The sequence below is a fragment of the Microplitis demolitor genome, chromosome 10, assembly GCF_026212275.2.
Source record: "Microplitis demolitor isolate Queensland-Clemson2020A chromosome 10, iyMicDemo2.1a, whole genome shotgun sequence".
NCBI lineage: Eukaryota > Metazoa > Arthropoda > Insecta > Hymenoptera > Braconidae > Microplitis > Microplitis demolitor.
The window spans coordinates 16,175,664-16,247,752 of record NC_068554.1 but is presented as its reverse complement, the minus strand read 5'-3'; the positions used below and the strand labels follow the sequence as shown (position 1 = coordinate 16,247,752).

The window sequence follows — 72,089 nt, the reverse complement described above, 5'->3', positions numbered from 1 at the left end:
AAAAAATAAATATATACATGTACATATAAATTACCACATAATAAATAAAACAAAAAAAATGTCACCACCTGCGTCGATTGAAAGTCTATTAAATAAAAATAAATAAATAATTATTTAAAATTTCCGAAAACTCTCAATTTCTTCGCCTTTTTATGGCTCTTTTGTGTAACAAGTGGACATGGAGATAAATTATTGAGGTTGTCGTGTGCTCTTGACAAATATCTGCCCACCAAGCTAAAATTTTTAGCTCTGACACTCTGGATACATGAGTCCGGACTCGTGTATCTTAAAACAGCCTTTTAAATGTTTTTTTTTTTTTTATTTATTTGCTTACTTTTTCTATTTTTGTAAACTCGAAAATCAAGATTATGACAAAAGGCGTCAGGTATAAATTTGTAATTTAAGAGAATTTCGTTCAAGTTTGGATTTTTTTTATAAATTTATTTATGCCGGATGCTAAGAAAAGGTCCAAATGTAAATCATTTTGATATGCGGGTTTGAGATTTTAAACTTCCCGCTAATCAGTTCATCTCGCTGGTGTCTTATATTTAATGCAAATGCAGTTACTATTAATTTTTATAAATTTTTGGGTTTCTAGAACTGTATTAAATACACTTCTAATGATAATAACGAGAGTAACTTTGACCAATTTCTTTATTGATTTAAGAAATTTAAGAAAAATAATAAAATTTCATTACCTGTTTGCCTTATTTTTGATATATCTTGGAAAATATTCAAAATAATCCTATAGGTTTGCGTTCATTTGAAAGGGCATTAAAATGCAACATTTTTTATTTGAAAACTTTTCCGATAACTTCGGTAGTTAATAAGATTTTTTGATTAAATTAGTGATTAATGATCACTGATTGAGTCAGTGATAAAATTTCACTAATTTAACCTGCGTTGAAATTTTACTGCATCGACCAGTGCAATTTTAACACTTATTCAATCAGATAAAATTTTACTGACTCGACCAGTGAAATTTCACTGATTCTAGTGAAATTTTATAACTGATTCAATCAGTGATTTAACCAGTGATAAAATTGTACTGCTTCAACCAGTAAAATTTTACTGATTTATTCAGTAATAAAATTTTTTCCAATTTACTAACTAGTGATAATATTTCACTGATTTTTCACTGATTCTATCAGTAATAAAATTTTATAAATTCAACCAGGGATAAAATTTCACTGACTCATCCAGTGAAATTTTAACACTTATTCAATCAGTTATAAAATTTTACTGACTTCACCAGTGCAATTTCACTGATTCTAGTGAAATTTTATGACTGATTCAATTAGTGATTTAATCAGTGATAAAATTGTATTGATTCAACAAGTAAAATTTTACTAATTTCACGGAATTAATCAGTGATAAATTTTTATCACGGATTCAATCAGTGATTAGACTTCACTGACCCGACTAGTGAGATTTTGAAATGTTATCACTGATTCAATCAATAATAAAATTTTATTAATTTGATCAGTGATAAAATTTCACTGATTCGACCAGTGAAAGTTGATTACCGACTCAATCAGTGATAAAATTTTACTAATTTATTCCGTGATAAAATTTCACTGATGTATCCGGTGATAAAATTTCACTGATGTATCCTGTGATAAGTTTTCACTGATTCAACCAGTGAAATTTTATCACTGATTCAATGATCGATAAAATTTAACTAACGAAATGATTGACTATCGACTGATTCCTCAGTGTATTTATATCTGGAAATGATATAAGTACGCTGAGGAATTAGTAAAAATGCATTATTTCCTGTTTATAAAATAATCCAGTTTCAAGGTTGTCCCAAACTTTTCTCCATGTTAAAAAATGCACGACTTTTTTTTTTTTTTACTCAAAATTAAAGGTCATTTTCATATGTACTCTGTTCAGATTTTTCCCACCATTTTAAACTTTCACATGACCACCATCTGATCAATAGTTTCTAAGATATCGATCCTCAAGTATACTTTCTTAAATATTTAAAAAATTCAAGTATTTAATTATACATCCATATATATCTATACATCTATCTATATTTCTTTTTATTTTTTTCTCGGCCAGCCCATCGATAAAATATATAAACACATAAATAAATAAATATCTCCTCTTAAAGGACTACACACAAGCCTGGACATAAAAGATATCGGTTTACAGGGGAATAATATTTATGAGGGCCAAAGTCAAATTAGTGGCGTACTGCGTGCACCTTTTGATTAAGTATCTGTTAACTAAAGGTAATACTTAATAAAGTAACCGTGATTTAGTGGGGTCTACTGATGTAAGGTGGTCTGATACACGAATAAACTTAGAAGCCGCTTCGCGGTCTCGACTCCGTTCACTCTGCAGACCAATACGCCGATAAAAAATAAAATTTAAAAAAATTAAATACCAAGGACATAAACCAGAGGTTAAATAAGCGCTACGTTTTTTCATTTATATATATACATATATATATTTTTTTAAAAATTATTTATAACCTTAAGGATGAGCTAAAATTAAACTCTAGTTCAATGAATTTTTGCGTTTTCTTCGATTGGCTTTAGATCGCAAATCGGAGGTGGGAGAAAAGAGAGAGGGGAAAGGGGGGAGGAAAAGGTGACTGATAATTTATGTTGATACTCGGATGAATCGCCACTGAGGCTGCATCGTCAATAACCTGATACTGGACACTGCCTTCTTCAGGATCCGAATATCCGATTGCAATTTGCGGGATCGTTTTTTTTTGGGACAGTGGTGCTCAGGTTTTAGTCGTGGATATCTTAGAAAGGGGGAAAAATTATAGAAAATTGTAAGATAGGTAATTTGTAGAGCGGAAAATTTCAGATGAAATGTAGAGGTTTAGATTATTAATTTGGGTGAGTAGAAGGAAAATTATCGTGGTGTGATTAAGGATTTTTGGAGAAATGGTAGAATTTAAGGATTTTCGTGAAAATCTAGAAAACTATGGAAAATTTGGGAAAATTGTAGGGAAGGAAATTATGGAGCGGGAAATTTCCGATGGAAAATACGTACAAGAAATTGATTTTAAGAAATTAGAAGGAAAATTATGGCGATTGGAAATTTGGAAAATGTTTAAATTTTGATAAATTTTCGTAAAAATCTAGGAAACTATGGGAAATTAAGGAAAATAGCTAAAGAGCAAAATTGTAGGACGGAAAATTTGTGATTGGAGTTCCTTACTAAAAATGGTATTCGGAAAATTCAAAGACATGTTATTGATGCTTAAAAAATTGGAAAAATAGTAAAAAGTGAGAATTTTGTAGAATTTCATGGATTTCTTGAAAACTTATGGAAATTCAAAGAAATTGTAAAAAAAATTTATAGCTCGGAAAATTTTCCTATCAAAAATGGTAGTGCGAAAATGACGCAACTGAAGTAGTTGGAAGGTTACAGGCGTTTGAATGATAATTATCAATTATGAGGATAAAATAGTTGAATTTGGTTGAGTAAACACTAAACACGATAGATTGAAATAGAATTTGCAAAGGCTAGTGTCAGAGAATGAATAAGGACAAAGTTATATAGAGCAGTGGAGTGAGACATAAAATAGGGGTTGGGGTTGGGGTGAGGGAGGCAGAAGGTGAGGGGGAGGGGTTATGAAAGCTGCAAAGGGTAGTTTCCGGGTGTTCTTAAACCGCCTGGAGCGTGAGGGCACCCTTGCGCTAATTGATTTGTGTTCGTGCTTCAGTGACCTCTTGTCTCTTCTCGGTCTTACAGCTCACTGTTGTACTCCACTACCTAAACAACCAACAGCTCATTTTGCTTGACCTCTTGCTAGTTGATTCTCTTTTACCTCGATTTACTAATCATAATACACAACTATTCTACACATTATTATAGCGACTTGTTAACTAGTATTAATAATTCAATTTTTTTTTTTTTTTCAATTATTTATGTAGTATTGATTTTAAAATATTTAAATTTATACTATAAAAATATCGAGATTTGTACAATTGATGGATCGAAATTTCTACGGTCTATATATCGAAATTCATATAATCGACCTATCGAAAATTGTATAATCGGCCTATCGAAGTATGTACAATCGATCTATCGAAGTTTGTACCAGCAATACATCGAAATTTGTACAATCGATATATCGAAATTTCTACAATCGATACATCGAAATTTCTAGAATTGATAACTCGAAATTTGTATCATCGACCTAACGAAGTTTGTATAATCGATCTATCGAAGTTTTTACCACCAATATATCGAAAATCATACAATCGATGCATCGAAATTAGCATAATCGACCTATCGAAGTTTGTATAATCGATTTATCGAAATTTGTACCACCACGATATCGAAATTTGTACAATCGATATATTGATATTTCTACAGTCGATACATCGAAATTTGTTTAATCGACCTATCGAAATTTGTATAATCGGCCTATCGAAGTATATATAATTGATCTATCGAAGTTTGTACCAGCAATATATTGAAATTTGTACAATCGATATATCGAAATTTCTACAATCGATACATCGAAATTTCTAGAATTGATATCTCGAAATTTGTATAATCGACCTAACGAAGTTTGTATAATCGATCTATCGGAGTTTTTACCACCAATCTATTGAAAATTGTACAATCGATGCATCGAAATTTGCATAATCGACCTATCGAAGTTTGTATAATCGATCTTTCGAAATTCTTACCACCATGATATCGAAATTTGTGCAATCGATATATTGAAATTTCTACAGTCGATACATCGAACTTTGTATAATCGACCTATCGAAGTTTGTATCATCGATCTATCGAAGTATGTATAATCGATCTATCGAAGTTTGTACCACCAATATATCGAAAATTTTACAATTGATGCATCGAAATTTCTAGAATTGATATCTCGAAATTTGTATAGTCAACCTATCGAAGTTTGTACAATCGATAGATCCAAACTTGTACGATTGACAGATTATTTAAAAATCAATAGATATAAATTTATAAAATCAAAATATATCGAAATGTTATTAATCATCTTATCAAAAATTATAAGTTCGAGGAATCGATACTTTAACATTTTTATACTCGACAAGTCGAAGTTTATAAAATCGATAGATCGAATTTCGATTTATCAAGGTTATTACGATCGACACTTGAAATATGTAAATCAATAGATCAAAATAAATCTACAACTCGAACTTAATCATCGATATTAAAAATGAATATCGATCTATCGTATATCAGTATCGATATCTCGAAAATAAAAATCGATCGATCGTGTATTCAAAATATCGATTAAATTTTAACTTAATCAAAGAATTGTAAGTCGTCCAATCTTAAAAAATCGATATCTTAAGGTCGAAAATTGATCAATCGATTTTTCAATTCTTAATTATTTAATAAGGTCGAAACCGATAAAACCTTTTGTCAAAAAAAAAAAAAAAAATAGTTATTTTACTTCATTTTTTTTAAAATAATAAATTTATGTAAAACAAAAGTGAGAAAAAATAATTTAATTGACTTTAATTTGTCAGATTTTATTAAACAAATAAATAGCCCGCGTTGGGTTGATGGGCGACACCATGAGCGAGAGGGAGCATCAATAAAATACATGAGTATAAAATAAAATCCATAACCAATATAGCAAAGCAAAGGAAAGGATAGCACAGCATAGCATAGAATTGCTGTAGTGTAGTGTATAATATGAGTATAGTGGTATTTAAAGCTTATATATAAGATTAAATGGCGCCTTAACCACCCATCAGGGGATCTTCTCATTATTTTCCATCCACTGGACTCTACTCCACTCGATTTCATTCCGTGCTATACACACAACCCGGGTTTTAATATTATTATTAGTATATATTCCCATTTCATATGAAATCTATACGTTCGCATAAACATAAATTTAACTTTTACGATCTGTACACTATGCAAATGCGTTCCAATCATTTCTCTTTCTCTTTCTCTTCCTTTTTCTTAACTAACCGATTTATTCATTTTCATTTTTTTAATAATAATCGTTTATTTATTGTCAAAATTAACTTTTTGTAAACAATTAAATAAATCGATTTATCGGTTATTAAATCGATACATTGATTATCTAATTGATATATTAATAATGCAATCAATGCATTGATTATTGAATTATCTATTGATAATTCAACCGATTCCATCTTATTAAATTGATCTACCGATTTTCGAATTGATCTATTAATTGTTGAATCGATCTATCGATTATTAAATTGATCTATCGATTATTAAATCGATATATCGATTTTTGAATCGATCGGTCGATTATTAAATTAATCTATGGATTATTAAATCGATATATCGATTATTAAATCGATATATCGATTATTAAATCGATATATCGATTATTAAATCGATATATCGATTATTAAATTGATCTATCGATTATTATATTGATCTATCGATTTTTGAATCGATCGGTCGATTATTAAATTAATCTATCGATTATTAAATTGATCCATCGATTATTAAATTGATCTATCGATTATTAAATCGATAAATCGATTATAAAATTAATCTATCGATTATTAAATTGATCTATCGATTTTTGAATCGATCGGTCGATTATTAAATTAATCTATCGATTATTAAATTGATCTATCGATTATTAAATTGATCTATCGATTATTAAATTGATCTATCGATTATTAAATTGATATATCGATTATTAAATTGATCTATCGATTATTAAATTGATCTATCGATTATTAAATTGATCTATCGATTATTAAATCGATATATCGATTATTAAATCGATATATCGATTATTAAATCGATATATCGATTATTAAATTAATCTATCGATTATTAAATTGATCTATCGATTATTAAATCGATATATCGATTATTAAATCGATATATCGATTGTTAAATCGATATATCGATTATTAAATCGATATATCGATTATTAAATTGATCTATCGATTATTATATTGATCTATCGATTTTTGAATCGATCGGTCGATTATTAAATTAATCTATCGATTATTAAATTGATCCATCGATTATTAAATTGATCTATCGATTATTAAATCGATAAATCGATTATAAAATTAATCTATCGATTATTAAATTGATCTATCGATTTTTGAATCGATCGGTCGATTATTAAATTAATCTATCGATTATTAAATTGATCTATCGATTATTAAATTGATCTATCGATTATTAAATTGATATATCGATTATTAAATTGATCTATCGATTATTAAATTGATCTATCGATTATTAAATTGATATATCGATTATTAAATTGATCTATCGATTTTCGAATCGATCTATTAATTGTCGAATCGATCTATCGGTTATCAAATCGATCTATTGGTTATTAAATCGATGCATAGATTATTCGGTTAATTTATCAATTAGTCAATCGATCTATCGATTGTGAAATTCGATTAATCAATATTCTATATTACGACTTGTAATTAAAATAATTATTGTAAATTTTATTTAATCACTACATGAATTTTAAAATCGATCGATTTATTTTGAGAGTTAATATATGGATATGAAATTCCGATAAATCGGAATAATAAAATCCTATGTGATATCTTTATCAGTCATTAATCCCTATTTTCAATTAGTGTATAGACGAAATCGATGCATCGATTTAAAGATTCGATTTATCGATTTCAATACAGGCAGTATCGATTTGTAAAAAATCCAGCTTAGTCAAAATTATATCACTCTGATGAATGGTTTAATTAAAAAGTTTATCGATATCTAACTAATCGATTACAACAATCGACGCATCAAATTTTTAAATTTCCCTTTATAATCGACTATAATAATTTCCCAAATTATTCTCCTGATCTCTCGATCTTTGATTCGATAAATCGATCCTCATATTCGATGTCTCGAAATCAGCAAATTCGATTTATCGACGAAATAATTGACATTTTTCAAATGAACTTCCTCTTCCACTCACCACCGAACCGATCACCAATCCGATATCTCAATTCTTAAATTTGATGTATCGATTCTCGACCCGATTTTTCCTAAACAGAAAATTTCCAACAAAAAATCCATCCCAATCTTATTATACTACCGAACGAATTAAAAAAAAAAAAAAAAAAAACAGAAACGATCTCAAGTGCGTTAGACATTTCTCTAATTTTTTCATCGCGTTAATGGTGTCACCCCACGCGGCCTCTACTAATGTAACAGTCCAACAGTCGTCTTGCAATCGCCTCGATTATCTTCTTGATCTGGACAACGTCGGGTAAAATCGATGGCTTTATTTCTTATTTTTTTCAACCGTTTTTTTTTCTCCATTCGGTCAAGAACGTCTTCCTTTTTTTATCCTTTCCCATCTGCACTTTATATGTGTCGTGGATTATAAGTTATCCGATATTATGGGACGACAATTGGACGTTCAAATAATACTTTCCTCTTTATATATTACATATACACATAAATATATTATATATTTTTTATTGCGAATTAACATTTGTCTCAAAACTAAACGATGGCTACAATTACCTTTTTCTTATTATTATTATTTTTATTGCAATAAGGCCAGTATCGTATTATATACTTATTTATTATCAATAACGATAAGTATTTATTCCATGTACTAAAAGATAAATTCCCCAGTACTTATAATAATTATGATAATTACTGTGAATTGAATTCATTTTTACGCCAATTTCTGTACTAATCAAGATTTAAAAATCAATAGCTCTCAAACTAATTAATCGAAGACCACGAATTTTTTTTTAAAATAATGATCAGTTCTTTGGCTATAAATTTTACTACAAATCAATCAATTTTTGATAAGTACTTGTCGAGATATTAATTACGAAACATAACTACTTTTCATAAATTTAAATCAATTTTCAGAATTTTTCCTTAAAAAATTCATAACTTCATTACTTATCAATATTTTGGATCTTGCTCCGGCTTATTTCAAAGCTTGGGCAATTTTCTACAATTTTCATTTACACTTTTTTCAAATTCGAAGCGTGCTTCTCGAGTTATCCCACTTTGAAATTTAAATTGGCGCCCAATTTCGATTTTTTTTTTGTTTTTTTATTATAAATCTAAAACTAAATTTTATATTCATTTATAACGTTATAGGCTTGTTTTTGATGTAACGAGAAACCAAATTGTGGAGTATGAGGTCTAGACCCTTGATAGTTTAGAAATTATTCATCATTTTTGAAAATTGGCGCCCAATGTCCAAATTTCGGGGTCGGGGTATCGACTCAATTTTGATAGGAAATTTGTTTAGGGACAACAGAAGACATATTAAGAGTAAAAATAGTGTTGGTGGGTGAGGTAGGGGTTCAGAAACTAGGTGGGGTAAAATGGTAAAAATAATGATGAAAGATTAAAAGCATGGAATTTAGTTTTGGATCGGATCTCAAACGGATTAAATGCGAGATCTTACAACAACTACAACAAAAACGTCACCAACAGCAACAAGACCGGTTTTTTATTATCCTTCTATTTATTGGAAAGAAGATCGGATTACAAAGTGATAAATTTTTATTGTCTCTGGCCGCATGACACGACATATTGACCCATCAATATTCCGGTTCTCGCGGAATCCAACCGTGAAAAAATAAAAGACTTTAAATTCCGATGGTTAAAAATAAACAAATAAATAAATAAGTGGACAAAGAACGATTAGCTCGTAAAAGAAAAAAAAAAAAAGAAATAAAATAAGTAATCGTTGATTGAAACAGGGGTAGGTCACCCCAAAGATCTGGCATTTGTTTCGGGAAAAAAAATTTTCGCGCACTAATGGCCGCTATGGTCTAATGCCTCGCTAAGAAAAGTCTTTTATGTTCCCACACTATCTTTTATCTCGAAACTTCCGGTCTATGTGTCTTGCTATTCCGTTAATGGGCACTCTTTTGTTGGTGACAAATATCAAGTATTAATATATAACAGAATATACACGCCCTCTGGAAATTGACTTTTTTTGCTGCACTGAAGATTCAATGATCGATATCTCGGAAAGTTTTCAACGGAAGTTGATCAAACAGAAACGAAAGTTATAGTAAGGACACTTATTTTTGAAATAGGACCCATAATGTCTCTTCATTATGATAAGTTTAAAAGTTATGAATTTTTAAAATTTGAAAAATCTAAAATTCATATAAGATTTGAATTTTTCTTATGCAGAAGTTATTGAGAGCCGATATCTCGGAATCTAATGATCAGAATCTAATTACATAGGAGTGAAAATTATAGCTAAAAGTCTAAACTTTCAAATAAGACCTTCAGCGACTATAACGTTCCTTCGGTTCAAAAGTTATGAGTTATCAAAATTTATCAAAATGTTGGAATTTCGAATTTCGTACGCATAAATTTTTATACCATGACAAAAAATTTCACTGATTTTCCTATATTCACATTTCCAAAAATATCTCAAGTTTCTAAAATTTCTGGAAGAATAAAAAAATTTTTTTAAAACTTTAATTATTTTAAAAATAAAAAAGAAATTCATTCCTACTACAGACTTATTACTTTAAATAAAAAATTTGCGAACCACCATACATGAAAAAAAAAGAATATTAAAAATTAATAAATAATAGTAAAAAGTGGAATCTGTTATCAATAATTACTATTATGTGTTTAATGCAAAGTAGTTTACTAATTTTTGTGGATTCCTAAAAACTACTATCAATTATTTCAAAAAGTAAATAAATATTATTACTTTTAGATATAATACGTGACTTATTAGTGAAAGTTGATTAATTTATGGCATAATCTATTAAAAAGTAATGAATGGTCAAATTAAGAATTGGTATCTTAGATACTGATTTTTCCGGCCGAAAATTGAAAAAGTTACAAACTTTTATTTTATAAATTCGATATCACTGATCAATTATTAGCTTAAAATATCATTTATTCATCATTATAAATTAATTTACAGTATACATTAATCAAATAAGAGGTAAATAATAAAATGAAAAATTAGTATACTAGATACTGATTTTGTTGCTCATAAAAATACCCAAAATTTTTAACTCTTATTTTATAAATTCTATCCCATTGACTAATAATTAATATAAAATGTTATTTATTCGTTATTATAAATTAATTTATTATATACATATATTGAATAAGTGATGAATAATAAAATGAAAAATTCGTATACTAGATTTTTATATATTAATATGTACGTTTACTAATTTTTCGGTTCTTCATTTTTAAAATTTTTCTGTTTATTTGAATAGTAATAACTGTAGATAGCAATTTATCGATTCTTTTTCATATTAATTTTAATATACGAAATTACAAATTTCGCTCTTGTATGTGTATCAAATTTCAATATATATAATAGCCATTTTGTAATATATATAATAATCCTGATTTGATATTAGTGTCGAATATACTAATTTTAAGTCGAAAATAAACTACAAACTATTCAAATTTTGAGCATCATTTTTTTCCATGTATAAATATCTCGAGTAAAAAATTCCACATATTTATTGCTAATACTTCATTCTTTCTACAAAAAAAAAAAAAAAGAAAAGAAAAGTTATAACGAGTATCGAAAAGTAATACAAGTAAGATAGTGACAATTCCTATGCCGGTATTTAAACATGGCGTTAGACATGTTACATTTAGAAACACATAATCCATTACAATTACAATTACATCTACAATAACAATTACACACTATTAACTCAATATACATATTTACGAATAGTTTAGAATCGCGGAATTCGTTGCGTTGGGTTTAGTCGCGGTCGTCGTCGGTAACAGATATGACTAATATAATAAAACGAAATAAAATAAAATATGAGTTAAGAGTTTGTGTTAAAGCTAACCGACTAAGAAAGACATCTTAAAACAACCTATCTATAGATAGTTGTCTCTCCATTCTCCATTTCCATCTCATCTACTCTTACAACCCGATGTATTTCTGAATTCACTGAAAGTTGGCCGTCCGCCATCATTATGCACATGATAATTAGAATGCGTTGGCGCGTGTCTCAATATATCTACACAGCTTTTCATAACCTGGTACATTCAAACCGACGTATGTCTCAGTACCAACAGTTTTAATGCTTTTACTTTTCTTTTTTTTTTTTTTTTTTTGAATAGTTTCGTTTCTTGTGACGATATCGTGGTAATTATTGAAGATAGCTATAAGATATTTGGGTTCGTTTTAACAGGGGGAAAACTGGCTACTATTTTGAAAAAGAATTTTTGTAAAAGTTCTATTTGGTTTCGAGTTATAAATAAAAAAATCATAGTTTTTCACAGGTAAGTTTAATTCGCGGTTTGGTTTTTTTTTCAGATATTTTGGAAACTCTTGAATATAACTAAATGATGTTGGTGTTCATTTTACAGGGTGTAAAATTTGCTACATTTTTTATTACATACATTAGTCCATTACTCTAACTGTACTCGAGTTATTGGTTTGCGAGAAATTCGCTTTCGAAGCCGAAAAAATTCCAATTCTTAAACTTTGCTCAATCGTGATTACTAAAAAATATGTCTGTAAATTCAACTTATGACCCTTTTTATTCAAATGTTACTGAACAGACATTATAAATAACAATAATAACAATAAAGACTCGTTAATGTTTTGAGCGTGACGGCCGATGTCCGTTAGACGTCTGACGAATTGCGTTCGTCCCGGGTGTTTTCGACGAAGACGTTAACCGCAAAGGGTCCAAAAGACTTTAATAGGTACTGAAGAACCGCACGACATTTTAGTATATAATACCTAAACTGGTGTATAACTTCCTTACTTTTTATTTTTTATAAAAACTGTATGTATTCATATTATTGCAATTATTGAAAAAAATATTGAATATTTTGGAAAAACTTATCAGTACAATTTTGTAGCCTACAAAATACCCTATCCAAGTCACCCCTTTTTTTTCAAATTTCTCATAATTTTCAAAATTACCTCTCAGTGAAATTTTACGAAATCTTCCAACACCCCTTTCACTACCAAAAATCATCCATAACTTCTGAATTTTCACTCCTACCAAAAAATTTAAAGAAACTTTTTTTGTAGCCCACAAAATTTCCTATCCAAAACTCACCCTAGCAATCTAAATTGACCCATGACCTCTAATCCCCTCACGATCCCAATTTTTCCAAAACCTCTCATATTTTTTCAAAATTCCTTCCCACCAAAAACTATCAATATCTTCATATCTATCACCCCCATCAAAAAATTCAAAGAAACCTTTTTGTAGCCCACAAAATTTCCTATCGACTCCATCTCCCCTCTTTTTTTTCCTCTGAAAATTTTCAAAGTTCCAGCCCTCACGTTCCAAAGTATCAAAATCTCTAATTCCTCACTATCGTCATCATCATAATTATTGCCATTATTATTATGATTATCGAGTTCCTCAGCATGTATAGAAATAAAAGGGAATTGTATACCTCGGCAAAGTACTAAATCAAGAGCCTGGCATTTAACAAATGAGTCAATGACAACTTACGGGCAAGTATCTTTTTATTATTTTTGATTCTCTCCTTCTATTCGGTCTTATATATATATATATATATACTTACTTATTATATTATCTAGAGGCCATCGAGAATTTTAAAAATAACCATCGACATAATAACAATATTATAAAAAAAAAAATAAAAAAAAAAAAAAAAATAAGTAAATATGAATTATTAATCATTTTTTGACACGTCAACCGACGTAATATCCAGGAGAGTCGTTAGTTAATGGGACTCAATAATTTAAAATATAAAATAATCGTTAATTTCTCGGAATGTTAGATCGGTCTGGTCATAATCGACGATTCTACTCTACTCTACTCTGAGTATGAGGATGAGAGGAGACTGAGGTTGAGGATGAGGATGAGACTGAGGCTGTGAGTTACTGATTGTAAAAAAAATAATAATATAAGAAATTTCTAAAGGATAAAGCCGAAGACCGGCCGCCGGCTCTGCTTCAGTCGCTGAAACTCGGGTCATTTGTGGCCCCAGCTCGAGTTAGATTAATTGGATTAATTAGACATCAGTGCTCTTACTTCAGGCTATGCATTTGTGAAGAATCACCTTCGATATTTTATTTATTATCCCATTAATTTTAGATTTCTTTGTTTTTTTCATTTTTTTTTACGGTTGATTTTTTAAGTTTGAAGATTTTTTGGAGGAGAAAGTTAAGAAAGAATAGGATTTCTTTAAAGTGGAAATTTTCGATAAATATTTTGGTTTTTGGGTAGTAATTGAAATATTCGAATTTAATGCTATTTAGGGAATAAAAATTAGGCTTATTTTCATTTTTTAACTTTGCAAATTTATACCCAGATCAAAAAATTAGATCTGTTTTAAAATAAATGTAACATTTGAATATTTTTTCTTTAATTCTAGATTATAAATCGTATTTATTTCATATAGGAATTTAGTCTGTTTTTGCCCGTACTATTCCTTATCTAGGCCAAAATCAAACTTATTTTCGTATGATGTTAAGTCTCCCGGGTCGAAATATTTGATCTGATTTTAGTCTAACTGCACTGCATTTGGACTAATTAAAAAAACAACTGCGTTACGGACAGACAAAACTAGATTAATTCTCGAACTTTTAAAAATTTTAGTTCTGAAAATTATCAAGGACAAAACTAGATTAAATCATGGACTTGTAATATAGTGTTAAATAATAGTAATAAAATAACTCTTAAAATATCGAGAAATTTTTCTTATTTACTGGATAAAATCGAAAATATTTTGGCATTAGAAACCATCAATATTCTTGTGACATTTTATTACGGAAGCGCATTAGCATGTTTCAAATATCAAGAAAATTAAAATAAATTAATAAATCTAAATTATTATTATTATTCATATTTGTAAAAAGTCCTGTTTTAGATCTAAACGGGATTAAAAACAGACTAAAAATTATAGAAAATGAAGTCTGTTTTTGTCCTTAAAAACAATTGAACACAGACCAATAATTATCACGAAAAAATCTGATTTTAGTCTAAAAGCGATTTAAAACAGACTTAACTTATAATAATTTATAAATTTGAATTAAAGAAAAATATTTAAATGTTACATTTATTTTTTAACAGATCTAAATTTTTGACTGGGGTTGCTTAAAAAAATTTTTGAAATACCCCCCCTCAAAAAAACCCAAAATTCATATTTTAAACTTTTTTTTCTCCAGATCCAATAAACTCACCCCCACCTTTTTTCAAATTGTCGCTAAAACACCCGGGAATCCAATCGTCCTCATTTCCCTCCGTCCATCTTACCCCAGTCACAAATAAGACTTGAAACTGAGTATATCCGGCTCCCGATACTACTGACACGATATTCAAATATCGAATTACTGAGTACGAAGTATCCAAGGAGGATGTTCAGGGGGAGGCTCCTGAGGCTCTCGGTGACAAGGGGTAGGGCTGGAAGGGAAATAATACAGAGACAATGAGACGAAAATGAGTAACGAGTGGTAAATTCATTCGCGTAAGAAGACAAGCAATATCTTGTTTCTTTAATAAAACGGAAACGAAATGTAATCGTATTATTTGTCTGCAGACTGAATTTGTCTCAAGACCCCCGTGATAATAAAAAGAAAAAAATATATGAATTTATATATTTAATAATGATAATAAATGAAAGAGCATTGAGAGTTATGGAAGGAATATTTAAGTAGGTATCAAATAATCGGCTTCATTTGCCTTTGTCTTGGACTTAATGCTGGTATTTTTATATTTTTTATTGTCTAGAGACTTGAATAAGTCTCTAAATTGAGTTTTGTTTTATTGTTGGGGGAAAAGTGGTAAAACAAGTGGAAATTAGAGAAACTGCAATTTCGGAGAATTTTGAATTATCGAACCTTAAAGCCGACCCTCAAATTCCGAAAAAATCATTTTTTATAAATTTTTATTTTTTTAATTTTGAAAATATATAACTGTGAAATCATTATTAAGGGTTATCATTGGTCTCATTTTAATGATCAGAGTCCTCGCAACATTTTTCGTTTTTGCATGATCATCTTCCAGTCAGTAGTTTGCGAGATATCGACGTTTATTCATTTCATAAAATAAGAAAGTTGTGAATTTTTCATAATTTTCGTTTTTTGAAGTTTAAAAATAAATAACTTTCAAACTTATCAATATTAAGGGACGTTTGAGGACTCATTTGAAAGATCAGACCTCAGGCTACAATTTTCACAGTCATACAATCAATTTCTAGTCATAAATTTCCAAGATATCGAACTCCAAAGTTTCTTTTTTAAAAAAAAATTTCCTAAAATAAATAATTAATCAAGGATAATTACAATTGTCTACATCACATCAACTGGCGCCACTTTCTCCTCCTACTAATTTTCCTCGAATAAAATAATAAAACAATCCCGATCAAAGACTACCGATATTATAAAGGTAAAAAAACTGAAAGAAAAAAAAACAAACAGAATCTCGATTGGACTATGGACACTATAATTATCCTACCCAAGGTAATCATGAGCGGATAATTCTCCAGTATAAGCATCCATACAAGATATTATACCGCAAGTTGAGCCACCGAGTTCCGCAAAATTAGTATTTCCATTACTGGCTACTGTATACAGTATAAGTAATGAGTTAAATATTTTTTTTTATTCCAATCAAAGATAAAACGAGTAGAGAGAGAAAAAAAGGACCGCGAGTGAGAGGGGGAAGGGAGACGAAGGGACCACCTACACCTGTCGTAACAAATTTATTTGTTTGAGTCAAAGTTTTAAGTGTTATGTATTGTAGATTGAGATAAAACTCGAGTTTTGGTGATTGCAGGTGCAGATAGTGCTCACCTGGATTTATGAGAGTGATAGAAATTGAGAAATTGCTAGAAAAGGTTTTATTGTAACAGGTTTTTTATTTTTAGTCTTGTAGATATAAAGTTTGGGGTACGATATCTTGAAAACTATGGATCGGAAGTAGATCACAGAAAAATGAAAATTGTAGCGGAAAGTCTAAGCTTTAAAATGAGACCTATAAGAGGCCTTAATATTGATAAGTTTGGAAGTTATTGATTTTTTAAATTTGAAAAATGATAATTATGAAAAATTCGTAATTTTCTTGTTTCAAGAAATTAATATGAGTCGATATCTCGATAACTATTGATCGGAAGTTGATCACGTAAAAAATAAAATTGTAGCCCGAGGTCTATTCTTCCAAATGAGACCTTAAACGTTCTTTAAAATTGATAAGTTTCGAAGTTATACACTTTTGAAGTTTGAAACAAATAAAATGAAAAAAAAAATTTTAATTTTCTTATTTCAAGAAATTGATGAGTCGATATCCTTAGAAGTATTGATCGGAATTTGATTATCTCAACGTGAAAATTGTAGCCAGAACTCTGATCTTTAATATGAAACTAAATATGACCTATAATAATAATAAGTTTCAAAGTTATGAATTTTTTAATTTTTTAAATTAGGAATAGATCGAAAATGATCTTTTATCTTATTTTTACCCAAACAAAAATAATGCTCAAAATTGTAATAGTTTGTGGTTTATATTCGACTTAAAATTAGTTTATTCGATACTAATATCAAACCAGGATCATTATATATATATATATTACAAAATGGCTATTATTTATATTCAAATTTGATACACAGACAAGCAAAATTTGTAATATCGTATATTAAAATTAATATGAAAAAGAATCGATAAATTGCTATCTATAGTTATTACTATTTAAATAAACATAGAAAAATTTTAAAAATGAGTAGGGGAGAGTGGGGTCAATTGAACCAAAAATACTTTGACATTTTTTTTTTATATGAATAAAAGCAAAATGATAACTTTTTTTTTTTTACGAAATTATAATTTATTATGTAGACTGTTATTTCTCATAAGCACATAACTTGACAAATGATAAAAATTTTCAATAAATACGAAATTGTACAACTGCATCAAATGGTTCAATCGTCCTCTTTGCGGGGGCAATTGAACCACTAGTCGGGGAAAATTGAACCAAGAGTATTAGAACCATAAACGAATGACTTTAATGAATAATTTACTATTCATTACAGCTTAAAATTAAAATTAAAATACTTCTAATAATATTTATTATTTTATATAACATTATATGTTAAAACAATCACTTTAAAAACTTCTGTCAATATAATTCTTTTTTTTCTTGATTAGTTTAGCTTGTTTTCACATTCTGTCAAGATGCGCGCGCATGTCTGATACTCACAGTGTGATTCGTGTGGTTCAACCGTCTCCGAGAGTACTGGTTCAATTGACCCCATATGATTTTATTGAAATAATTAGTTTAAAAAAAAAAATATCCAAGAAGTACTTTGCTAGAAGTAAAGCTAGAAATTGATGACTAATATATGTAAGAAGGTATTACAAAAAAAATTTTAAGATTTCATTTGAAAATTAAAAAATTATTAAACAATTTGCCACGAGCTGAAAAAAAAGTTAAAATGCCTAAAAACACAAAAACTTGAATTTTTTGAAAGTAAATCATCATATTGGTTCAAAATTTTGGTCAGACTGAGGTTTAGTGTATTGAAATATAATTCCATGAGGACGACTTATTTTTATATTTTTTTCGATTTTTTAAGCTTACTGGTTCAATTGCCCCGTGGTTCAATTGACCCCACTCTCCCCTAACCGAAAAATTAGTAAACGTACATATTAAAATATGAAGATCTAGTATACTAATTTTTCATTTTATTATTTACCTCTTATTCGATTTATGTATATTGTAAATTAATTTATAATGATGAATAAATGATATTTTAAGCGAATAATCGATCAGTGATATCGAATTTATAAAATAAAAGTTTGTAACTTTTGGAATTTTCGGCTGGAAAAATCAGTATCTAAGATACCATTTCTTAATTTTACCCATCATTATTTTTTGATAGATTATGCCATAAATTAATTAACTTTCACTAATAAGTCACGTATTATACTTAAAAGTAATAATATTTAATTACTTTTTGAAATAATTGATAGTAGTTTTTAGGAATCCACAAAAATTAGTAAACTACTTTGCATCAAGCACATAACTTTTGATAACACTAATTACTGATAGCGGATTCTACTTTTTATTATTATTTATTAATTTTTAATATTCTGTTTTTTCGTGTAAAAAAAAAATTCATTTTAATATCTACACGCCTCGAAATTTATATTTTGAATTTCTACTAATAGTTTTTGCGGCATTTTACTCTCACCATACGGAAAAAAATAATTGGTAGCGGCTACCGATTGGTGATCGGTAGTGGTTACCGATTTTTTTTGGTATCTGCCCATGCAGGAGGTGCCAGAGTTGAACGACGGGGCCCTACTTGGCCCAACACTGGAGAACCTAGTTTTGGCACACCTATATTGGCCCATGCTTGGCTCAAGATTGGGTACTCAGTCCTGGCCGTTACAATTATTACCCGGGCTTGGGCCAAGACTGGGTAACCTAGCCTTGGCCACTTAATGGAAAGCCGAACTTGGGCCAAGGTAGGATTACCCAAGTTTGGTTATCCTTATGGTTTAATAAGTAAATCATATTAATGTAACAGTTCAGCATTAGCAGGTTCGTCCAGTAGCTATCGTTCGGTCCCAGCAATCGGAAGGTCGGCAGTTCTCGCCCGGAACCCAGCAGTGTTTCCACCGAGTTTTTTTCACATCATTTAGCTCCTTTAGATAGTTTAAACATTTATGATCATAAATTCTACGAGGTTAATAATAATAGAATTTTTTTTTAATTAAATTTATTCGTTTCCTCGATGCATAGGCAAGGTCTGGCAACAAAGTCCGGGCCAAGACTGGCAACGAAGCATGGGCCGGGCCTGGGTCATGCCCGGGCCCGTCGTATTTTTTTCTCTGGGAGTGTGTGTGCGTCTGAGTGTGTGCAAATTTATGTATGCGTCTGAATGTGTGCGAATGTGTGTGTGCTTACGAGTTTGTGTGAACGTGTGTGTGTAAATATTATTTGTGTATCATGAAATTTTTAAAGTTAATACTATGTGCGGACACAGTAAACTCTGCTTTTACACCGGTATTGATCTGCATTAACATTGATTTAACACCGCCGAATTACACCTCTTACACCGGTGTTATTTCTTTTTGCCCCAGGTGTCATACGTAGGGTCAAAAATGCGCATATATATATATCAGATTTTTAGTAATTGAATGTAAAAAAAAAAACTTTTCTAAAACTGTTCAGTAGAACTGAAATAATCGGTAGCAGATACAGATAATTTCGGTAACTGTTACCGATTATTTTTCGGTAGACGCTACCGGTTATTTTTTTCCGTGCACCTTTCTAAAACTCAAAATCACTTAAATCGATATATTCCGAGTTTGAAAATTTTACAAAATATTTTTCCTCCATAGTTATTTAAAATCGAAGGACCAAAAAAAAATTTGGTTTTTATTTTTCCATGATTTTTGATTCGCACGACTTTCTTGCAATTATATACTTAGATAAGTATGCCAGTAAATATTAAAAGCGATGGTGGCTAGAGTAAGTAGCGAGTTGAATTTACGAGATGAAGCGTAAAACGGACATTTATGAGACGAAAGAGGGAAAAATAGTCTCACTGATATGACTAGTCTATAAGTAAAAGTGCACGTGTGCATAGGAAAGGTCTTTTAGCTTCCTAGATTACACTCAGCCAAGTCATATATTGATCATCACAATATTCGCAAATGGTACGATATTATTATTATCATTATTATGATTACTCAGTGAAACGAATCGGATAAAATTAAAATCAAATTCATGGAACTCGATGATGGACTCAGCTAATGAGCACTTTTTTTTTTGGCTAATTTTAACCAATGATATTTTTGCTACTTTTTTTTTAGCGTGAAGACTTTTACACTCAATAATAGTTATCAATATTGATAATATTACAATAAAAATGTTTGCTAAAAGGATTAGACCCTTAACTACAATTTTCTTTTCACGGAAAAAACAGAATATTAAAAATTAATAAATAATAGTAAAAAGTGGAATCTGTTAACAATAATTAGTACCCCGGGAAAAAAAGTTTTTTATATGATCATATAAGAAATATATAAAAATCACATATGATTACATAAAAGCTTATATGATCTTATAAGAATGCATATACTCTTATAAGGACTTGATGAAAATTGATATAATTTTTTATAAAGGTAAATAACTTTATTAAATTACTAGATACAATTTTATATGCTTATATAAAATCATATATGATCATATGATCTTATAAAAATTTTTTAACAATTTATATAGTTTTATGAGGATTTTATAAAAATTGATGTGATTTTACACAAACCCGGGAAAAAGTTCTTGTGTAATCATATATAAACATATATATTCTTATATGATTCATATACTCTAATAAGGATTTTATAAAAATTGATCTGATTTCATATAAAATTATATATTACTTTATAAAATTACCAGAAACAGTTTCATAGGCTTTTATATAATTATATATGATCATATAAAAGCTCATATGATCTTATAAAATTCTTATAAGAATTTATATAATTTTATAAAAGTTGCTGTGATTTTTCAAAAAGTTATATATGAGTTTATAACATTACCAGATCAAATATTATAACATATGTAAAGTTATATATGATTATATAAAAACTCATATGATCTTATAAAATTCTCATAGTAATTCGTATAATCTTATGAAATTTTTTTAAAATTCCATGTAACTTTATATTAAGTTATATATAACATTATGTAATTACAAGAGCACGTTTTAGATGATGATAAAAAACCATGTATGATCATATATGACCATATGAAATCTTATATGACTTTATAAAATTCTTATAAGAATTCAGATAATTCATAGAAATTAATGTGATTTTATATATAGTTATAAATAAATTTGTATAATTACAAAAGAGTTTAATAAGATTATATAAAATTATATATGATTATATAAAAGTTTATATAGTTTCATGATTTTTATGTATAAATTTTCATGGCCTTATAAGCAGGTTATCTTAAAACAACGTATAATTTTATATAAAATACATATGTGTTGAAATTTGATCATATTTGGTGCATTATTTATGTAGGATGTATCAATTTAATTATTGAATTTAAGTAATATGTCATGGATTGTAATACTTATACGTGTAAAGCAGACCAGAGATGCAAACGACGGACGCGCGATATTCAAAGTTGAACAGCATTGAGGCAGTACATTAGTTGGATGGGTGACCCCTTAGCAATATAGTAGTTAACTGACACTGTATTTTTTTTTTATTTAAATCCATGCATGATTATATATAATTACACGTCATCAGATCCTGTCAATTTTCAGATCGAATCTAATTTTTTCCGGGTGTACATATCTTTATATGATTATATAAGACTTTATATGATATTATAAGATTTTAAATGATTATATATGATTTTATAAAGTCATATAAGTTTTTATATGACCAATTTCATTATAAAACTTTATATGATTTTATATGAATCACTTTTATATGATTTATATATGATCATATAAGAACTTTTTGTCCCGGGACTATAATAGCCTTTAATTTCCATGCAACCATAAGCTGTTAAAAAAAATGTTTGAATTTTTAAAACACTGTATATAACGCAATAACCACATACAATTGTGTTTGAAATTTCATTGTAACGGTCGTACAGAATTTAAGATATACGCTTTTGAATTTTCAAATAAACGCTTCAGATTTTCAGATACATCGATTCGAAAATTAAAAAGAAAGTGTTTGAAAATTCAAAACAAAGTATTTGTATATTAAAAAGATTTTATTTAAAAATTCAAAACGAAGTATTTGAAAATCCAAAGTGTTGATTTGAAAATTCAAGAACGTGTATTTTGAATTCTATATGAAATTAGTAATGACATCTTTTTTAAGAAAATTAAAATAAATTTATAAATCTAGATTATTATTTATATTTTTAAAAAGTCCTGTCTTAGATCTAAAAGCGATTAAAAACAGACTAAAAGTGATAGTAAATAAAGTCTGTTTTTGACCTTAAAAACAATTGAACACATGTCAATAACTATCACAAACAAGTCTGATTTTAGTCTAAAAGCGATTTAAAACAGACTTAATATCATACGAAAATAAGTCTGATATTGGCCTGGATAAGGAATAGTACGGGCAAAAAGAGACTAAATTCCTATATGAAAAAATACGATTTATAAACTTAATCTAAAGAGAAGTATTTCAATGTAACATTTATTTTAAAACAGATCTCATTTTTTGACCCGGGTTTGAGATCTCATTTGAAAAATTAGACCGTAGGCTACAATTTTTATTTTTACACGACCAACTTTCAATAATGAGTTTTTGAAATATCGATTCACCAAGGCTTGAAAAATAAAACTGTCAAATAATTCTCTCATAAAATCCTCAAAAGTTTGAAACTAAAATCATTCAGTTCATAAATTTTCTGTGATATGATTGCCCACATATATATCACCTTAAGATTCATAAAAGTCTCAATAATTTACAATCATAAAATGCATCTGTGGCAAGTGCTTAAAGTTATTTAATGCTCGAATCTTGAATCCTCAGTCTTCAGTCCTCAGTCTTACTTAAAAATCTTAACACGTGATCATAAAGTCACAACACGCAACATTGTATCTAAAATAATTACTTCACTCAAGACTTTGTCAGCTTCTAAATTATTTTTAGATCAAACGAACAAAGAAAAAAAAAATAATCCCCGAATATATTTTACCCTAAAAATTTTCTGGTCTTTGAAACAGAGACTATTCTGATGTAAAATTTTTACGGTGAAAAGAAAATATATAAAAATGTTTTGTAAATAAAATAAATAATTAAAGTGAGTCTAAGTGTTTGCTTGTCATCAAAGGACGCAAATGTTTGGATTAAAGGCAGGACATTTTGAGACGGACCGGATATTGCTCTTAAGACTATAGGAGGGTATTAAACCCCGCACCAGCAAACATAACAAGTGACTAGACAAACAAATAGTAATCTTGTGCAGTGTATGTGTAAAAGGACAAATCGTTAGCGATAAATTAACCAGACTGAGGCTGAGTGTAAGAAACTTAAGTTGGGCGCCAAGACATTTTGTAATCGAAGATAAACCAGTAGATGTTACATATACAGCCAACACCCGAGAGGAGCTGAGACCATGGTACAATATATATATATATATATATATATATATAATATATAAGACGGATGTTTAAACACTGAGAACTATTGTCGAGGTATTTAACAGCCTGATATCAAGAAGAACGGGAGCAAACAACCAAACTCACTATTTGTAAGGGAGTTCGCTATCTTGATAAAGGACTGACGTTTAAGTTATCTGATAAATCATATTAAAACTTTTTTTTTTTAGTCAATATTTAGTGTGAATTTATTTTTTTACTTAAGTATATTTTTTGTTAATTTCAATTCGAATGAAATATGAGAGGTAAAACTTTTAATTCTAAAGAGATGAAATAGAAAAATAAAATTGTGTTTTGTAATATAAAGCGAATTTTTGCTTTCTAAAAATGTAAGAGTTTGTTTTGTAATCTACAGTAGATATTTGATATTTTTCCGAGTTAAAAGTATATCATTGGGAATTCGTTGATAATTTTTATTAAACTCGTTAAATTTTATCACTGATATAATCAGTGAATTTTTATTACTGATATGGCCAGTGAAATATTATCACTTATTATATCAGTAGAAATCGATCATTCTTAAGGTCAGTAAAATTTTATTAATGATTAAGTCAGTGAAATGTTATCACTTATTATGTCAGTACAAATTGATAATTCTTGAAGTCAGTGAAATTTTATCACTGATATAATCAATGAAATTTTATCATTGATATAATCAGTGAAATTTTATTACTGATATGGACAGTGAAATTTTATCATTCATTATATCATTACAAAGTGATAATTCTTAAGGTCAGTGAAATTTTATCACTGATTAAGTCAGTAAATTTTAGCTACTGATAAGCACAGTAGAAATTTAACATTGATTAAATTAGTGAAATTTTATTACTGATTATACCAGTGAAATCTTTTTAGTAATTACTTAGCTACACTTTTCACGGAAATGAACAGTGACTTTTGATGTCAAACTAGTGATAAAATTTTACGGATGAAGTCAGTGAAAATATTTCACTGATCTAATAGATAAACATCCCTTGTTATGCGCGTCAAATAGTAGCTAAGTAATAAATAGAATTCACTGATTGCTTCAGTGAAACAAAATTACTGATCGATTCACTGTTGGTGTCAGTGAAGTAGGACAACTCTGAATAGCCCTCCACGATGGATCCGAATTATGGTAAATTTGCCGCAGCTTACGGAAATTTACCGTAACATTCAGTGATTTATGGTATTTTACGGTGAATCGCGATAAAATACATCAATTTACTATAATTTACGGCATTTTTGCCGTAAGCACCGTATGTTCGTTTTTTTTTTACATTTTTTTAAAAGTGCAATATTGAACTTTACGGTGAAATATCACAGGCTTGTCGCAATTTCACGGTAAAATAACGTTCTCTTACCGTATACTTACGGTATAATTTACTGTACCGGTATATGAAATACCGTAGTTATACCGTGAAATACCGTAATTGGTCAAAATGTCGTAAAACACGTCGATTTACGGTATTTACCGTAATTTATCACAATTCGGATCCGCCAGTCTTAATTTATGGTTGAAAAGATGTATAAGGTAGCTTTATTCTAAATGCTTAGAGCCCTAGTGGATCTGAATTACGGGAAATTACCGTGTTTTACACAAAATTACCGCATTTTACCGCGATTTACTGCAAATTTGCCATACATTATGCCATGTTACCGCATTTTGAGGTAAATTGCCGCAGATAACGGTGAAGTGTCGTATTTTACGGCAATTCTTCTGAATACCGTATGTTGTAGTAAAATCCCCGCAATTTTACGGCTAATTTACGGTACTTTACCGCAAATTTGCCGTGTAAAACCACAGTATTGCCGCAAATTTTACTGTAAATTTGCCGTAAAATACAGCATTTTACCATAGGTTGCGGTAAATAACTGCATTTTGCGGTTATTTATGATTAAGTACGGTAATTTACCGTAATTTGGGTCTGCTAGAGAGTAGTGTCAACTGAGTTGATGCGGTAAATTTATCATAAAATTACGGCATGTTGATATCACTATTACGGTAAGTGTTGAGTAGCAATACAGTATATTAGCGTAACATTGCCACAATTTTACTATTGTACAGTAGACCTGCCGTCATATTACCGTAAATTGACCGTAATATTATATTCGCCAGGGTATCTATCAAAAGACTCTTGTGATCAGTGTTTTGACCAGCTACTTCTGATGAAATTTTTTACAGCAGTATCTTGTCTAAAACTTGTTCGTCTGATGATGCAGACTTTCTAAAGACTGAAGATACAGATTTAGGTAAGACTTGATTAACAATACTTCTAAATCACTTCCGCCGCTTAATTTATGTCCAAAATAATTGAAACATAGTTTTATAATAATCTTAAAGTTTTAATTTAATAACAATGTTTTACAAGTATTTTAGAAACGAAAAAAGAAATTTCTTTCTGTACAATTTCAACAGCATCTTGCACATAATTTTTTCCTTCCTGGATTACTGTTTGCCATATTACAAATTTGCGTCATTCTGTAATAGAAATAAAATGTTAAAACAAAACATTCGAAAAAAAGAACTGTCTTAAATTTTTTTTCCAACTAAAAATAAAAAATATTTCTGAAATAATATTTTACACTTACGTTAATTGGACCATATCTGATATAATTCTGTAAAAATAATAAAGAATACTTTTGAGTAATTTAACATTTACTTTTAGATAATCTCTGATAGCCAGATTTTATGGTCAGAAAATTGATGTCAATTAGTTATAAATTTGATAACAAATTTACACTTTGTCACATTGACTACAAATTGTTGTCATATCAACTTTCTCAGAAAGTTGTCATCAATTTAGCAGCAGCAATATGATGGCAAATTGAACAGAAACTTTCCGGAAATTTTCCAACAATTTTTTACCAGCCAACTTGTGCGTTCAACTTGGTGAAAAAGTTGCTGACAACTTCCTAGATAGAATTTATTTTACGTAGAAATAGTATCGATCAATATGCTGTCAAGTTAAGGGTAACATCTGACTATTCAACAATTGGGTACGAGCTACAACTTTTCCAGAAACTTGCCATCATTCTGCAGCTGCGATGTGAATGTAACTTAACCACGAAGGTTTCCGTCTAATTGTTGTCAACTTTTTTGCTCACCGAACTTATTGCATTTAAGTTGGTGACAAGTTGCCATTAACTGTTGCGTACACAACTGAGTCACAAAAATCTTGGCGTCAAGCTTCAGCTGAAGCTTACATCAATTTTCGAACAAAATGGCAATCAAAGAAAATGGTCGCTGAAACATTTTTATTAACTTACGGCAGCAATTGCCACTGCACCAGCGTTCTGTAATAATGATGAAACATGAATCAAAAAAGGAAATACTCTTTGAAATGGTACCCTGGTAGCAAACGTTTATCGTCAGAAAATTGGTGTCAGTTACTTGCTGTCAACTTGATAACTTCACAACTTGTAACCGCTGACTTTAAGTTGATTTTACATCAACTCTCCAAGGAAGATGGCGAGAATCTACTGCGCAATATAAAGGCAATGTATTGTTTATGAACTGCAGTGGGCAGTTAGCCTGCAGTTGTCAACATTTTCACACCAAATTCTGCGTTAAACTTGCCATCAATTTAGCTGTCAGGGTATAGTGATTCTGGACTTACAACTTGAGCTAAGAAACTTACAATAATTGAGAATACTATTAATAGAATAAGAAACATCATTTGGAAGTCCATTATTAGAGAAATGGTTGATAATGATTCGTAATTATAAGTTATAAGAAATCAAAATCTGTAAATATAAAAATAATTAGAAATAGTAATGTCCCTTATTAAAAGAAACGATTTGAAACGATTCGAAAAAAAAAAATTTTAAATAGTTTTCAATGCTTCTGAATACGTTGAATACTTTTGAATCGCCATTCTTATGATGGAAGTTTAATATTACAAATTGTTTCGAATCGTTTCTTTTAATCAGGGGTGCTAAGACTATTATTTAAAAATAATTTACCCTTTTGGGTTTTTTAAATTTGCACGTAAGTCTCCACTGCTAAAACTAATTGATATCTATAATTTATACCCACTACATAAGCTATTTTTAGAAAACAATGGTAATTACAATATTTATTTTTACTGAAGAATAAAGACATTCTGTGTTAACAAAACAGTTGGTTCCACTTGAATATATTCAAATGTATAAACGCGAATCACCTGGATAAATTTATTTAAAAACTCATCAGAGATAAAGAAATTCATCAACATTACCCAGGTAGAAAAGTTAGATCTGTTTTAAAATAAATGATGAATTTAAGTATTTTTTTTAACTTTCCGCTTAGAAAATCGATGATTTTCAAAACTTTCGGGAAGTTATTGTTTTCACCCCGATTTTCGAAAATCGAGTTTTCATCAGATGTCGACATTTTGGGGTCCTAGGAAGCTATTCTGACTATTTTCAGAATGATGTCCGAGTGCCTGTATGTGTGTGTGTGGGTGTGTGTGTGTGTGTGTGTGTGTGTGTGTGTGTGTGTGTGTGTGTGTGTGTGTGTGTGTGTGTGTGTGTGTGTGTGTGTGTGTGTAAATGGTCTATAGCGTTTTAACTAATGGATCGATTTGGATGTTTAAGGCGGCAATCGAAAGAGCATGTTGGCCATCAACTTTCCTGAAAATTTTAGATCATTTGATCAAGTAGACTCGAAAGTATTGGCGAATTACGAAAAAAAAAAAATTTTTTTTTTAGTTTTCTATTGGTTTCTCAGAAAAGGATTGAATGATCGACGCTAAAATCTAATCAGCTTTAGATTTCAATAAAACGCGTCGAATGCTGCCTTAACCATCTCAATCGGTTAATTTGTTCGAGAGATATCGTTAGAGAAATAAATGGTAAAAAATGGTTTTTTTCAAATATCTTAAAGGCAGCTGAATCGATCGCTTTCAATTCTAGTCAGCACTAAAATGCTATAAAACGCCCCTATTGCCACCTCAAACGTCAAAATCGGTTAATTAGTTCAAAAGATATCAGCGTTGAAATGTTAAAAAAATAACACTCTCTGTTATTTTTTCCAGAGAAATAAAAAATTTACTGTACAAAAATGTATCTGAAATCTTACAAACTTTTCTTCTTTATGGTCTCTTTTGATTATCAGATAATGCCATCAAACTTGTTCTTTAGTTTAAACTATATTATCAACGAAAAAATCGAAAAAACCCCGTTTTTAATCATTTTCTCAGATATTTTACATATTATTGCTCTGACCTAAGCCAAAACTCATTTAAATCTTAATTTCGATCATAGACATTGATTTCTGCCTCAATACATTTAGTTTATTGAACATAATCGGAAACTAAAATTTAAAAATCGCTTGTTCATTAATGATTTTCGATTCTTGAACTTTCGTACTTTAGCATATAGCGTAACTTGTTAGAGTTCGAAAAGCTCATAAAAATCGCATGCAATAAGATTTTCGAGCTCGAAAAGCTCGAAAGTATAGTCACATTAATATTTTCGAGCTCCTTGAGTTCGAAAACAGCGGGAAGTTTCAGGGCCGGCCCGCAGGGCCAACCGACGCCCGGATTTTTTTTATAAATATTGTCCATAAATAAAAATATTACAAGTCCATGATTTAATTTAGTTTTGTCTTTGCAAATTTTCAGAACTAAAATTTTTCAAAGTTCAAGAATTAATCTAATTTTGTCTGCCCGTAACGCAATCGTTTTTTAAAACAACAGGTCGAAAAAAGGTTAATATTTTTGTAAAAGATCAAAAACAGATTAAATAGTCCAATAAGACTAAAATCAGATCAAATTTTTTGGTCCGGGTAGATCAAAAACAGATTTATATTTTTATAAGGTAAATGTCCCAATACCGGAACAAGACCCAATACCGGAACGATTTGATAATCATTATATTATATTTCAACTCGTACGCGATGAAACTAAATAAAACTTTCTTTATTTGAAACCTTAATCTTTCAGTTCAAAAATAAGATATAAAATAGATTTTAGAAAATATTTATAATATGAAAAAAAAATGTTACTTAGAGCAATAGTCCCGGATTCATGACTTTTTCATGTCTCTTAATGATTTTGCTAAGAGATCAGTCAATGGTCTTAAGCTTATAGAAAATGCATAGAATTACTTTTTAATAATTTTTTTTTTTTGTATATTCATCTTGAATGACATAAAATTCAAGAAAACATATTAAAAATATGAAAAAAATAGTATTATTATATTAATTTGACTGTTCGTCTATTGGTACACCAAAATGAACCCGTGCCCAGTACCGGAACAGCGAATCATATTAATGTTATCGATAGACATTAACGGTGAGTTTTATTGACTGGCTAAATCAAGTACAATATTAATTATTACTGGAGCCCTAATATTTAATGCAGTATGTATGATTGTTATAAAAAATACATCAAATATAGATAAACTCTAATTTAAATCATAAAAGATAAATTTTTGTTTTAATTTTTTTTTTAATTATTTTTCTAGTATAACCTCAAATGATTCATTTTGTTTCGATTCTTTAGTTCAAAATATTTATTTTCATTGAATATTCGATCATTTTAAAATTTTAAATACATTTTACATTATGGGTGTGACATAGCAGACATCAGACAAATTTAAAATTATTAATAAATCTAGTAAATAATTAATAATATAAAATTTAAAGAAATGCAAATTCAAAAAATTTTGAAATTAATAGTGCTTTTGTGTAAATATTATTTTTTTAATTATTCATCTTATTTATTTATAATTTTAAAGTTTTCTGATGTCTGCTACATTCATACTCGTTTTACATTAATATTATTTAATAATCATTAATATTTTCACCATGAATAAATGCAAAAAATAACTTATTTTATTTACTGTTCCGGTATTAGGACAACCGAACTCCCGTATTGGGACAAGGCTATTTCAGCGTTCCGGTATTGGGTCTTTTGGGTGTCATAGAAAAAAATTTTTTTTTTATATTAAATTTAAGAAAAATGAACTAATTTGATTATTTTTGAATTGGTAAATGTCTATTCTATATGATGTTATAAATTATTTTGGTTTATAATTTATTTGAATATTTTTAAAACGATAAAAATCAGTCATATACCCTTCGTCGTTCCGGTATTGGGACATTTACCTTAGTAATTCAATAATATACCAACTAGTCTAAATACAGTTCAGTTAGATCAAAATCAGATAAAATTTTTCGACCCGGGAAAGATATCATTATAATGATACCTTTGTTTTCTTATGAGAGAGGGGTGGGAGGGGAGGTAGGGTCTATAAATTAAATTTTTTTCCATTTTCTTATAGCTACACATTTTAAGAATATTGTCTCCGAATTTGAAGTCGATCAGAGCAAAACTCTCGGAGTTATTAACTAATCGTTCTTCTCAAAAACTAGAGGCTGAAGACATCGAAGCTGCTGCAAGAACTCTACTTTATGGAGCTGGAATCGTTGATTCAGTGTTAGTTAAAAAAAAAAAAACATTTTATTTTTTCTTTACTTTTTTAGCATCTAAAATTTTAAACGCATTTTTCTCGAAATTACTTTTTCAAAGTCCGCGAGCACTGCTATTTAAAATCTACATTACCGATTCATTTCAAACTTGGTACACACTTTCTAAGTATAAAAAACTTTACCCCAACGTTGAGTTTTAGAATTTTTTTTTACATGAAGGGCGTTTCCCACCCTAAAAATGACGCAAATTTTCATAAAAAAATGGTAGTTTTCATTTAAAATGACCACAAAAAATGAAAACAAAAATTATCAGGGAACGTTTGGGGGGAGGTTTTAATAATGCTTTGATTAAATTTCAATGGTTTTTTTTTTTTTTAAATAATTTTCAGCTGAGATACACTGCTCACCGCAAATCATGTTTTTCTAAAGACGTTCTGGGAAAAGCTCCATCACCGGCTTGTTTGCGAATACTATTACCTAAAAAAATTACCTGATGTTGTTGAATATAAGCTTAATAATGTTCAAAAGGTTTTAATAAAGTGGCTTAATCCATACGCCTAAAAAAAATTCATGAAAAAAGCGTTTTTTTCACGATTTAGCTCCCCCCCCCCCCATAAGGAAGTCTACTAGAGTGAAACTTCGAAACAATTGATTTTTTTTTTGCATATTTCGATAGCCTTCACCTTGAAAAATAACATACTAGAATTCCTAGTGCATATTTCAAATGGTTATGCTGAGTTACAACCACCTGAAGAGCAACCGCTCATTCTCGAAAATTCATTTTTAAAAATCGCTGCAGTTATAACTCGAAGTTCATAAAAGTTCAAAAATTCATTACTCATGTACTAATTGCTCTCTAAAAATCAGACGTTGTTCATTTCATAGTTCTTTTTTTCCTCTAAAATTCACTTCTCGTGTCCGTTTATATCCGACAATTAGTTTCCACGATAATGAAAACCAAAGCCACTTTCTTTGCACCAGAAATAAATATTGATCTCGTTTTTAGGAAAAGTTATTAAAATTTTCTACGATCAAAAATAAATTCTTCAAATAAATCACCAGTAAATATATATCGTGGCTACATAAACACGATTTTTTTTTTTTTTAATAATTAATATCGATATTTAAATAATAATAAATAACAAAATACCTCATGCGGTTTTGTTTCGAAACATATCCAAGCCCTATTCAAATTTATAAAAATAAATTATGAGTGAAAAAAAAGTCAGCAGTTTGACCAGGCCTTTAAAAATGTAGTAGCTGAATAAATTATGTATCATTATTATTATATTTAATAAATATAATAAATATATATTTGTCTAGGATTGAAAGTAATTTATATATTTTTTATGAATTCCATCTTTAAATCTGACGTTATCACAAATTATTAATGTGTGTAATCATTCATCAACCCTTTCTGACCTTTTTCGACCCTTATCATACGCCATAGGCATCAGAAAACGTGATACATATTTATTAAGACCGGATTAGGTCATGAAATAAATCTATATCATTAAAAAACAAACATTCATTTTTATTTTTTGTTTTCGGCTTCATATGCCAGATGATAATTATAGAAGGTACATTTAAGAAAATTTAAACGTTGTAAGGCAATTGAATATTTTGGAAAAGTGCATCCAGATTTTTTTGGCGCCATTAGATTAGAAGGAATAAATTTTTCTAGGAACCTAAAATTTCTGTTATGACTATTTTGAAAAAGAGTTGACTTCAGGAATTTATATCAAGAAATCTAATCAACGAAAATTAATTACATGACAGCAAAAATTATAGACGAAAGTGTCATCTTTCTAATGAGACATATAACGAGTTTAAATATTGATAAGTTTCGAAGTTATGATTTCAAAAAAAAAAAAAATTCAAGAAATAGTTTCAATAAAAATGTTTTTTTTTTTTTTTTTTTTTTTTTTTTTTCTATATATATTTTGGAGATATTTTAATAGAAAAAAATATATGAGAATTATTGATGATGCATATAATATCAAGGATATAAAATAAGCTATAAAGTCACGTAGCGAGTTATTTCCGTTGGCTCTATATGCTAATTTTGAAGCTAAATCTCAATGTCCAGTCCAAGTACGTCATCTGTATCCTGATCCCAGGGCTCTAGTTGATATAGAAAGGATATTGAGTGCTCAAGAGGATTTCATGATTGATAGGACGCATTAGTGATCATCTAAGTCTATTTTTCATCAGAATATCTTGAATTTTCTCGATTTCAGCAGATATTTTAATAATTTTATCTTGCGCTGTCTTATATTATCTTTCTAGCAACGCAATAAGCTCAGTACTATCTCATAAATTTCGTTAAAAAAATTTGCTTAAGAAATTTAATCAATCTACCGATCTGGAGCTAGATTTTTGGGCGCCATTATTTGAAAATCTGCAGTAACTTTTGAGCTATTAGAAATTTATTTCCTATGTTGTATGAAATACTTTCCCATTACATGGAAAAGAAGTTGATGAAGAGCCGAATCAATCTAAAAATACTTTTTGCAGTAATAACAATAAATTGTGAAAATTCAACCATCGGTATTTGCCATCGGTAATGAATTTCAATGTTTTTATTGTGATTGTGGGAATAGAAACTCCAAATTTTGTTACTTTACAGTTTATTACACATGCTGGCAAGTAGAAAATAAGAAAATTGGAGTTTCCCACAAGACGCGTACATAGCTCCTAAAATATTCGTAATGGATTCTTTTTAACTTTCTAATACTCAGCTGCGTTTAATGATATCAACGTGGTTTTGGTTACAAATGGTAGGGCATTTGGTGTTCTTCAAAAGTGCCCATAGTTACTTAGCTGTTATTTCAGTCGTTCACTTGTGTCCGTTGCGGAACTCATTTTTCCTGTGAAATTGAACTTTATTAGCTTGATACGCTTACCAATGAATGTACACTAAAAATGCTAACAGGAATCTTATAGGAAATTTTATTCCCTTCAAAAGAAGTTCTATGAGTCAAGTCGCTAAAGCCCATAGTTTCCGAGTTATAGTAATTTTAATAATTTGAAAAATAAAATATCACATGTAATTTTTTTTTTTATATTATATTTTTCAACTTATTAAAGTGACTATAACTCAGAAACTATAGACTTTAGTGACTTGAATAATAGAACTTTTTTGAAACGGAATAAAATTTTCTATGAAATTTTCATTGACATTTTTAGTGTGCTTTCATTGGTTTATGTTCTGCAAGTCAATAAAGGTTAATTTCATAGGAAAAATGAGTTCCGCAACGGACAAAAGTGAAACAGCTGAAATTACATCTAAGTTATTATAGGCACTCTTGAAGAACAACAAATGCCTTACAATTTACGACTAAAACCGTGTCGATGTCATAAAATGCAGCTGAGTATTAGAAAGAAAAAAAAAATTTAATTTACGTGTATTTTAAATGGGAAATCTTTGAAATCAAATGGAAAGTACTTAGCATTGGAATTAAGAGCTCATATTTGGTGAGAATTTTTTTTTTTTCGATGTAGATTAAGTTTTTGCTTGAGCACTTGAAAAAAAAAAAACTTTGCACAAATGAATCACCCTAGAGATCATGCATTAATCTTATGCATGTTCATGCCTGAAAATTGGCCAGCCATAAGCATGCGTGATTATGCTTGATCAGGCATAATTATACATTCTCATGCATAATCACGCATGCTCATGGCTGGCCAATATCCAGATATGATCAGGTTTGAGCAAGCACTGCCCGAGTCAGAATTAAAACAGTAGTTTGAGCCTCCAAAGCCTCAGTTCTTTTGATGTTGAACTTGCCGCTGAATGTAATCTGTTACTTAAGTCCTCGATGTCCTAAAAGTAGCCTATGGAGGACTTAATCACCTTTTTGAAATAGTATTTTAACCCTTCATGGCCTACCATATATTTCAAAATGCTATTCAAGTCCTCCATAACCTAAACAAAGCGCATGAAGGACTTAGTCACCTTTTTAAAAATATGTTTTAACCCTCCAAGACCTACCATACTTTTGGTCTGTAACTTCGAATGAGCTCAATTCTTTAGCATGATATTATTGTTATAATAATATCTGCGTTCTAAATACATAAAGATATTTCCTACTGATCGTGAGCGTCCGAGTAGCAGTGCAGCAGTGGTTGTGCTTCATATTCGTTAGATCTTGGTTTGGAATTCTGGCACCAGCAGATTATTTGTCAGCAGTTTTTTTAAATTTCTTTGGCAGTTTCCGTTATTCAATACATCATTCGTATTTATTGTTCACATAAAATGATTAATTAATCATATACTAATAAGTCAAAGGCTCTAATTATTCAATTCGAATTTCGAATGACAGTACTATTCAATTCAAACGCCTATTTGTATAACTATAGCTATTATTATTAATATTTTAACTTTTATTATTTTTCAACTCACAACAAAATATTTATTACTAAGAAATTATTTTTGGAATATTTAAATTTCAAATTTTTTTCAATCATCGTGCCCATTTATAATTATTGGCTCCTTTTCCCTTCTGTTTCTTCACCAATTGTACGCAATCCGATGAGAGTCTTTCTGGATCTATAAATTCATGCTTTGGAGGCATATTTTAACTTTTTAAAAAGATGATTTGAACCTAGACTTGGTAAACGCGGACAAAGCTACCAAGTTTAGGTTCAGATCACCTTTTTAATGCATGAATCTTCATATTCTGAAAAGATAATTTGAGCCTCCTTACCCTCATGTAGGATCTGGAGGCTCAAATCATTTTTTTAATTTTGACTCGGGTGAACATTCCCTAAAATTTAAGAAAAAAAAAAAAAAAAAAATAAGAATGATGATAATTAAATTTTAAATTAATGTATAAGAGTTTTAACTTGATGGACTTTCACTTGAGATAAATCTGCATCCAAATAAAGGCAGGAAACAACAGTATCCAGAATAAGAGGGAGACTAGGATTCAGAACTGTTAACAAAGGCAGTACTATAGAATCATGAATTTTTGTGTCTTTATCGGTGTGAAGCGGTAAATTCCTGTCAAAATGAGTAACCATAGGTCCTATTTACTTAGAGTATGTCTGAAGTGGGACTGAACGCCGAAAACAATTATTTATCAGAATTAATCTATGGGCTCAAGCGAGATTGAGAAGACGTAGAGATAAATTTATTAAAATCCAATGTTGTAGATCGATTATGATTTTAAATAATCTCAAGGTCGAAATTTGGATGATTTGTGAAATATTATTGAATTTAAGGAGTAAAATAAAAAAATGAAATATCAATTTTATCAATTCTTTCTTAACTTATTAATTGTGTAATAATCTATTGTTTTAAGGTACGATAATGACTTCTGTAAATTCAACGGAGTGGGAACAATAGATTAAAAGTCATTAATTTAATTGACTGTGCGTCTTTTTACTTTCTATATAAAATACATATTATGCATTGATATTTTTAAATGTATTATTTGTTGACTTTAATATTCGAAAATAGATGTTGTTGTTTCAGATCACCTTGGAAAGTTTTTAGTTACACGGAGAGAAAAACATGGGAATTTTTCCCATTTTGCTCAGAAGTAATTCTTATGTTGACAAAGCAAATTTTGCTTTATCAACAAGAACTGAAAGAAAAATAGAGTTTCAAAGTTTTCGATAAAATTTTGTGTGATTAAATTAATTTTTTTTTAGTGCCTACCAATAAAAAAATGTTTTTATAAATTCAATTAATATAAACGCGTACGTAAAAGTCAATTGCTTCGTGTTTCCGAATGATGATCCATTCAATTAATTAATTTTCATGTACTTAATAAATTGCGTGAAAATAACAGCAGTTTACAAATATTTTCTCTTTACATACATGAGAAGTTTTAGATTGTTCACGTGGGAATAATTTCCATGTTAACATTGAAAATTTCCCTATGCTGACATTAAGGAATTTCCGAAGTCATTAAAGGAATTCTAGCAATGTTATCACAGGAATTTTTTGAATGTCTGCATAGAAATTTTTCCTATGTTAAAATGGAAAAAAATTTTCATGTTAACATTGGAACTGTTTCTATATTACATTGAGATTTCTGCAATGTTGGAATAAGAAAATTTACATTGTCAATATCGAAATAATGTTTATGTAACAAAGCAAAATTTACGATGTGACATGGTTACAATTTACATGTTGACATTTAATTGCTGAAAAGGAGAGTATAAAATTTTGAATAACTGACGGGTACAATGAAGATTATATGTACAATAGGTTACAATATTTTGAATAGAAATAAATTAAAACGTATTTTTATTTATAAACGAGTTTATTGAAAATTAAGTTGACAGAAAAATATCAATTTTTCAAATAGTTAGCAAGTATACTATAAATCTGACGTTGTTTTTGCTGTACTATGGTTCTTCAGCATAGCCATTGTGAAAAAAATCACCATTTCTGTCTAATGAGTGTTGGGGTCTCAAGATTTCAATCCGATTTGTTCTGTGGTGTGCTTTTGGGAGATAGAACATCCATGACATATAACATACCATCAAGGGCAGTATCAACAATGAGAGCAACTTCTCCTGTCGAATTTGCAGAAACTTTATTTACCCCTGATGTATTTTGAGATCCAGAACTAGGACCGACTTCTTGAGGTCCATCATTTGGAACATGGCTAACCACTTTGGGAGATAGAATATCCATGACATCAAATACAGCATCGAGGGCAGTATCAACAATGAGAGCAACTTCTCCTGTCGAATTTGCAGAAACTTTATTTACCCCTGATGTATTATGAGATCCAGAACTAGGACCGACTTCTTGAGGTCCATCATTTGGAACATGGCTAGCTACTTTGGGAGATAGAATATCCATGACATCAAATACAGCATCGAGGGCAGAGTCAACAATGATAGCAACCTCTCCAGTCGAATTTGCAGAAACTTTATTTACCCCTGATGTATTTTGAGATCCAGAACTAGGACCGACTTCTTGAGGTCCATCATTTGGAACATGGCTAGCCACTTTGGGAGATAGAATATCCATGACATCAAATACAGCATCGAGGGCAGAGTCAACAATGATAGCAACCTCTCCAGTCGAATTTGCAGAAACTTTATTTACCCCTGATGTATTATGAGATCCAGAACTAGGACCGACTTCTTGAGGTCCATCATTTGGAACATGGCTAGCTACTTTGGGAGATAGAATATCCATGACATCAAATACAGCATCGAGGGCAGAGTCAACAATGACAGCAACCTCTCCAGTCGAGTTTGCAGAAACTTTATTTACCCCTGAACTATTATGAGATCCAGAACTAGGACCGACTTCTTGAGATCCGTCATTTAAAGCAAGGCCAACTAGTGACGGAATTTGTGGAGTAGAGGCTTTAATCTTCAACGGATTACATTGAGAACTTATTACCAGCGTTGCTACTAGCTACAGAAAAAAATATCAATTATATCTTTTTTTCGATAATGAAATTCGTCAATAACGTTATGCAAAAGCACAAGGAACCATTTTTTATTGTTAAAAAAAAATTTACACTTACCAGAAAGAAAAGATTTAACTTCATCATTATGCCTTTCGATGTACACTTAGACTAATAACTGAAGCCGAAACTAGATATTTATACTAATTATCAAACATAAATCACAAAGGAATCCGTCGGCTGGGGATTTCCAATTACGTAGATTTCGATAAAAATTATCATGTATTAAGTTAACGACTTATTTGTTTCATTATCATCTTCTATCGTTATCAAATCTAAATTTCTCTTTAATCTTATTCTTTTATTTTCTAGTAATTTCTTATATTAATTATTATTTCACAAATTTTTATTAATTTTCTAACATCTTCCAACAAAGAATATGAAGTTAATTTCGAACATGCATATACTGTATTACACGTCAGTGCGTAGTCATGTTATGAAATCAGACTCGTTTTCTCATAGTTTTCTATATTATACATACATATTATATATTAGGGTGGCCCAAAAAACCTACTATTTTTTTTTCGAGTCTCTTACGAAAATCTGTTGGTTTACGATGTTTTCAGAGGCATCTCCAAAAATCAGCTCGATAAAAAATTTTCAAGAGATCACTCACGAATTTTGAAAATATCGAAAATTATGGAAATTTGAATTCTTATTTCAACTTTTTTTCTTCCTCGTGGCAGCAATAGTTTATATTTGTGAAATCATGTCTAACGCTGAAAATTTAAGCCCAAGATTTAGATATTTAAACCTCGCTCATGAATTTTGAATGTTTGCGAGTGCTGTTTTTTAAATTTTTTCAAGCGACTCTTGAATATTGACAGTAAAGTTTCTCGATTTTTTCACTATTAATTTTTATCACAATGAATGAAAATATTATTCGAGGAACCTAAATAATAAGTTATTTACATACTTTTTTATTTTATTAAACAATTTTTGGGTTTTTTCGCTTATTCAAAACTTACCAAATTTCATTGTTTAAGAATTTCCTGTACATTTTTGGTCATGTAAAAGTTCTATTTTAGTAAGATGACAGTAATTGAGTTATAAAAAAATACAAAAACTAATTCAAAGCATTAGTCACATATTATCAGTTAATATTCCAAATATTCGAGCGCCGTTTAAATATTCGAATTTTGGGCTGAAATTTTCAGCATCGATATAATCTTACAAACATAAACTATTGCTTCCACGAGAAAGAAAATATTTAGAAGTAAAAAATCCGAATTTCGATCATTTTTGATATTTTCAAAATTCGTCAGCAACGTCTTGAAAATTTTTTATCGTCGATTTTTGGAGAAGCTTCTTAAAACATCGTAAGCCAATAAATTTTCATAAGAAACTCGAACAAAAATAGTCGGTTTTTTGGACCACCCTTATATATTGTAACATGATGGAAAATTCGACATCGACTCGTGGTTTGAATTTATTTCAAATAAGAAATAGTTACCGGATGAGCAATTTATAGTGACATCTAGAATTAACAATTTCGACTCCGACTGAGCAAACGATCCACCGGATGGATTGAAAAAGAGAGATCCGGGATAGCCTTCGTACCTAACGGACGCGTTTTTGGTACTCTGAACAATTCGACTCCGACCAACCGGAGAATTTCGATTCCAATTGTTGAACAATTCGATTATTGGTCAACGATTAATTAAAGTGACCGAGACCTAAATTCCGAGTGAGCGATAGCCCGACGACTGTGAACAAGCCGAAGCCTCGGCGCGAAGCCTAAACAAAGTGGGCAACCGATTTGTAGTGAAAAAGTGACCGTGGTTGTGTAATAATAATTAATAAAATAGTTAAGTACCCGTGACAATTGTATGATAGTGACATTACGCGTTACCGAAATAAAATATTATTTTATATTTTATTTTATTCCACTCAAGCAATTCTGACAATTACGGATTATCTGTTCCTCATTTGCGTCGACCGTCTTGTAGCCTCGCCGTGTAAGAATACTCTGACGTCACCGGTTAAGTATTTCGTTAAGAACTACGTCGTGTGTGTTTGTGAAATAAAAGAAGAGTATTTCCATTTCAACAACTGACGACATTTTTTGTTTTGAGCAATGAACTGACTGTTTTCGAACAACTACGTTTTGTTGTCCTTTGGTTTATCTCGAGTCAAGCCGACAACGGCATTTATTGTTTTCTGTAACCGATAATTTGTGTGGAACCAATCAATTATTTGTCTATTGAATATACGACTGCTTTGTTTAATTCTGATCAATTATTTTTTCGTAACCTTAACTGCCTGACCTTTCCCCGATCCGCCACCCTGAGCCGACGTTTTTTTTTTTAAATCAGTTATTTGGTGACTATAAAATCACCTGGCGCCCAACTTGAAAAGTTCTGACCAAGGTTGTAAAATAGTAAGTGTACTCGGATTTCACTCCGGTAGATCCCCGGTGGTGTAAAACCCGTTACAATATATACATATATATGCCATACTTTTGAAGCATTGAAATTTTTTTTTAATATAGAAATCAACATCTTTCATGGTTTTAAGTCCAAAAAACTTATATATTACACATTAAAATTAATATTCGTTAATTTTTTCTTGTCGCTCATAAAATAATCTTCTCATTTGTTTACACTGAATGATTATATTTAGTTACTATTAATACCATTAGGTTATAATAACCATCTAAGCATCAAAGAAACAGTGTAGATTATGAATATAGCATTACTTTATTTTGCGTAAATGTTATATTAGTATATCATCTATATATTTTTTGTCAAATTCACTATCTGAAGTTCTCCGAGAAAGGTGTCTTTTTTAACTCTCAATAACGTGTAACACTATATATGCATGTTCGAAATTAACTTACTAAATCGATTACGAGAGCAATCTACCATTTTAACTGTCGGCTGCCCTTTCTTAAATTTATGGTAGAAAATGAACCCATGGAAATTTGGCTCCATTAAGGGGACCCGGTAGTCTAGAGGCTGAAAATTTCATGATTTAAAAATTTTTTTTTTTTATATGCTAATTAATATCAAACCTTTTGAAATTTTGAGGGATTATTTTATTGTTGTTTGTTACGTTTTGGGAAATTACCCAAAATTAATTAAAAATAAAAATAGTTTTAAATATTTAATTTTATCCAGGTTTGGCCTCGTTAGTCTCTATAGACCCCTGGTGGGCCGTAGTCGTCGATTATTTTATTAATTATTAATTTTAATTGTTTTTCGCGATTTAAAGTATTCTCGTTGCCGGTTCCAACTCCATATTTTTATTATGACAGCAGGTGAATGGATGGAAAATCGGCAGGAAATTTGAAGGAAACCCGAATTGCTGTTGAACACTCAGGGTTATAGGACAGGGTGGAACTGCTAGTAAGCGCTCGCCCCTGGGTATTAATACGGATATGGATAGGTCATAGTGTAGGTGAAAATATTGGGGTGCCAATTGGCACCCCATAATAAGGTTGAATTAATTTAGAATTAACTGCGAAGTTTATTAAGTATATAGAGAGCAGAGCAGAGGTTCAAGCTCTAGGTAAAAAATGTAATTTATGACTCGATATAATTCAAATAAAATTTATGACTCTATACAAACTAAAATTGTTTATATAAATGAATCTATGTAAACTAAAGTTGAATGTTTAAACGACTGTATATAATCCAAAATTAAAATCCATTTTAAGTAAAGTAAAGAATTTCTTTGCTTATGAATTTAAAGCTAAACCTGAGATGACCGGTTTTTTTACATACATGTGTAAATAATTGAAATTTTTAACTATATTTATGACCCTAGTCATAAGTAAAATTCAAAATTACAATTTAATTGTATTTTTTGACGTAAGTCAATCAAAGATGATTTGAACCTAGACTTGGTAAACGCGGACAAAGCTGCCAAGTTTAGGTTCAAATCACCTTTTCAATGCATGAATCTTCATATTCTGAAAAGATAATTTTAGCCTCCTTACCCTCATGTAGGATCTGGAGGCTCAAATCATTTTTTTAAATTTGACTCGGGTGAGCATTCCCTAAAATTTAAAAAAAAAAAAAAAAATAAGAATGATGATAATTAAATTTTAAATTAATGTATAAGAGTTTTAACTTGATGGACTTTCACTTGAGATAAATCTGCATCCAAATAAAGGCAGGAAACAACAGTATACAGAATAAGAGGGAGACTAGGATTCAGAACTGTTAACAATTTTTGTGTCATTATCGGTGTGAAGCGGTAAATTGCTGTCAAAATGAGTAACCATAAGTCCTATTTACCTAGACTATGTCTAAAGTGGGACTGAACGCCGAAAACAATTATTTATCAGAATTAGTCTATGGGCTCAAGCGAGATTGAAAAGACGTAGAGATAAATTTATTAAAATCCAATGTTGTAGATCGATTATAATTTTAAATAATCTCAAGGTCGATATTTGGATGATTTGTGAAATATTATCGAATTTAAGGAGTAAAATAAAAAAATAAAATATCAATTTTATCAATTCTTTCTTAACTCATTAATTGTGTAATAATCTATTGTTTTAAGGTACGATAATGACTTCTGTAAATTCAACGGAGTGGGAACAATAGATTAAAAGTCATTAATTTAATTGACTGTGCGTCTTTTTACTTTCTATATAAAATACATATTATGCATTGATATTTTTAAATGTATTATTTGTTGACTTTAATATTCGAAAATAGATGTTGTAGTTTCAGATCACCTTGGAAAGTTTTTAGTTACACGGAGAGAAAAACATGGGAATTTTTCCCATTTTGCTTAGAAGTAATTCCTATGTTGACAAAGCAAATTTTGCTTTATCAACAAGAACTGAAAGAAAAATAGAGTTTCAAAGTTTTCGATAAAATTTTGTGTGATTAAATTTAATTTTTTTTTAGTGCCTACCAATGAAAAAATGGTTTTATAAATTCAATTAATATAAACGTGTGCGTAAAAGTCATTTGCTTCGTGTTTCCGTTAGTATATAATGATCCATTCAAGTAATTAATTTTCATATACTTAATAAATGTTAGACATCATACAACATTGTACACGTCTCACACTCACTCACACATAAATAGATAAACATACCCCTACTTAGCTTAAATATACTACTGAGTACTGTGACTGTATATCTATTGTATTACTGAATACTTATTTAGTCTTAATAATAAATCTCAAGTAAACGCATCTACCTCTGTTACTTGTGGTGTATCAATCCTCCCTTATACCATTTTTATCAATAAATTACGTGAAAATAACAGCAGTTTACAAATATTTTCTCTTTCCATACATGAGAAGTTTTACATTGTTCACATGGGAATAATTTCCATGTTAACACTGAAAATTTCCCCATGCTGACATTGAGGAATTTTCTAAGTCATTAAAAGAATTCTAGTAATGTTAACACAGGAATTTTTGGAATGTCTGCATAGAAATTTTTCCTATGTTAAAATGGGAAAAATTTTCATGTTAACATTGGAACTCTTTCTATATTACATTGATATTTTTGCAATGTTGGAATAAGAAAATTTACATTGTCAATATCGAAATAATGTTTATGTGACAAAGCAAAATTTACTATGTGACATGGTTACAATTTACATGTTGACATAGTAAAATTTACAACGCTAAGAAAGGAATTTTCCCTAAGCAAAATTGGACAAATTCCTTTTTTTTTCTCTCTGTGTACACTCTTTGCATATATATTTTTTAATATCATGTGTATTAAGGCTAGATTTCAAGAACTGTTAAATCCACGACCAACAATTATCGATTTCTATGAGATTTCCAAAATATTGTATTTTGAATGAAAGTTCCATGATTTTATTCATTGTTGAGGATAAGTGGCACAGAAATAATGCCGTAGTTCTTGTTAAAATGCTAAAAAGTCAGTAAAAATATTAAAATTGCTGAAAAGGAGTATAAAATCTTGAATAACTGATGAGTACAATGGAAATAAGATGTAAAATAGGTTACAATATTTTGAATAGAAATAAATTAAAACGTATTTTTATTTATGAACGAGTTTATTGAAAATTAAGTTGACAGAAAAATATCAATTTTTCAAATAGTTAGCAATTATACTATAAATCTGATGTTGTTTTTGCTGTACTATGGTTTTTCAGCTTAGCCATTGTGAAAAAAATTACCATTTCTGTCTAATGAGTGGTGGGGTCTCAAGATTTCAATCCGATTTGTTCGGTGATGTGCTGTTGGGAGATAGAACATCCATGACATATAACATACCATCAAGAGCAGTATCAACAATGAGAGCAACCTCTCCAGTCGAATTTCCAGAAACTTTATTTACCCCTGAATTATTATGAGATCCAGAACTAGGACCGACTTCTTCAGGTCCATCATTTGGAACATGGCTAGCTACTTTGGGAGATAGAACATCCATGACATATAACATACCATCAACAGCAGTATCAACAATGAGAGCAACCTCTCCAGTCGAATTTCCAGAAACTTTATTTACCCCTGAATTATTATGAGATCCAGAACTAGGACCGACTTCTTCAGGTCCATCATTTGGAACATGGCTAGCTACTTTGGGAGATAGAACATCCATGACATATAACATACCATCAACAGCAGTATCAACAATGAGAGCAACCTCTCCAGTCGAATTTCCAGAAACTTTATTTACCCCTGAATTATTATGAGATCCAGAACTAGGACCGACTTCTTCAGGTCCATCATTTGGAACATGGCTAGCTACTTTGGGAGATAGAACATCCATGACATATAACATACCATCAACAGCAGTATCAACAATGAGAGCAACCTCTCCAGTCGAATTTCCAGAAACTTTATTTAACCCTGAATTATTATGAGATCCAGAACTAGGACCGACTTCTTGAGGTCCATTATTTGGAACATGGCTAGCTACTTTGGGAGATAGAATATCCATGACATCAAATACAGCATCGAGGGCAGTATCAACGATGACAGCAACCTCTCCAGCCGAATTTCCAGAAACTTTATTTACCCCTGAATTATTATGAGATCCAGAACTAGGACCGACTTCTTGAGGTCCATCATTTGGATCATGGCTAGCTACTTTGGTAGATAGAATATCCATGACATCAAATACAGCATCGAGGGCAGTATCAACAATGACAGCAACCTCTCCAGCCGAATTTCCAGAAACTTTATTTACCCCTGAATTATTATGAGATCCAGAACTAGGACCGACTTCTTGAGGTCCATCATTTGGATCATGGCTAGCTACTTTGGTAGATAGAATATCCATGACATCAAATACAGCATCGAGGGCAGTATCAACAATGACAGCAACCTCTCCAGTCGAATTTCCAGAAACTGTATTTATTCCTGAATGAGATCCAGAACTAGGACCGACTTCTTGAGATCCGTCATTTGAAGCAAGGCCAACTAGTGACGGAATTTGTGGAGTAGAGGCTCCAATCTTCAACGGATTACATTGAGAACTTATCACCAGCGTTGCTACCAGCTACAGAAAAAAATATCAATCATATTTTTTTTTCGATAATGAGATTCAGCAATAACGTCATGCAAAAGCACAAGGAACCATTTTTTATTGTTAAAAAAAATTTACACTTACCAGATAGAAAAGATTTAACTTCATCATTATGCCTTTCGATGTACACTTAGACTAATAACTGAAGCCGAAACTAGATATTTATACTAATTATCAAACATAAATCACAAAGGAATCCGTCGGCTGGGGATTTCCAATTACGTAGATTTCGATAAAAATTATCATGTATTAAGTTAACGACTTATTTGTTTCAATATCATCTTCTATTGTTATCAATTCTAAATTTCCCTTTAATCTTATTCTTTTATTTTCTAGTGATTTCTTATATTAATTATTATTTCACAAATTTTTATTAATTTCCTAACATCTTCCAACAAAGAATATGAAGTTAATTTCGAACATGCATATACTGTATTACACGTCAGTGCGTAGTCATGTTATGAAATCAGACTCGTTTTCTCATAGTTTTCTATATTATACATACAGATTATATATTAGGGTGGCCCAAAAAACCGACTATTTTTTTTTCGAGTCTCTTACGAAAATCCGTTGGTTTACGATGTTTTCAGAGGCATTTCCAAAAATCAGCTCGATAAAAAATTTTCAAGAGATCACTCACGAATTTTGAAAATATCAAAAATTATCGAAATTTGAATTCTTATTTCAACTTTTTTTCTTCCTCGTGGCAGCAATAGTTTATACTAGTGAAATCATGTCTACGCTGAAAATTTAAGCCCAAGATTTCGATATTTGAACCTTGCTCATGAATTTTGAATGTTTGCGAATGCTGTTTTTTAAATTTTTTCAAGCGACTCTTGAATATTGACAGTAAAGCTTCTCGATTTTTTCACCATTAATTTTTATTACAATGATTGAAAATTTAACCCGAGAAACAGAAATAATAAGTTATTTACATACCTTTTTATTTTTTAAAACAATTTTTGGGTTTTCTCGCTTATTCAAAACTTACCAAATTTCATTGTTTAAGAATTTCCTGTACATTTTTGGTTATGCAAAAGTTCTATTTTAGTAAGATGACAATAATTGAGATATAAAAAAATACAGAAACTAATTCAAAGCATTAGTCACATATTATCAGTTAATATTCAAAATATTCGAGCGCCGTTCAAATATTTGAATTTCGGGCTGAAATTTTCAGCATCGATATAATCTTACAAACATAAAATATTGCTTCCACGAGAAAGATAATATTTAGAATTAAAAAATCCGAATTTCGATCATTTTTGATATTTTCAAAATTCGTCAGCAACCTCTTGAAAATTTTTTATCGTCGATTTTTGGAGAAGCTTCTCAAAACATCGTAAGCCAATAAATTTTCATAAGAAACTCGAACAAAAATAGTCGGTTTTTTGGACCACCCTATTGTAGATACATATATATGCCATACTTTTGAAGCATTGAAATTTTTTTTTAAAAAAGAAATCAACATCTTTCATGGTTTTAAGTCCAAATAACTTATATATTACACATTAAAATAAATATTCGTTAATTTTTTCTTGTCGCTCATAAAATAATCTTCTCATTTGTTTACACTGAATGATTATATTTAGTTACTATTAATACCATTAGGTTATAATAACCATCTAAGCATCCAAGATACAGTGCAGATTATGAATATAGCATTACTTTATTTTGCGTAAATGTTATATTAGTATATCATCTATATATTTTTTGTCAAATTCACTATCTGAAGTTCTCCGAGAAAGGTGTCTTTTTTAACTCTCAATAACGTATAACACTATATATGCATGTTCGAAATTAATTTACTAAATCGATTACGAGAGAAATCTACCATTTTAACTGTCGGCTGGTTTTTCTTTAATTTATGGCAGAAAATGAACCCATGGAAATTTGGCTCCATTAAGGGGACCCGGTAGTCTAGAGGCTGAAAATTTCTTGATTTAAAAAAATTTTTTTTTTATATGCTAATAAATATCAAACCTTTTGAAATTTTGAGGGATTATTTCATTGTTTTTTGTTACATTTTGGGAAATTACCCAAAATTAATTAAAAATGAAAATAATTTTTAATTATTTAATTTTATCCAGGTTTGGCCTCGTTAGTCTCTATAGACCCCTGGTGGGCCGTGGTCGTTGATTATTTTATTAATTATTAATTTTAATTGTTTTTCGCGATTTAAAGTATTCTCGTTGCCGGTTCCAACTCCATATTTTTATTATGACAGCAGGTGAATGGATGGAAAATCGGCAGGGAATTTGAAGGAAACCCGAATTGCTGTTGAACACTCAGGGTTATAGGACAGGGTGGAACTGCTAGTAAGCGCTCGCCCCTGGGTATTAATAGGGATATGGATAGGTCATAGTGTAGGTGAAAATATTGGGGTGCCAATTGGCACCCCATAATAAGGTTGAATTAATTTAGAATTAACTACGAAGTTTATTAACTATATAGAGAGCAGAGCAGAGGTTCAAGCTCTAGGTAAAAAATGTAATTTATGACTCTATACGAACTAAAGTTGATCATATAAATGAATCTATATAAACTAAAGTTGAATGTTTAAACGACTGTATATAATCCAAAATTAAAATCCATTTTGAGTAAAGTAAAGAATTTCTTTGCTTATGAATTTAAAGCTAAACCTGAGATGAGCTGTTTTTCTTACATACATGTATAAATAATTAAAATTTTTAACTTTATTTATGACCCTAGTCATAAGTAAAATTCGAAATTACAATTTAATTGTACCTTTTGACGTAAGTCAATCAATATTTCTATTTCTAAGATAATATAAAGTTCAAGAGGTTCTTGGCAATACAAAAATTTAACATAATTATTTTAGACTCCACTGGCTAAGCTGGCACTTAAAAATATTGAACTTGGTCGAGTTGATTAGTCAAATATAGTATAGCTGTTGATTCTTCGGATGCAGTTAATCTTTATATCGGTAACGGTATTGGCTCTGAGACGTCTTTGCAGCTTGTCCGAAGTTAAACTCGACCTTCCAACTGTTTTTGACAAACAGTGGAGGTTTTGAAAATTGATGATTATAAATAGCTCAACGTGTATAAATTTACCGTTTATACACGCGAGGAAACTGATTGTAGGTGAATTAACATCACACGTAGAGCGGGAAGTATCGTTGCCGATTATTTTGGAAAATCTATTTTTCACACCGCGGTGTTTTTCCGTGAGGCTCCGATGATGATATTTGAAGTTGGTCCAATTAAACTCATTTTTAATCCAGATTAAACCAGTGTTATGAGGGTATACATAGAGTTCAAATGAAAATTCAATAAGAGCCATATAAAATATTAACACTGAATAATGTTTTGATCTTTTTACATTCAATAAGATCAAAAGTGATTTCGTAACTACTAACTCTTCTTGATTCAAGTTAGCGTATAATTTTAAGTATATAATATTACAGCAATCAATATTATGATAATCATATTTAGTTTCCAGGAACATAAATTTGTCTGGAGGTGTTTGTAATATTAATTTAAATATATCCTTTTTCAATGTAGTTATGTTAAAATAAAATCGTAAACGTTTCTTTATAAGAATTATCAGGTGAAATATAAAAAACATAATGTAAAATATATTTGTCATAAAGCTTGAGCCTGAAAACGTAGAGCCACTAAATTTATTCATTCCATTATTATAATAATGCTTATAAAACTTTTGTTGCCTTTTATTTTGTGGATTATTTCCTTTTAAAACAACCCACGCTTGCGAATAAATTTTTGAGCCCAATGATTGACCGTAATTATTTTATTCTTTACTCTCCACTGAGCAGTAAGGTAGTCCTTTTTTCAGATTCACGAACTCAACGCGGTCATTTTTATCCATATGCTCGATCTCGAAGGCTCCACTGGCCCGGATCGGCATAATTTCATTTTTCGTGGTTGCGAAAACAATAAGCTCGCCAACCAGGCTATTTGAATTTTCGGCTCTCAATAAACCTTGAGCAGTCCGAACAATACGATCTCCTGACGTAGCCAATATAGGCAGCTTCCTTTCGACATGCGCGTGATTCGAATTATTACTATTTAAACGATTAAAATCAATCATTGGCTTCAAATCACATGAAACTCTATTTAAATTATTTTTAAATGGAACGTTTTCAGGCACAAATGTATTTGAGTTTAATTCTGTCTTATGGACAGCATTGACTCTACTAGATTTGATCTATTGAAAATTCCGGAATGAGTTTTTGAATTTGAATTTTTCTGAAATTCATTTATCGCAGCCTCGTTTAAAAGACGAGCTTTTAGTTTTGTAGAGTCCGATTCTACTACCGGTAAAGTTCTACATCGGCTCGATTCTTGTTCTCGAAACCTAAGTAATCGAGCGCGTCTCCGATGTCGGAACATTTAATTGATAGTTCATTACGAATATTTACTACATATTCCAATGTAAATGATTATAAGCATACTAAGTTATGCACATTTCTGAAATATTTTATAACAAGGTGTTGTCGTGAGTCAATACCGGAAACATTTCACTATCTAATAATTTTCTATTAATAACCGGTGGTCGGCAAATATTTCAATTCTGCTAAAAAAATTACTTGAGATCAGTTTTGAGACCTGATCGTAATACAACGACTACGTCTTAGTTTCACAATATACCGAGATATACTCTTCGTTAAATCAGCGACGAGAATCTCAACTGATTCCAAAAGAAACTAAAGTGATTGCTAAAGAAACAATAATTAAAATATTTACCCAAAATATCCACGCAGTATTTTCCGCATAATAATAAAATAATTTTTATCACGTAATATATTCAAATATACTCGCGAAAACGCCTTTACAGTTCCGTAGCAACAATTTTAACTATATTTTTAAATATAAAAATAATTAATTCATAGAGATTAATTTAAATAAAATAAAACAATTCTCAAAACATAATCGTTAGTTTAAATAATAATGTTGTTTGTAATTTGTCTAGTGGTCATTTAGTAATTAATAAGTTCAATATAATGAACAACTGTTTTTTTTTTTGTATGTTAATAAATATCTAACCTTTTAAAATTTTGAGGGATTACTTTATTGTTATTAATATATACAAAAATGCTTATAGCTAAGAAAAAAAATTATTTTTAGTATTTAAAAGATGGCGTTGAAGCCAGCTCCTTTAAAAAAAGAGACCAGGGCGGTGTTGAACAATTTAGCTCTTCTATAGGTCTGAAACAAAAAAATTTAATGGATTTTTAATCAGTATAAATATACCTATCGCTGGAACTAGAATGAAAAAAAAAATTTTTTTTGAAAAAGTGGCACTTTATTGGAATTTTTAGTCAAAAAATTGCCTTTTTTTTCGTAACATTTTGCATGTTAAAAAATAGAAATATTCAACGCAAAAATTTTATTCTAGTACCAGATATAGCTGTTGGTGTATTAAATAACATATTTGAATTTGAAAGCAATCGACCAGATAGTTTTTTTTTTTTTCAACTACGCCAGGCAGAAAAAAGTAGTTTCGAGATAAACGCGTTTAAAGTTTTAGTTAAAGAAATTCTGAAAAAAACTAGATTTGAACATATACTTACGATTAATCAGCTATTTCAGCACCATATTTTTCTCGTGTACACTTCTTCGGTTTTTCTTGTTTTTCATTACATGTTGAATTGTTTATCATTATTATAACATAGGTATAGAAACCAAAGCAGATGTTTTCCACCTCACATTAGAATAAAAACTACTTACTCGGCGGGCCTGCTAAATAGCTTTGAGAACATAAAATACTGGGAATATCATCACCATATTTTCACAGCATATTTTTGAAATACTATACATTCGAAATATGCAAAAAAAAAAAACTCGATTTTTCAAAATTTCTAGACCACCGGGTCCCCTTGAGTGAATATTTATTTTTTCATATTCTTTGCTGGAAGATTTTAGAAGATCAATAAAAATTTGTGAAATCATAATTAATATAACATAAATCATTAATATAATAGAAATCACTAGAAAATTAAAGAATAACATTTCGGGAAAATATAAATTTGACAACAATAGAGGATGATATTGAAACAATTAAGTCGTTAACTTAATGCATGATAATTTTTATCGAAATTTACGTAATTGGAAATCCCCAGCCGACTGATTCCTTTGTGTTTTCTGTTTGATAATAAGTATAAATATCTAGTTTCGGCTTCAGTTATTAGTCTAAGTGTACATCGAAAGGCATAATGATGAAGTTAAATCTTTTCTTTCTGGTAAGCGTAAATTTTTTTTTTACAATAAAAAATGGTTCCTTGTGCTTTTGCATAACGTTATTGCTGAATTTCATTATTGGAAAAAAGATATGATTGATATTTTTTTCTGTAGCTAGTAGCAACGCTGGTGATAAGTTCTCAATGTAATCCGTTGAAGATTGAAGCCTCTACTACACACATTCCGTCACTAGTTGGCCTTGCTTCAAATGACGGATCTCAAGAAGTCGGTCCTAGTTTTGGATCTCATAATAATTCAGGGATAAATACAGTTTCTGGAAATTCAACTGGAGAGGTTGCTATCATTGTTGACACTGTCCTCGATGCTGTATTTAATGTCATGGATATTCTATCTCCCAAAGTAGCTAGCCGTGTTCCAAATGATGGACCTCAAGAAGTCGGTCCTAGTTTTGGATCTCATAATACATCAGGGGTAAATAAAGTTTCTGGAAATTCGACAGGAGAGGTTGCTCTTATTGTTGATACTGCCCTTGATGGTATGTTATATGTCATGGATGTTCTATCTCCCAAAAGCACACCACCGAACAAATCGGATTGAAATCTTGAGAGCCCAACACTCATTAGACAGAAATGGTAATTTTTTCCACAATGGCTATACTGAAGAACCATAGTACGGCAAAAACAACGTCAGATTTATAGTATATTTGCTAACTATTTGAAAAATTGAGATCTTTCTGTCAACTTAATTTTCAATAAACATTTTCATAAATAGAAATACGTTGTAATTTATTGCTATCCCAAATATTGTAATCTACTATACATAATATCTCCATTTTTCCTACAAATATTCAGAATTCTATATCTCTAGTTAGCAATTTCTAGATAATCACTGAAATTATTTGTCCAACAAGAACCACACCACCATCGCCTTGCTACTTTCCTTCGAAAAATTCGTCGAAAATCATAAAATTCTCGTTTGAAATATAATAATTTGAAAAATTTAAAGAAATTCATTCTAAGAACGAGTTACATTACTTGAGAAGCTGATCAAAAGAGACCGTAAATACGGAAGCTTTGCATGATTTAAAACACATTTTAGTACATTATATGAAGATTTATCCGGGTTAAGTGACAAAATGTTGTTTTCAAATATTTTGACGCTCATATTGTTTGAACTCATCAATCGTTTTTGACGTGCAATGTACCAATCGATGCGTTCCATGGAGTTCTAGATCTGTTAAGATGTAGGAATCGATCGGATGACTCACTTCAAATATAATTGAAAAAATCTGTCTTTGACCTATTCTTTCTCGATCGATATCTCTCGAACAAATCGACCGATTGAGATGGTCGTGGTAACATTCGATGCGTTTAATTGATTCCTAGAGATAATTAGGTTTTGAAATTGATCGATTGAGTCGTTTTTGAAAAATCTTTTAAAATCTAAGAAAACAATTTTTTTTTCGTATTGCTTCTATATTTTAGAGTCTATTGGATCGATCGATCTAAAGTTTTCAGGAAAGTTGATGGCCAACGAATTCTTTACATTGCCTCAAAAACCAGTGCTGCCAGAAAGTGCGATATTTTTACCCCCTCCTGAGATTAAATAGCATTGAGTGTAATGGCAGGAGGGGGTAAAAATATCGCACGTTTTGGCAGCACTGTCAAGAACTCATACAATCGATCAATTCATTCAAAAGATATGGAGAGCTTCTACCCCCCCCCCCCCCACACACACACACACACACAGATTATCAGACATCATCTTGAAAATATTCGGATTAGCTTCCCAGGACCTCAAAACGTTGACATCTGATGAAAAGTCAATTTTTGAAAAGCGGGATGAAAACAATCTTCCCGAATTTTCGAAAATTTACAATATTTATGCGGGAATTTAAAAAAAAAAGGAAACCACTTCTACAAATTTATCGGTATATCCATTATTTATCAATAACGATAAAAAATTTAATTTTCTTACTTCTTATAAAAAAAATAGAAAAGTTGTTGTGTAAAAGAATTGTTCGAGTTTTTTTTATTTCTAAATATTCCACTAATTCATTAAAAATTAAAAATTCGAATTCTCTGCTTTAATCGGAATTTTTAATGGAAATCTATGACGATAAATAACATGACATATCAATGCTTCAAAGATTGTAGATGTTTATAACAGGGCTAAGCTGCTACTCTGGTCGTCCTTTTATCAAGGGCGCCACTGGAAGTGATAACGGCTTCTCAGAGCCGGATCTTAGATGATAAAAAAAAATTTTAAGTCGATTTTATCAATTGTTTGCTAGGCTGTTAATTGCATGATAATCTATTTTTTGAGTCTACTGTAATATCTCTTGTGAAATAAAAAGAGTGGGAACTATATAGAAGTAATTAATTTAATTGACAGTGATTGTTTTTATAATTTCTATATAAAATACTTATTGTGCATTTATATATTTTAAATGTGTAATTGTGTCGATTTTAATGTTAAAAAATGAATGTTGAAATTTCAGACCAACTGGAGAATTTTTTTTTTAATTTATGGCAGAAAATTTATCCATAGGAATTGGGTTTAATCCAGTGAATATTAATTTTTTTTCAGATTTCTCCCTGGATTATCTTAGGATATTAATTAAAATTCGTGCAATAATAATTAACACATGATAATCACTAGAAAATTAAAGAATTACATTCCAGGAAAATGTAACTTTGATAACAATAGAGGATAATATTGAAACAAATAAGTCGTTAACTTAATGCATGATAATTTTTATCAAAATATACGTAATTGGAAATCCCCAGCCGATTGATTCCTTTGTGTTTTATGTTTGTTAATTAGTGTAAATATCTACTTTCGGCTTCAGTTATTAGTCTAAGTGTACATCGAAAGGCATAATGATGAAGTTATATCTTTTCTTTTTGGTAAGTGTAAATTTTTTTTTAACAATAAAAAATGGTTTCTTGTGCTTTTGCATAACGTTATTGCTGAATTTCATTATCGAAGAAAAGATATGATTGATATTTTTCTCTGTAGCTAGTAGCAACGCTGGTGATAAGTTGTCAATGTAATCCGCGGAAAATTGAAGCCACTACTCCACAAATTCCGTCACTAGTTGAAACCTCGGCAATCACTCGAAAAAATTGGTTATTATGCACAGAATGGTCTATTTCGACCTCGCAACTACCAAGTGGTCAATTCAACATCTGGATCAACTGCCGCTAGAGAGTTATAGCATTCATCTTCAAACTCTGATCAAAATTCTTCATATATAATATCATTTCATCTTATGATGTCTATAGACTTAAAAATTTAAACGATCATTGCAAACATTCTTTTAACAATGCCCACCTACGCAATCATTGCATAGCAAAAACAACGTCAAACTTACCAAACCTAATATATTTGCTAAGTATTTGAAAAATTGATATCTTTCCGTCAATTTTATTTTCAATTAACTCGTTCATTGATAAAAAAATTTCTTAAATTATTTCAATTCCAAATATTGAAACCTATTGTACACGGAAAGAAATAGGTGTTGCAACAGCACATAATCCTGTTGCAGCAACATAATTCTTATGTTATAACAACAAGACACATCTCCTTGCTCTCACAGGTTGTGTCCTGTTGCTGTAACATGAAAATCCTGCTGCTCTGACAGGATTTGTTCTATCGCTGTGAAATGAAAATCCTGTTGCTGTAACAGGATTTTGTCCTGTTGCTCCCACAGGACTGCGTCTTATTGCAGCACCTACTTTTTTCCGTGTACATATTATCTCCTCTAGCCTTGATACCCATGAGAATTCATATACAGTATATATATTACATATATTTGGCGACGATACTTTAGAGTTAGATTGCAATGATCACTGCTTAAGTCGCCAAATACCAAAGAGTGAAACGTCGTAAGGGACAATGAGAAGAGGAGAGATGGAAAAATGTATTTGATAGGTGAGAGGCGTTTCGTCAAAGTATACAATAGCTGAGACTCCTCAGTTAAGTGCGTACATCGTATACCTCACCTAAGACGCCGTGTTGGAAGTTATATGTTGAAAAATGTTATATATTGAAACAGGCATAGAGACGAGGTACTGTGAGAGGTGCAAATGTATTTGATATACCCACAAGTTTTACTTATCTAGAATATTTCAAAAGTTGTACTAAACTCCGAGAATAATCATTCATCAAAATAAATCTGTGGCTTAGGCCCAGATTGAAGGAATGTTGACATCTATTCATCAAAATTCAATGTTCTAGATCGATTATGATTTTAAACAATCTTAAGGTCATTACTTTGATTATAAGCAGAATATCATTAAAATTATCAAATAAAATAAAAAAATCTGGGCGTCGGTTGACCCTGCGGGCCAGCCCCAAAACTTCCCGCTGTTTTCGACCTCAAAGAGCTCGAAAACATTAGTGTAGATATATTTTCGAGCTCTTCAAACTCGAAAATGCTATCACATGCAATTGTTTTTTTACGATCTTTTCAAGCTCTAACAAGTTACCTGTTATGCTGAAGTTTGAAAATTTAAGAATCGAAAATCATCAATGAAGCGGTTTTTAAAATTTAGTTCCTGATTATGTTCAGTAAAATAAGTGTATTGAGGCAGAAATCAATGTCGGGGATCAAAATCAAGATTCAAATAAGTTTTGACTCATGTAAAAAACAATAAAATATGAAATATCCGACAGAAATATTAAAAACTATGTTTTATCGATTTTTTTGTTGATAATATGATTTAAACTGTAAACCAAGTTCGATGACACTATATGATCAAAGAAACCATAAAAAAGATAAGTTGGTATGATATCAGGCACATTTTAATACATTATATTATGATTTATCCGGAAAAAATAACATAAAATGTTATTTTTTTAACTTTTCAACGCCGATATCTTTTGAACTAATCAATCGATTTTGATAGTTGACGTAGCAATCGGCGCGTTTTATTGAGTTCTAGAGCTGATTAAAATTTGAAATCGATCGCGTCAGTCGTTTCGAAAATATTTAGAAAAAACCGTTTTTCACCATTTCTTTCTCCCGCGATAACTCTCGAACGAATTATCCGATTTTGATGTTTGAGGTAGCAATCAACGCGTTTTATTGAGTACTAGAGCTGATTAGATTTTGAAGTCGATCGTATGGGTCGTTTCTGAGAAATCAATAAAAAACTAAAAAAAAAATTTTTTTTTTTTTCGTAATTTGCAAATATTTTCGAGTCTATTCGATCAAATAATCTGAAATTTTCAGAAAAGTTGAAGGCCAACAAACTCTTTCGATTGCCACCTCAACCATCCAAATCGATTTATTAGTTAAAAAGTTACAAAGAGTTTACATACATACACACACACACACACACACACACACACACACACACACACACACACACACACACACACACACACACACACACACACACACACACACACACACACACACACACACACACACACACACACACACACACACACACACACACACACACACACACACACACACACACACACACACACACACACACACACACACACACACACACACACACACACACACACACACATACATACATACATACATACATACATCTGATGAAAACTCGATTTTCGAAAATCGGGGTGAAAACAATAACTTCCCGAAATTTTTGAAAATCGTCGATTTTCTTAGCGGGAAGTTAAAAAAATCTCTGAACCAGCTGACCTTGTAGGCCAGCCCCGCTGTTTTTGAGCTCAAACAACTTTTGTCAAAACACCTATTCGAGCTCGTCGAGTTCTGCAGTTTATTTCAATTCATTTAGATCATAGATCAGAGCTAATACTACTATGCGTAGACGTCTGATTGCTACTCTCATTTTACCAATCTTCGACTATTGTAATGCTGTATACGTTAACATTTCTGGTAATCTTCAAACTAAGCTGCGACGAAAATTCAACGCCTGCATTCGATTCATCTATCACATACCAAGATATGAGCACAAAACACAATATAGGATGCGTCTTGGCTGGTTAACGATCCAGAGGAGACGAGAATTCCTAATTGCCTGTATAATATATAAAATGCTACATCGAAATCATGACAGTATCCTTCGAGAGAATTTTCGAATCCTACTGTCTGTTCGAGATCGAGCTGTAAGGCGTAATGATGTGTTTTATCAACCAACGTGCAGAACTTCGACTTACGAAAAGTCGTTTCTAATAACGGCTATTAGAATCTGGAATCAATTGCCTTCTGAAGTCTTTGCACTAAGTACATACCAAGAATTTAGATCAGCGTGTTATTCACTATTCTATGAAACTGATAATGTATAAATGTAGATTTGTGATTTATGATTATTGTTATTATTATTATTTATAGTATCTTTGATAATTTGTATAGAGTTAATAATAAAAAATAATAAAAATAAAATTAAAATGAAAATAATAAAGTATATATATATATATATATATATATATATATATATATATATATATATATATATATATACATTTATGTATATAATATATATAATAACATTATAATATAATTTAATATAACATAACATAATATAATATTAATTATGTGTGTATTATTTTCATTATCTGTACACTTTGTATTTGCGGCCCTTAGGGGACATAAGTCTCAGGGTCCATAAAATTAATAAATAAATAAAAATAAAAATCAGAGCGTTAATGCATAAAATATCCGAGAAAAGTGTAAAAAACTGAGATTTTTCTTATATTTTTTGGATAACATCACTAGAACTCACGAAAGGATTGATATAAAATCTGTGGTGTCAAAATTAGTAAAATATTATTGAATTTAGAAAATCAGGTAAAAAAATAAAATATCAATATTTTGTTCGCTTATTAATTGCATGATAATGTATTTTTTGAATGTACGATAAAGTCTTTTGTAGATTTAACAAAGTGGGAAGTAGACTAAAATTTATCAATTTAATTGACTGTGACTGCATTCTTTTATTTTCTATAGAAAATACTTATCATATATTAATATTTTTGAATTCACGGCAAAAATCTAATGGATATTTAGTTTTTAGCAGTTCTTTTGCTAAAAGATATTAGGAAAATAATATTATAAATATATTATTCAAGAAACATCTATTGTTATTCAAAATCAACACAGAAATAAAGATCGAAATAGGAACCACACTGCGACAAATAAGTCGTTAACTTAATGGATGATAAATGTTATCGAATTCGTAGTTGGAAATCCCCAGCCGATTAATTCCTTTGTATTTTTTGTTTGTTAATTGGTAAAAAGAGCTGATGATAGCTTTGGTTATTAGTATTAGAGTTGATTGCAACGCATCAAGATGAATTTAAAGCTTTTATTTCTGGTAAGTGAATATTTTTAACTCCCTGCTAAAATATCGACGATTTTCGAAAAATTCGGGAAGTTATTGTTTTAGGAAGCCATTCTGGCTATTTTCCGATTGACGTACGAGTATGCCTGTGTATGTGCGTGTGTGCTTCTACGCGCGTATGTGTGAGCACTCTATAACTTTTTAACTAATAAAACGATTTATATGCTTCTTGTGGCAATCGTAAAAGCTTGTTAACCATCAATTTTCCTGAAAATCTCAAATTATACGATAAAATAAACTCGGAAATAAGTAAAAAATACGAAATTTTTTTGTTTTTTAGTTTTTGTAAAATTTCTTAGAAACAACTCGATCAATCGATTCTACAATCTGATCAAATCTGGAAATCAATAAAACGCGTCGAGCGCTGCAAAAACTATCTTAATCGGTTAATTTGTCCAAGAGATATTATTGGGGAATAAAATAGTGAAAAAAAAAAAATTAATGTAACGGGACTGTTAAGTCCACCTCCGTTTGACGGGAGACCGATACCTCGCCCTTTCGGGCATACTCGCGCTGCGTAACCCTATTTGTATGTTATGACTCCACCATATATTATAAAAGCGAAATATGAGCATAAGCTCACACTAGCTTACCCATTAGGCATGCAGTCCATGTGGGTGCCTTACCAACAGCCACCACGAGTCCGACCTCTCATGGACCCAAACACTCCTCCCATCTCAGGAAATAGAGAGACTCTGTTCAAAGTGGAGCTCGGAATGGGTCTCCCATTGTACCAAACTTCAACTCTGGTCAACCACTTGCTTAGGATTAGTGGTGGGATGCAAGTTCTTCCCAACCCATACGGGTTACCTCCACTTATAATCACTAAGGATTTGAGACAAGCCATTATATACATTTGTCCTCATTTGTCACCTAGTGTTCACTTATCTCCGAGCTTTTTGAGGACGCCATTAGTGTTTTAAGTCATAAAAATGGCGGCGACAGTTTCACTCAGGAATAAAATAGTAAAAAACATATTTTTTGAATCATGTTTGAAGTGACTTGATAGATTTCTCAATCCTGCCAGCTATAGGACTAAATAAAACGCCCCAATCGCTGCATTGAACGTCACAACCGATTATTTGGTTCAAAAGGCATTGTTGTCACAATTGTTGTCGACAAATTTAAAAAATCCTCAATTTACCTTGTTGTTTTTTCGATAACTTAAAATCAAATTTACTAAATGGAGCAAAAGTCATACCAGGTTTTCGTTTCCTTAGTTTCCTTCAATTACTACGTAATGTGATGCAACTCGTTCTTTAGTTTGGATAATATCATGATCGAAAGAATCAAAGTAAACCTTTTTTAAGATTTTTTTTTGGTTTCAATATATTAACCAGCTAATCTAAGTCAACATTTACTTCAATCCATATTTTGGTCATTTACATTGATTTCTGTCTAAATACAATTATTTTCTTGAGCATAATCGTGAATGAAAATTTAAAAATGTTTGTTCATTAATTATGTTTGATTCATAAATTTTTAAACTTTAACATACAACGTCACTTAATTGAGCTTGAAAATCTACGAGAAAACAATTGCAGTGAAAAGAATTCTTGAGCTCGAGGGGCGTGAAAATTGTTTTACATCAGTGTTTTCGAGTTTCTTGAGATTGAAATCAACGCGAAGTTTTAGAACTGCTCCGCAGGACCAAACATTGCCTAGATTTTTTTTTAACAATTAAAAATTATTTCATGTGCTTTTGCATAACCTTGGTACTTGAAGCGTCTCTTAACTTGGAAAGGAGAAACTTTATCAGGGACTGAACAAGTGGATAATAGCTTGTTGGGGACCCGGAAGATAACAAGTGAATAAAGCCCTTTAAACGGGATATGAGGAGAAATTGTGTCCCACCACGTATAGATAAGCAATCATATTGACCACAGCTGGGAGACTGGTACCATGGGAAGCCTTTTCAAGCTTACGCCAATCAGTATCTCTTTATTTTCTAAGATAGTCATAGTGTTTGGCTGACAGAAGAAAGACTCGTGGTGGCTGTAGCTAGATACCGCATGCAATGACGGTTTTGATTATAGCTCCGAGTAATGTCCATCTTAGTCGTAACTTGATTATATTTTTTGGTTAAGAGTGTCGTCTGGGTTGAAAGATGGGATGACTTCGCAGCGCGTGTTTACTTAAAAGGGCGCAGAAACAGCCTCCGGTAGAACGGAGGTGGTCCTTGGGCACGTTACATAAATTACTTAATTAATCTTGTTACTAAATTTTATTATTGAAGAAAAGTTATATTCGATGTTTTTTTTTTCTGTAGCTAGTAGCAGGTCTGGTGATAAGTACTCAATGTGAACCATTGAGAATTGAACCCTATACTCCAAAAAATCCGTCGTAAAATGGTCCTGCTCTAAGTAACGGACCTCAAGAAGTCGGCCCTAGTTTTAGATCTCGCTCAGAGCTACTATATGGACAAAACAAACAAAATTATGGCTCTCAAGGTTCTTTTCCCGGCTCTGAAACTTATATGGGAGCAACATCTGACACCAGAACTTCAAATTATGATGTCCAAGGCCTTTTCTCTGATTTAAGGTCGAATCGAAGACCAATAAGTGGATCTGGAAGTCCTAATTATGATTCTCGAGGTTTTTATTCTAGCTCTGAATCTAATATGGAACCGACGACTGAAACCAGGATTCCTAACTATGATTCTCGAGGTTCCCTTCCTGATTTCGGATCTAATTTGATACCAATATCGTGGCCGAATACTAATCACGGATCTCAAAGTTCTTCATCGAACTTTGGATCGGATCAAGGACCGACAAGTGGATCTAGACCTCCTAATCAGGACTCTCGAGGTTTTCATTCTGGCGGTGAATCTAATATGAGACCGACACCTGAAACCAGATATCCTAATTATGATTCTCGAGGTTTTAATTCTGGCATTCAATCTAATATGAGACCAACGCCTGAAACCAGAAATCTTAACTATGACTCTCAAGGCTTATTCCCTAATCACAACTATAATCCAGGGCAATTAACTAGAACTCCTATCGCTCAATATCCGACTTATCGTTCTCCCGATTCTTATTCTGATTACGAATCTGATAACTATCCAGGAAAGAATACTGTTTCTAGAAATACAAAAGGAGAGGTTGCTTTCATTGCCGACACTGTCCTCGATTCTGTATTGGTTGTCATGGATATTATATCACCCAAACGCCTACCACCGAACAAGTATTTTAATAGAACTAAAGCGAACCTTCAATACTTCGCCGATCATCCAGATATTTTCGAGTCACAAGATTTATCTTCCAATTATAATCCTAATTATATGACGTCAAGACCAACTGATTTAGAATATCCTGACGATGGATCGTCAGTTTCATATCCTGGTGTTGGCAACAATTTTCCTGTAAGACCAACTGGTGCGGGAGCTCTTAACGATGGATTCCCAAATTCATATGCTATTTCTGGTTTCAATCCTACTTCAAGACCGCCTGGTTCAAGATATCCGGAGGATGGATCCCTAAATTCATATCCTAGTTCTGGTTTCAATCCTACTTCAAGACCACCTGGTTCAAGATATCCGGAAGATGGATTACTAAATTCATATCCTAGTTCTAGTTTCAATCCTACCTCAAGACCACCTGGTTCAAGATATTCGGATGATGGATTCCCAAATTCATATGCTATTTCTGGTTTCAATCCTACTTCAAGACCGCCTGGTTCAAGATATCCGGAGGATGGATCCCTAAATTCATATCCTAGTTCTGGTTTCAATCCTACTTCAAGACCACCTGGTTCAAGATATCCGGAAGATGGATTCCTAAATTCATATCCTAGTTCTGGTTTCAATCCTACCTCAAGACCACCTGGTTCAAGATATTCGGATGATGGATTCCCAAATTCATATGCTATTTCTGGTTTCAATCCTACTTTAAGACCACCAGGTTCAAGATATCCGGAAGATGGATCCCCAAATTCATATTCTAGTTCTGGCATTAATCCTACTTCAAGACCGTCTGGTTCAAGATATTCTGACGATCGATCCCTAAATTCATATCTTAGTTGTCGTAACAATTTTCCTGTAAGACCGATTGGTTCAAGAATCCTCGACTATGGACCATATTCATATTCTAGTTTCAGTTACGATCGGACTTCAAGGCCAACTTGTTCGAGAACTAGCTATGAATAACAAGATCCATTTCGTAGGGTATCAGCACCTAAAAGTGTTTATCCTTGTCAAGATCAAGTTAGTTTAAATGGTATCGGATCGTCTAGCAGTTGGGTTCAAATTATGAAACTCCGACACTCACTAAACAGAACCGATCATGCACATAATTATTTATGACGACCTCGAAACTACGAAATGGTTAAATCATCTTTTAGCTCAACTGCAACTAAAGAGTGATAACATTGATTTTCCAACTCTGATCAAAAACATTGATTCATAATTCTAATCCATCTTATGACATGTACAGATTTAAAAATTTTGACGATCATTACAAACATTATTTTCAAATCAGCCCAGCTATGAAATCATTGTATGGCAAATAAACGTCAGATTTGCCGAATCTCATATATTTGTTCATTGTTTAATAAATTGATAACTTTCTGTCAACATTATTCTCAATAAACTTGTTCATCATTACAAAAATGTGTTAATTTATTCCAATTCCAAATATTGTTACCTATTGGACATATGTACTATCTACATTGCTCCCAATAATTATTCAGGATTCTATTTTTCTGTTTATTAATTTTAAGATCTGTCCTGCCATTTTTTTCTTTCCATCAAGAGTCATGCCATCATTTTCTCGTTGCTTTTCTTCCAATAAATTCTTACGAAATCATAGAATTTTCGTTAAAAATACAGTTGAACATTATCTTGGAACCTCCCTCCAATCTTGACCCTCACGCTGTTTCCCACCTGATGATATACATTTGTGTATCTTCTAGATGGTAGCCAGGGTCTAAGGGTCGGAGCCAGTTCCGGCCCTATTATAGGTGAATTTTAGCGACATGGCGCTACCCAATTAGTCTGTAATTCAGGTAGAATTCGATTTAGGGGGCCTCTGATATGGCCCCGGTTGGCCAAAGAGTGTCAATTAACACACAAATAGTGTGGTAGATGGCTGTAGGGTGACTTAAATATTCGCACTTGATTTTCAAGTCGAAAATCAAAAACGCACTGTTACAATCTGTATCTTCAGTCTTCAGCAAGTCTACATTATCTTGAATGTCTGAAGCAAGATACTACCGTAAAATTCGTTAAGTGAATTGGAAAGAATCCTTTACCTTAAAAAATTATACACCTATTTGTTATTAGGAACGCCACTTATCATTCATTACTATGTTTAAATTTATTGTTTTGTTGACTTTGATATTGAAAACTAGATGTCAAAATTTCCGATCAATTTGAGAAACATTCCAAATGTATGACAGAAAATTTACATATGGAAATTGGGCGCTATTTAATGAGTATTTATTTTTTGCGAGTTACTTCGCTAGAAGATGTTAAGAAAACAATAAATTTTCGTAAAATAACTATTATTGTATGAAATCAGTACAGTAATGAAGAACTCCATTTTGGCAATCACTAAATGCGAAAAAAATCGAGAATAACTTTGAGGCAAAGAAGTCATTAATTTAATCGATAATAAATTTTATCGAAATTGTAGTGGAAAATTCCCAGCCGATTGATTTTGTGTTTTTTGTTTATTAATTAATATAAATAGCTAGTTATAGCTATAGTTATCGGTCTTAATGTTGATTGTGACGCACCAAGATGAAGCTAAATATTTTGTTTTTGGTAGGTGTATATTTCTTTTTTTTTCACCAATAATGAATGATATCTTATGAGCTTTTGTGAACTAATTATTTAGTTTCATTAATAAAGAAAAGATATTATTGCTATTTTTTTCTGTAGCTAATAGCAGCTATAGTGATGAGTTGTCAATGTAATCCATTGAGAATTAAAGCCTATACTCTACAAAATCCGTCGTAACTACAAGATTCTAATCGTATAGAATAGGCATCTCTTCATATCTATCCTCGTCGTCATCAAGTTACACGGAATGCTGGTGGCTGGGGTACTGAAGGCTGGGGTTCTAGCAGCTCGAATTCTGATTGGTAGGGTACTGGGAGCTCGAATACTGATTGGTGGGGTACTCGAACCTCGAATACTGGTGGCTGGGGTACTAGCGACTGGTGAAGCAATTAATGTTAGAGTTATGACACTTTAAAGCCTACTAAACAGAGCTGGTCATGAATAGAATGATTTATTTTGACCAAGATGTAGTTAAATCATCATTTGGCTCAACTACTAGTAAAACGTCATAACATTTATCTATTAATTCCAATCAAATGAATTTAATCAGATTTCTAATTCATCTAATAATATCAACAGAATACTAAATTAACACTAACGCTGCAATAATTTGTTCCAAAATAGCTTTGCTGCCGGATCAGCATACAGGAAAAATTACTCCACATTAATCTAATTTAATGACGTTGTTAATTATTTAATAAATTGTAAGCCTAAAATCAATGGCAATTGCAATAAATTTGGTCACCAATAAAGATACGTCTCAATTTTTTACAATCCCGAAAATCGAAAAAGATTTGACAAAATATTTATGTCGTTCCTAACAATGATTAAAGATTATTTATCCGTATTCAGCAAATTCAAGATTCTGACTAGCTTTTATCTTTTCAACAAAAGTTATGTCACAATAAAAAAAAAAGAGTTAGTCATGTCACAAACAGAAATAATTTTTGTCTGTAATGCACTAATTTAAAAAACTCCGAAAAATTAATTATTTTTATCGATCAGGATTTAAAAGTGTTCAAAGTCTAATCTTGATGCTTATGATAGTATGGCAATATATTTGTGAAGTAATTACCAATAAGATACTAAATGGATTTAGAAAAAAAGACCCAAGTTATGAATTTAAAAATGAAATTCCATATATCAGGGTACCATTTTAGAAACTTAGGTATTCTAGGGCGCTTTAAATATTTTTCGATACATATAATATATATTTTTCTTTGTTGTCATTGAAATAAATAAAAAAATAAAATAATAATTACATACACCAATTTATTGGTAAATTGATTTTTTTTTATCAAAACGATAAAAAAATGTAATTTTATTTGTTTTTAATGTGAAAAAATTATCGAATTTTTTATTACAAGTCATTAATTTAATGGGTTTTACGAATGATATCCATTTTTTAATGACCTAGTGTTGCTTTATTTAAAAAGGAAAAAATTTAAATTGTTAGTATACATTGTGACTTGTCAAAATGCGTTCGATTTTTATATTTGTAAGTAAATTGCACAAACATATTCTAGTAGTATTCTTAAGAATATTACACGTAAGTCTGTAAGTCTGTTAAGTCTTAAGCAAGTCTGCATCATTAGTCTTGGAAGTCTAAAGCAAGATACTACCGTAAAATACGTTAAGTAAATTTGTAGTAATATTCGCACAAGACAAGATCCTTACTAAAAGTGTATTAGCTTAGGCTCGTTGCAGAATTACTTGAGATACCAGGACACAGTCACTTTCGCTGCTCCTGCGTAAGCGGTCTATTTGGCATTAGTATAGAAAATTCAGTGGGGCCCATTCTATATAGTTTTGTCGAGTGATGATATTATTCATTTGTAGCACTTTCAATTTAAATGAGAGCCACTGGGTTTGTAACAGGTACTGTGTTTGAGCTTGGAGTGACTTGGAAAAAAAAACCTGATATCTTAAAAAATTCTTCAGTAAGTCTGATTGAACATTGTTATAAGTTACGTATGTGGCTTAAAAATTCGCTGCAGACTAATAAGAAGCTTGCTAAAGGACGTTCGTGAGCTACCTTGCTTAAGATAATGCTATTAATGCAGTGGGCATTGGAATAAACATTAATTTTTCTTACAGTTCGGAATAATTCTTATAAGTTCCGGATATGAATCATCTGGAAATAATAACGCTTTTCGATCTACTACGCTAGGTAGTTACATTTACACAGTAGAGTATAATTTCCAAGCAGTTCCTGTCACTCCAGATGAAAGTAACAATGTTGAGAATAGAAGCAATGATGTTGTTTATAATAACAATCAATACAATGGCAACATTATGAAACCTATTATTGCTCCTTGAATAAAAAAAAAATTCTCTATGATTCGAAAATTAAATAAATAATTTTTATTCATAATCTGTTGTCCTCTTTTTATTGACACCCCGAAATTTCGTGGTTATATGTAGTTAGGAAATACTACGAAATTAAAAAGTGAATCTAAAAAGTATTTTAGAAGTTATGGAGCAGAATTCCATTTTGGCGCCCGATTGTAGGGCTCTATTATTAATTATTGTTTAGTTCTGGAGCTATGTTCGTCTTTCAAAATCATTATTTAGATGATTAAATAATGACGTGTTCATATATTCGTAAAAAATTTGATTTTTTAAAAAATTTTTTTTTTGTCCAATTGCTAAGTTATACCATTTGAATTAAAAAAATCCGTCCATCGGTTGATCCTGCAGGCCAGCCCCTAAACTTCCCGCAGTTTTCAAGCTCCTTGAGCCCGAAAACATTATTGTGAATACATTTTCGAGCTCTTCGAGCTCGAAAATACTGTTGTATGCTATTGTTTTCCAAAAAAAACCGTTTTTTAGCATTTCTTTCTCCCACGATATCCTACAAAAGAATTAACCGACCGAGATGATTGAGGCGGGAATCGATGCGTTTCATTACGTTCTAAAGCTGATCGAATTTTGGGATTGATCGGATGAGTCGCTTCAAAGATAATCGAAGAAAACCTAGGACCTCAAAACGTCGACATCTGATGAAAACTCGATTTTCGAAAGTCGGGGTGAAACCAATAACTTCCCGAATTTTTGAAAATTAATAATTTTCTTAGCGGGAAGTTAAAAAAATAACAGAATATGGAATGAAATTTTATCTATCATGTTATTAATCGATTGCCTGAGGCATTTGTACGTAGAAGTATTATTTATCAGTCGATGGTTGAATATTTTTTATCAGTTTTAATTTGAAGTTAAGACAGATCACAATGCATAATAATATATTAATTTTTGTAAATACCAAATTTTTCAAATTTTCAAAATCGACATGAAAAAAAAAATTGTTTTAAATATTTACATTACAAACATTCCTATCAAGCTGCTTTACTTTTGATAAGTTCAATATGCGAGTCGTATACAGTCGAAAGAAGACCAGCTACAGGAATAACAAGTGATACCAATAATAACAATAACAATGATGGTGATATTAATAACAACGGTATTGTTATTATTAACAATCCAGAAGATGGTTTGACAACAGAACAATCACCAAAGTCTGGTGGAAAAACAAATGACGATTGTGAAGGTGTTGATCTGAACGAGCTTTCATTAGCTGGCACTAAAATACCTACGATTTGTATTCCTGATCCTGCAATAAAATGGCGAAATGGCCAAAAACCATATTAATTATGCTACTTTTAATTGTTCAAAACGAGTGCTTGTACTAACAAGTAAAGATAAATAAAAAAAGTTTAATATCTAAATTATTTTGTCCTGTGACCCGTGCAGAGTTTGAAGATAGTATTAGGTATGTAAATAAATTTCCAGAAAGATAGATGGATTTCTTTGTGAAACATTCATATGGGAATGTGGGACCTATTGTCAGGTTACTTTTTACTAAAAAATTAATTAATTGATGCTTTTTATATCACTATTTATAATAATAGGTTATTGATTCATTCATCGACTCAAGTAGTATTACATCTTTATAAAAATTACAAACAATTTTTATAAAATACTACATGAAGAATCGTATAAAGGTATTGTACTCCAGGAAAGTTTACGAAAACACATGCATTTTATGGCACTTGTATCAATAACGTGTCATTTTTTGCTAATTCTCCTAATTCCTAATCCGTACATCTGCATATCCAATTTTGACATTGTGCAAATTCCCATAAGAAATCATCGTCAAACTTCACAAAGAAATCTATACTAGATTCCCAAAGGAATTCATATGATAATCTATATCGAAATATACGCTTGCCCGGGAAAAAAATATAGATCTGTTCTGATCAAATTAGATCAGCTCAGATCAAATTTGATCATAATTTATACTGAACCAATATCAGAGTAGATCTGATTTGATCTGTTCAGATCAAACCAGATCTGATCAGATATGACATTTTTCTTTGGGGAAAAATAGTCCAGATCTACCTTGATCAAATCTAATCAAGTCTGCTGATATAATTTCTTCTCGAGAAAAAAAAGTTCAGATCTGCTCTGATCAGATTAGATCTGTACAGATTATTAAGAAATATTTCTCCACATTATATTATAATTATAAGATTAACTATCTGAATTTTGATTCATTTACCTAAATGTTGATGATTATGAAAAGTCTATCGTAATTAAAATAAAGACATTTTCTTGCTTATTCAGCTAATAATTCTTTCATTATAGAAAATATAAACATAATAATCTACTATCGAATTATCTGAAATTCATGAAGGTACTTCATATACATCGTTAGATGACTTTCTTGGTTAAATAAGTATAAAATACTTTAAGGAAATATTATTTATGTATCTTAAAATGAGATTACTTTCATTATTGTTTATAAAAAAGTGATCCTCTATATTTATGCAAAATGTTTTGTATTAATTATAATCATTGTTATTTGACAAAACATCAGTCTAATTTATGACAATATTTCATTACTTATACTCATTCTATATTACCGTTGAGATCAATAACTAATGGATATTTTATTTTATTTAAATTAGTATCTTCTTAATTATATGTTAATTTGTGTTGTTTGGAGAAGAGTGATCTTTATTATGAATCTTTATCAAGTTAAATTTCAATTGTAACATTGAAAGGAGAAGATAAAGCTGATCTCATATGGAATATGAAACGTTTATTTTTAATTTTAATGGCTTCAATCCTATATATTTTATATTATTGTGATATATTTAATATATTTTTAATTAGACATATTCATTTTTATAAGGATCGATATAAAAAACAGATTTATTGAGATCCAGCAAATTAAATCAAATTCGATCTGAACAGATCTGGCCAAAATGTAGATCTAATTGGATCTGAATAGATCTACATTTTTTTTCCCGGGCGATCTCTATAGAAAGCAATTTGAAATCACCATGTGGGGGCCCTCATAGCAATTGAGGCTGAATTTCCATATAATTTTTTTTCGATGAAGCTACTACTACAAGAATATATATATATATAAATATGTATATATATATATATATATATATATGTGTGTGTTTGACGTTGACCTCAAAAAATTTATTTCGTTACTGATAATTAAATTAATTAGCGGCTGAAGCAGTTGTTCGGCACACACGTGGCTCGGGCGATCACCGAAGTTAAGTAGCATCGAGCATGATTACTACTTGGCTGGGTGACCGTTTAGCCACGCGTTGGGCTCGAACGAAGGTCTCCGACCGTTAGGCGCGGGATGAAGATCCAGTGATCGGTAAAATGGGAATTTTATCGACCACTGGAGCTTCACTCAAACCGAAAACTGTATTGGCTAGGTTTTCTCTATGGTTTTCGAACGCCGCTGCACCTTTATTGCACTAAGGAGGTTGCAGGGCAACACCGCAATGATGCAGTATAGTACAATCATAAGTGGGGCGACAGCCGTACAAACCGGGCATAGGAAAATTGAGCTGAGTTGAAATTGTATACCATGGGACAGGCCGATGGCCTACATACATGGTGAATTAAAAAAAAAAAAAACATAATTAAATTAATTATTTAATTACATATTGCAGTAACTGTGATAATACAATTTAAGTATGTTATGACTCATGATGTTATTAGGGAATTCTATCGCATTGTTTTGTCCTAATATCAAATACATTTTTTTTTCAATTTCAAGTATAAGAGAACAATATTTATAACTGTTAGCTTAGTATTCTTTTTATTACTGTGACAATCAAAATGAAGTTCAGGAATTTGGTTTTTTTTGTGAGTAAATTTCATCAATGAAAGTTTGTAGTTTAGTAATTCGGCTTAAATTCCCGCTTTCATTGTTCTTATCGAAAATATTCAAATTTTTTTTTAGTTGATTTTACTAGTTCTTGGATGTATGATGTCTGAAACTGGACTAATCTTCAAACAGGATCATAAGCTAAACGATAGATATAAATATAATGGGGATGATAATCAA

General features: G+C 30.6%; 4 protein-coding genes and 2 long non-coding RNA genes across 8 annotated transcripts; 3 read left to right on the top strand and 3 right to left on the bottom strand.

Annotated features, from left to right (window-relative positions):
• Window positions 1–26,400: 26,400 nt before the first annotated feature.
• LOC103580456 (uncharacterized) lies at window positions 26,401–62,188 on the bottom strand. Of its 2 annotated transcripts, none has more exons than XR_008404453.1 (5): window positions 60,519–62,188; window positions 27,703–27,808; window positions 27,332–27,358; window positions 26,654–26,680; window positions 26,401–26,543 (listed from the first exon to the last, which is right to left on the bottom strand). It is a non-coding gene; the product is annotated as an uncharacterized LOC103580456 (long non-coding RNA). The 2 variants fall into 2 exon arrangements; XR_549594.1 differs by lacking the exon at window positions 60,519–62,188 and adding an exon at window positions 28,028–28,149.
• LOC128668814 (uncharacterized) lies at window positions 37,845–39,091 on the bottom strand. The gene is made up of 2 exons (XM_053742567.1): window positions 38,981–39,091; window positions 37,845–38,868 (listed from the first exon to the last, which is right to left on the bottom strand). Exons 1-2 carry the CDS (start codon window positions 39,005–39,007, stop codon window positions 37,912–37,914), a joined length of 984 nt encoding a protein of 327 aa, XP_053598542.1. The 5' UTR covers window positions 39,008–39,091; the 3' UTR covers window positions 37,845–37,911.
• Window positions 44,881–46,569, bottom strand: LOC103570909 (uncharacterized). Its single transcript, XM_053742566.1, has 2 exons — window positions 46,476–46,569; window positions 44,881–46,364 (listed from the first exon to the last, which is right to left on the bottom strand). The coding sequence occupies exons 1-2, from the start codon at window positions 46,500–46,502 to the stop codon at window positions 45,072–45,074; spliced, it is 1,320 nt and encodes a 439-aa protein (XP_053598541.1). The 5' UTR covers window positions 46,503–46,569; the 3' UTR covers window positions 44,881–45,071.
• On the top strand, window positions 52,513–53,350 carry LOC103570908 (uncharacterized). Its single transcript, XM_008548800.3, has 2 exons — window positions 52,513–52,617; window positions 52,730–53,350. Exons 1-2 carry the CDS (start codon window positions 52,591–52,593, stop codon window positions 53,171–53,173), a joined length of 471 nt encoding a protein of 156 aa, XP_008547022.1. The 5' UTR covers window positions 52,513–52,590; the 3' UTR covers window positions 53,174–53,350.
• LOC128668815 (uncharacterized) lies at window positions 54,632–57,282 on the top strand. The gene is made up of 2 exons (XR_008404452.1): window positions 54,632–55,485; window positions 55,598–57,282. It is a non-coding gene; the product is annotated as an uncharacterized LOC128668815 (long non-coding RNA).
• LOC103570905 (probable serine/threonine-protein kinase DDB_G0276461) lies at window positions 59,788–68,081 on the top strand. Of its 2 annotated transcripts, none has more exons than XM_008548795.3 (3): window positions 59,788–59,898; window positions 62,195–67,205; window positions 67,805–68,081. In XM_008548795.3, the coding sequence occupies exon 2, from the start codon at window positions 62,402–62,404 to the stop codon at window positions 64,070–64,072; it is 1,671 nt and encodes a 556-aa protein (XP_008547017.3). In that variant the 5' UTR covers window positions 59,788–59,898; window positions 62,195–62,401; the 3' UTR covers window positions 64,073–67,205; window positions 67,805–68,081. The 2 variants fall into 2 exon arrangements, with proteins under 2 accessions (XP_008547017.3, XP_053598540.1); XM_053742565.1 differs by having other exon boundaries at window positions 62,195–67,256.
• Window positions 68,082–72,089: the final 4,008 nt, after the last annotated feature.

Excerpts from the sequence above, each read along its gene's own strand:
- LOC128668814 (XM_053742567.1), bottom strand. The coding sequence starts at position 39,007 with ATGATGAAGTTAAATCTTTTCTTTCTG. Across the intron at positions 38,869-38,980 it reads AGTTAAATCTTTTCTTTCTG|CTAGTAGCAACGCTGGTAAT; the intron begins GTAAGTGTAAAT and ends TTTTTTCTGTAG.
- LOC103570909 (XM_053742566.1), bottom strand. The coding sequence starts at position 46,502 with ATGATGAAGTTAAATCTTTTCTATCTG. Across the intron at positions 46,365-46,475 it reads AGTTAAATCTTTTCTATCTG|CTGGTAGCAACGCTGGTGAT; the intron begins GTAAGTGTAAAT and ends TTTTTTCTGTAG.
- LOC103570908 (XM_008548800.3), top strand. The coding sequence starts at position 52,591 with ATGATGAAGTTAAATCTTTTCTTTCTG. Across the intron at positions 52,618-52,729 it reads AGTTAAATCTTTTCTTTCTG|CTAGTAGCAACGCTGGTGAT; the intron begins GTAAGCGTAAAT and ends TTTTTTCTGTAG.
- LOC103570905 (XM_008548795.3), top strand. The coding sequence starts at position 62,402 with ATGGGAGCAACATCTGACACCAGAACTTCAAATTATGATGTCCAAGGC.